This window comes from Coregonus lavaretus (assembly GCF_964263955.1).
Source record: "Coregonus lavaretus genome assembly, chromosome: 27".
In the NCBI taxonomy this organism is placed as follows: domain Eukaryota; kingdom Metazoa; phylum Chordata; class Actinopteri; order Salmoniformes; family Salmonidae; genus Coregonus; species Coregonus lavaretus.
The window spans coordinates 43159792-43231880 of record NC_140014.1 but is presented as its reverse complement, the minus strand read 5'-3'; the positions used below and the strand labels follow the sequence as shown (position 1 = coordinate 43231880).

Sequence of the window (72089 nt, the reverse complement as noted above, 5' to 3'; positions counted from 1 at the left end):
TACTGCAGTGTTCTAGAATCTATACCCTTTTGGTTCTACTGCAGTGTTCTAGAATCTATACCCTTTTGATTCTACTGCAGTGTGCTAGAATCTATACCCTTTTGGTTCTACTGCAGTGTTCTAGAATCTAAATGCTTTTGGTTCTACTGCAGTGTTCTAGAATCTATACCCTTTTGGTTCTACTGCAGTGTTCTAGAATCTATACCCTTTTGGTTCTACTGCAGTGTTCTAGAATCTATACCCTTTTGGTTCTACTGCAGTGTTCTAGAATCTATACCCTTTTGAATCTACTGCAGTGTTCTAGAATCTTAACCCTTTTGGTTCTACTGCAGTGTTCTAGAATCTATACCCTTTTGGTTCTACTGCAGTGTTCTAGAATCTATACCCTTTTGAATCTACTGCAGTGTTCTAGAATCTATACCCTTTTGGTTCTACTGCAGTGTGCTAGAATCTATACCCTTTTGGTTCTACTGCAGTGTTCTAGAATCTATACCCCTTTGGTTCTACTGCAGTGTTCTAGAATCTATACCCTTTTGGTTCTACTGCAGTGTTCTAGAATCTATACCCTTTTGGTTCTACTGCAGTGTTCTAGAATCTATACCCTTTTGGTTCTACTGCAGTGTGCTAGAATCTATACCCTTTTGGTTCTACTGCAGTGTTCTAGAATCTATACCCTTTTGATTATACTGCAGTGTTCTAGAATCTATACCCTTTTGGTTCTACTGCAGTGTTCTAGAATCTATACCCTTTTGGTTCTACTGCAGTGTTCTAGAATCTATACCCTTTTGGTTCTACTGCAGTGTTCTAGAATCTATACCCTTTTGGTTCTACTGCAGTGTTCTAGAATCTATACCCTTTTGGTTCTACTGCAGTGTTCTAGAATCTATAACCTTTTGGTTCTACTGCAGTGTTCTATAATCTATACCCTTTTGATTCTACTGCAGTGTTCTAGAATCTAAATGCTTTTGGTTCTACTGCAGTGTTCTAGAATCTATACCCTTTTGGTTCTACTGCATTGTTCTAGAATCTATACCCTTTTGGTTCTACTGCAGTGTTCTAGAATCTATACCCTTTTGGTTCTACTGCAGTGTTCTAGAATCTATACCCTTTTGGTTCTATTGCAGTGTTCTAGAATCTATACCATTTTGATGCTACTGCAGTGTTCTAGAATCTAAATGCTTTTGGTTCTATTGCAGTGTTCTAGAATCTATACCCTTTTGATTCTACTGCAGTGTTCTAGAATCTATACCCTTTTGGTTCTACTGCAGTGTTCTAGAATCTATACCCTTTTGGTTCTACTGCAGTGTTCTAGAATCTATACCCTTTTGGTTCTACTGCAGTGTTCTAGAATCTATACCCTTTTGGTTCTACTGCAGTGTTCTAGAATCTATACCCTTTTGGTTCTACTGCAGTGTTCTAGAATCTATACCCTTTTGGTTCTACTGCAGTGTTCTAGAATCTATACCCTTTTGGTTCTACTGCAGTGTTCTAGAATCTATACCCTTTTGGTTCTACTGCAGTCTTCTAGAATCTATACCCTTTTGGTTATACTGCAGTGTTCTAGAATCTATACCCTTTTGATTCTACTGCAGTGTGCTAGAATCTATACCCTTTTGGTTCTACTGCAGTGTTCTAGAATCTATACCCTTTTGGTTCTACTGCAGTGTTCTAGAATCTATACCCTTTTGGTTCTACTGCAGTGTTCTAGAATCTATACCCTTTTGGTTCTACTGCAGTGTTCTAGAATCTATACCCTTTTGGTTCTACTGCAGTGTTCTAGAATCTATACCCTTTTGGTTCTACTGCAGTGTTCTAGAATCTATACCTTTTTGATTCTACTGCAGTGTTCTATAATCTAAATGCTTTTGGTTCTACTGCAGTGTTCTAGAATCTATACCCTTTTGATTATACTGCAGTGTTCTAGAATCTAAATGCTTTTGGTTCTACTGCAGTGTTCTAGAATCTATACCCTTTTGATTCTACTGCAGTGTTCTAGAATCTAAATGCTTTTGGTTCTACTGCAGTGTTCTAGAATCTATACCCTTTTGGTTCTACTGCAGTGTTCTAGAATCTATACCCTTTTGGTTCTACTGCAGTGTTCTAGAATCTATACCCTTTTTATTCTACTGCAGTGTGCTGGAATCTATACCCTTTTGGTTCTACTGCAGTGTTCTAGAATCTATACCCTTTTGGTTCTACTGCAGTGTTCTAGAATCTATACCCTTTTGGTTCTACTGCAGTGTTCTAGAATCTATACCCTTTTGGTTCTACTGCAGTGTTCTAGAATCTATACCCTTTTGAATCTACTGCAGTGTTCTAGAATCTATACCCTTTTGGTTCTACTGCAGTGTGCTAGAATCTATACCCTTTTGGTTCTACTGCAGTGTTCTAGAATCTATACCCTTTTGGTTCTACTGCAGTGTTCTAGAATCTATACCCTTTTGGTTCTACTGCAGTGTTCTAGAATCTATACCCTTTTGGTTCTACTGCAGTGTTCTAGAATCTATACCCTTTTGGTTCTACTGCAGTGTTCTAGAATCTATACCCTTTTGGTTCTACTGCAGTGTGCTAGAATCTATACCCTTTTGGTTCTACTGCAGTGTTCTAGAATCTATACCCTTTTGATTCTACTGCAGTGTTCTAGAATCTATGCCCTTTTGGTTCTACTGCAGTGTTCTAGAATCTATACCCTTTTGGTTCTACTGCAGTGTTCTAGAATCTATACCCTTTTGAATCTACTGCAGTGTGCTAGAATCTATACCCTTTTGGTTCTACTGCAGTGTTCTAGAATCTATACCCTTTTGGTTCTACTGCAGTGTTCTAGAATCTATACCCTTTTGAATCTACTGCAGTGTTCTAGAATCTATACCCTTTTGGTTCTACTGCAGTGTTCTAGAATCTATACCCTTTTGGTTCTACTGCAGTGTGCTAGAATCTATACCCTTTTGGTTCTACTGCAGTGTTCTAGAATCTATACCCTTTTGGTTCTACTGCAGTGTTCTAGAATCTATACCCTTTTGGTTCTACTGCAGTGTTCTAGAATCTATACCCTTTTGGTTCTACTGCAGTGTTCTAGAATCTATACCCTTTTGGTTCTACTGCAGTGTGCTAGAATCTATACCCTTTTGGTTCTACTGCAGTGTTCTAGAATCTATACCCTTTTGATTATACTGCAGTGTTCTAGAATCTATACCCTTTTGGTTCTACTGCAGTGTTCTAGAATCTATACCCTTTTGGTTCTACTGCAGTGTTCTAGAATCTATACCCTTTTGGTTCTACTGCAGTGTTCTAGAATCTATACCCTTTTGGTTCTACTGCAGTGTTCTAGAATCTATAACCTTTTGGTTCTACTGCAGTGTTCTATAATCTATACCCTTTTGATTCTACTGCAGTGTTCTAGAATCTAAATGCTTTTGGTTCTACTGCAGTGTTCTAGAATCTATACCCTTTTGGTTCTACTGCATTGTTCTAGAATCTATACCCTTTTGGTTCTACTGCAGTGTTCTAGAATCTATACCCTTTTGGTTCTACTGCAGTGTTCTAGAATCTATACCCTTTTGGTTCTATTGCAGTGTTCTAGAATCTATACCCTTTTGATGCTACTGCAGTGTTCTAGAATCTAAATGCTTTTGGTTCTACTGCAGTGTTCTAGAATCTATACCCTTTTGATTCTACTGCAGTGTTCTAGAATCTATACCCTTTTGGTTCTACTGCAGTGTTCTAGAATCTATACCCTTTTGGTTCTACTGCAGTGTTCTAGAATCTATACCCTTTTGGTTCTACTGCAGTGTTCTAGAATCTATACCCTTTTGGTTCTACTGCAGTGTTCTAGAATCTATACCCTTTTGGTTCTACTGCAGTCTTCTAGAATCTATACCCTTTTGGTTATACTGCAGTGTTCTAGAATCTATACCCTTTTGAATCTACTGCAGTGTGCTAGAATCTATACCAGTTTGGTTCTACTGCAGTGTTCTAGAATCTATACCCTTTTGGTTCTACTGCAGTGTTCTAGAATCTATACCCTTTTGGTTCTACTGCAGTTTTCTAGAATCTATACCCTTTTGGTTCTACCACAGTGTTCTAGAATCTATACCCTTTTGGTTCTACTGCAGTGTTCTAGAATCTATACCCTTTTGGTTCTACTGCAGTGTTCTAGAATCTATACCCTTTTGATTCTACTGCAGTGTTCTATAATCTAAATGCTTTTGGTTCTACTGCAGTTTTCTAGAATCTATACCCTTTTGATTATACTGCAGTGTTCTAGAATCTAAATGCTTTTGGTTCTACTGCAGTGTTCTAGAATCTATACCCTTTTGATTCTACTGCAGTGTTCTAGAATCTAAATGCTTTTGGTTCTACTGCAGTGTTCTAGAATCTATACCCTTTTGGTTCTTCTGCAGTGTTCTAGAATCTAAATGCTTTTGGTTCTACTGCAGTGTTCTAGAATCTATACCCTTTTGGTTCTACTGCAGTGTTCTAGAATCTATACCCTTTTGGTTCTACTGCAGTGTTCTAGAATCTATACCCTTTTGGTTCTACTGCAGTGTTCTAGAATCTATACCCTTTTGGTTCTACTGCAGTGTGCTAGAATCTATACCCTTTTGGTTCTACTGCAGTGTTCTAGAATCTATACCCTTTTGATTATACTGCAGTGTTCTAGAATCTATACCCTTTTGGTTCTACTGCAGTGTTCTAGAATCTATACCCTTTTGGTTCTACTGCAGTGTTCTAGAATCTATACCCTTTTGGTTCTACTGCAGTGTTCTAGAATCTATACCCTTTTGATTCTACTGCAGTGTTCTAGAATCTATACCCTTTTGGTTCTACTGCAGTGTTCTAGAATCTATAACCTTTTGGTTCTACTGCAGTGTTCTATAATCTATACCCTTTTGATTCTACTGCAGTGTTCTAGAATCTAAATGCTTTTGGTTCTACTGCAGTGTTCTAGAATCTATACCCTTTTGGTTCTACTGCATTGTTCTAGAATCTATACCCTTTTGGTTCTACTGCAGTGTTCTAGAATCTATACCCTTTTGGTTCTACTGCAGTGTTCTAGAATCTATACCCTTTTGGTTCTATTGCAGTGTTCTAGAATCTATACCCTTTTGATGCTACTGCAGTGTTCTAGAATCTAAATGCTTTTGGTTCTACTGCAGTGTTCTAGAATCTATACCCTTTTGATTATACTGCAGTGTTCTAGAATCTATACCCTTTTGGTTCTACTGCAGTGTTCTAGAATCTATACCCTTTTGGTTCTACTGCAGTGTTCTAGAATCTATACCCTTTTGGTTCTACTGCAGTGTTCTAGAATCTATACCCTTTTGGTTCTACTGCAGTGTTCTAGAATATATACCCTTTTGGTTCTACTGCAGTCTTCTAGAATCTATACCCTTTTGGTTATACTGCAGTGTTCTAGAATCTATACCCTTTTGAATCTACTGCAGTGTGCTAGAATCTATACCCGTTTGGTTCTACTGCAGTGTTCTAGAATCTATACCCTTTTGGTTCTACTGCAGTGTTCTAGAATCTATACCCTTTTGGTTCTACTGCAGTTTTCTAGAATCTATACCCTTTTGGTTCTACTGCAGTGTTCTAGAATCTATACCCTTTTGGTTCTACTGCAGTGTTCTAGAATCTATACCCTTTTGATTCTACTGCAGTGTTCTATAATCTAAATGCTTTTGGTTCTACTGCAGTGTTCTAGAATCTATACCCTTTTGATTATACTGCAGTGTTCTAGAATCTAAATGCTTTTGGTTCTACTGCAGTGTTCTAGAATCTATACCCTTTTGATTCTACTGCAGTGTTCTAGAATCTAAATGCTTTTGGTTCTACTGCAGTGTTCTAGAATCTATACCCTTTTGGTTCTTCTGCAGTGTTCTAGAATCTAAATGCTTTTGGTTCTACTGCAGTGTTCTAGAATCTATACCCTTTTGATTCTACTGCAGTGTTCTAGAATATAAATGCTTTTGGTTCTACTGTAGTGTTCTAGAATCTATACCCTTTTGGTTCTACTGCAGTGTTCTAGAATCTATACCCTTTTGGTTCTACTGCAGTGTTCTAGAATCTATACCCTTTTTATTCTACTGCAGTGTGCTAGAATCTATACCCTTTTGGTTCTACTGCAGTGTTCTAGAATCTAAATGCTTTTGGTTCTACTGCAGTGTTCTAGAATCTATACCCTTTTGGTTCTACTGCAGTGTTCTAGAATCTATACCCTTTTGGTTCTACTGCAGTGTTCTAGAATCTATACCCTTTTGGTTCTACTGCAGTGTTCTAGAATCTATACCCTTTTGGTTCTACTGCAGTGTTCTAGAATCTATACCCTTTTGGTTCTACTGCAGTGTTCTAGAATCTATACCCTTTTGGTTCTACTGCAGTGTTCTAGAATCTATACCCTTTTGGTTCTACTGCAGTGTTCTAGAATCTATACCCTTTTGGCTCTACTGCAGTGTTCTAGAATCTATACCCTTTTGAATCTACTGCAGTGTGCTAGAATCTATACCCTTTTGGTTCTACAGCAGTGTTCTAGAATCTATACCCTTTTGGTTCTACTGCAGTGTTCTAGAATCTATACCCTTTTGGTTCTACTGCAGTGTTCTAGAATCTATACCCTTTTGGTTCTACTGCAGTGTTCTAGAATCTATACCCTTTTGAATCTACAGCAGTGTTCTAGAATCTATACCCTTTTGGTTCTACTGCAGTGTGCTAGAATCTATACCCTTTTGGTTCTACTGCAGTGTTCTAGAATCTATACCCTTTTGGTTCTACTGCAGTGTTCTAGAATCTATACCCTTTTGGTTCTACTGCAGTGTTCTAGAATCTATACCCTTTTGGTTGTACTGCAGTGTTCTAGAATCTATACCCTTTTGGTTCTACTGCAGTGTTCTAGAATCTATACCCTTTTGGTTCTACTGCAGTGTGCTAGAATCTATACCCTTTTGGTTCTACTGCAGTGTTCTAGAACCTATACCCTTTTGATTATACTGCAGTGTTCTAGAATCTATACCCTTTTGGTTCTACTGCAGTGTTCTAGAATCTATACCCTTTTGGTTCTACTGCAGTGTTCTAGAATCTATACCCTTTTGGTTCTACTGGAGTGTTCTAGAATCTATACCCTTTTGGTTCTACTGCAGTGTTCTAGAATCTATACCCTTTTGGTTCTACTGCAGTGTTCTAGAATCTATACCCTTTTGGTTCTACTGCAGTGTTCTAGAATCTATACCCTTTTGGTTCTACTGCAGTGTTCTAGAATCTATACCCTTTTGATTCTACTGCAGTGTTCTAGAATCTAAATGCTTTTGGTTCTACTGCAGTGTTCTAGAATCTATACCCTTTTGGTTCTACTGCAGTGTTCTAGAATCTATACCCTTTTGGTTCTACTGCAGTGTTCTAGAATCTATACCCTTTTGGTTCTACTGCAGTGTTCTAGAATCTATACCCTTTTGGTTCTACTGCAGTGTTCTAGAATCTATACCCTTTTGGTTCTACTGCAGTGTTCTAGAATCTATACCCTTTTGGTTCTACTGCAGTGTTCTAGAATCTATACCCTTTTGGTTCTACTGCAGTTTTCTAGAATCTATACCCTTTTGGTTCTACTGCAGTCTTCTAGAATCTATACCCTTTTGGTTATACTGCAGTGTTCTAGAATCTATACCCTTTTGATTCTACTGCAGTGTGCTAGAATCTATACCCTTTTGGTTCTACTGCAGTGTTCTAGAATCTATACCCTTTTGGTTCTACTGCAGTGTTCTAGAATCTGTACCCTTTTGGTTCTACTGCAGTGTTCTAGAATCTATACCCTTTTGGTTCTACTGCAGTGTTCTAGAATCTATACCCTTTTGGTTCTACTGCAGTGTTCTAGAATCTATACCCTTTTGGTTCTACTGCAGTGTTCTAGAATCTATACCTTTTTGATTCTACTGCAGTGTTCTATAATCTAAATGCTTTTGGTTCTACTGCAGTGTTCTAGAATCTATACCCTTTTGATTATACTGCAGTGTTCTAGAATCTAAATGCTTTTGGTTCTACTGCAGTGTTCTAGAATCTATACCCTTTTGATTCTACTGCAGTGTTCTAGAATCTAAATGCTTTTGGTTCTACTGCAGTGTTCTAGAATCTATACCCTTTTGGTTCTTCTGCAGTGTTCTAGAATCTAAATGCTTTTGGTTCTACTGCAGTGTTCTAGAATCTATACCCTTTTGATTCTACTGCAGTGTTCTAGAATATAAATGCTTTTGGTTCTACTGCAGTGTGCTGGAATCTATACCCTTTTGGTTCTACTGCAGTGTTCTAGAATCTATACCCTTTTGGTTCTACTGCAGTGTTCTAGAATCTATACCCTTTTGGTTCTACTGCAGTGTTCTAGAATCTATACCCTTTTGGTTCTACTGCAGTGTTCTAGAATCTATACCCTTTTGAATCTACTGCAGTGTTCTAGAATCTATACCCTTTTGGTTCTACTGCAGTGTGCTAGAATCTATACCCTTTTGGTTCTACTGCAGTGTTCTAGAATCTATACCCTTTTGGTTCTACTGCAGTGTTCTAGAATCTATACCCTTTTGGTTCTACTGCAGTGTTCTAGAATCTATACCCTTTTGGTTCTACTGCAGTGTTCTAGAATCTATACCCTTTTGGTTCTACTGCAGTGTTCTAGAATCTATACCCTTTTGGTTCTACTGCAGTGTGCTAGAATCTATACCCTTTTGGTTCTACTGCAGTGTTCTAGAATCTATACCCTTTTGATTCTACTGCAGTGTTCTAGAATCTATGCCCTTTTGGTTCTACTGCAGTGTTCTAGAATCTATACCCTTTTGGTTCTACTGCAGTGTTCTAGAATCTATACCCTTTTGAATCTACTGCAGTGTGCTAGAATCTATACCCTTTTGGTTCTACTGCAGTGTTCTAGAATCTATACCATTTTGGTTCTACTGCAGTGTTCTAGAATCTATACCCTTTTGAATCTACTGCAGTGTTCTAGAATCTATACCCTTTTGGTTCTACTGCAGTGTTCTAGAATCTATACCCTTTTGGTTCTACTGCAGTGTGCTAGAATCTATACCCTTTTGGTTCTACTGCAGTGTTCTAGAATCTATACCCTTTTGGTTCTACTGCAGTGTTCTAGAATCTATACCCTTTTGGTTCTACTGCAGTGTTCTAGAATCTATACCCTTTTGGTTCTACTGCAGTGTTCTAGAATCTATACCCTTTTGGTTCTACTGCAGTGTGCTAGAATCTATACCCTTTTGGTTCTACTGCAGTGTTCTAGAATCTATACCCTTTTGATTATACTGCAGTGTTCTAGAATCTATACCCTTTTGGTTCTACTGCAGTGTTCTAGAATCTATACCCTTTTGGTTCTACTGCAGTGTTCTAGAATCTATACCCTTTTGGTTCTACTGCAGTGTTCTAGAATCTATACCCTTTTGGTTCTACTGCAGTGTTCTAGAATCTATACCCTTTTGGGTCTACTGCAGTGTTCTAGAATCTATAACCTTTTGGTTCTACTGCAGTGTTCTATAATCTATACCCTTTTGATTCTACTGCAGTGTTCTAGAATCTAAATGCTTTTGGTTCTACTGCAGTGTTCTAGAATCTATACCATTTTGGTTCTACTGCATTGTTCTAGAATCTATACCCTTTTGGTTCTACTGCAGTGTTCTAGAATCTATACCCTTTTGGTTCTACTGCAGTGTTCTAGAATCTATACCCTTTTGGTTCTATTGCAGTGTTCTAGAATCTATACCCTTTTGATGCTACTGCAGTGTTCTAGAATCTAAATGCTTTTGGTTCTACTGCAGTGTTCTAGAATCTATACCCTTTTGATTCTACTGCAGTGTTCTAGAATCTATACCCTTTTGGTTCTACTGCAGTGTTCTAGAATCTATACCCTTTTGGTTCTACTGCAGTGTTCTAGAATCTATACCCTTTTGGTTCTACTGCAGTGTTCTAGAATCTATACCCTTTTGGTTCTACTGCAGTGTTCTAGAATATATACCCTTTTGGTTCTACTGCAGTCTTCTAGAATCTATACCCTTTTGGTTATACTGCAGTGTTCTAGAATCTATACCCTTTTGAATCTACTGCAGTGTGCTAGAATCTATACCAGTTTGGTTCTACTGCAGTGTTCTAGAATCTATACCCTTTTGGTTCTACTGCAGTGTTCTAGAATCTATACCCTTTTGGTTCTACTGCAGTTTTCTAGAATCTATACCCTTTTGGTTCTACTGCAGTGTTCTAGAATCTATACCCTTTTGGTTCTACTGCAGTGTTCTAGAATCTATACCCTTTTGGTTCTACTGCAGTGTTCTAGAATCTATACCCTTTTGATTCTACTGCAGTGTTCTATAATCTAAATGCTTTTGGTTCTACTGCAGTGTTCTAGAATCTATACCCTTTTGATTATACTGCAGTGTTCTAGAATCTAAATGCTTTTGGTTCTACTGCAGTGTTCTAGAATCTATACCCTTTTGATTCTACTGCAGTGTTCTAGAATCTAAATGCTTATGGTTCTACTGCAGTGTTCTAGAATCTATACCCTTTTGGTTCTTCTGCAGTGTTCTAGAATCTAAATGCTTTTGGTTCTACTGCAGTGTTCTAGAATCTATACCCTTTTGGTTCTACTGCAGTGTTCTAGAATCTATACCCTTTTGGTTCTACTGCAGTGTTCTAGAATCTATACCCTTTTGGTTCTACTGCAGTGTTCTAGAATCTATACCCTTTTGGTTCTACTGCAGTGTGCTAGAATCTATACCCTTTTGGTTCTACTGCAGTGTTCTAGAATCTATACCCTTTTGATTATACTGCAGTGTTCTAGAATCTATACCCTTTTGGTTCTACTGCAGTGTTCTAGAATCTATACCCTTTTGGTTCTACTGCAGTGTTCTAGAATCTATACCCTTTTGGTTCTACTGCAGTGTTCTAGAATCTATACCCTTTTGGTTCTACTGCAGTGTTCTAGAATCTATAACCTTTTGGTTCTACTGCAGTGTTCTATAATCTATACCCTTTTGATTCTACTGCAGTGTTCTAGAATCTAAATGCTTTTGGTTCTACTGCAGTGTTCTAGAATCTATACCCTTTTGGTTCTACTGCATTGTTCTAGAATCTATACCCTTTTGGTTCTACTGCAGTGTTCTAGAATCTATACCCTTTTGGTTCTACTGCAGTGTTCTAGAATCTATACCCTTTTGGTTCTATTGCAGTGTTCTAGAATCTATACCCTTTTGATGCTACTGCAGTGTTCTAGAATCTAAATGCTTTTGGTTCTACTGCAGTGTTCTAGAATCTATACCCTTTTGATTCTACTGCAGTGTTCTAGAATCTATACCCTTTTGGTTCTACTGCAGTGTTCTAGAATCTATACCCTTTTGGTTCTACTGCAGTGTTCTAGAATCTATACCCTTTTGGTTCTACTGCAGTGTTCTAGAATCTATACCCTTTTGGTTCTACTGCAGTGTTCTAGAATATATACCCTTTTGGTTCTACTGCAGTCTTCTAGAATCTATACCCTTTTGGTTATACTGCAGTGTTCTAGAATCTATACCCTTTTGAATCTACTGCAGTGTGCTAGAATCTATACCCTTTTGGTTCTACTGCAGTGTTCTAGAATCTATACCATTTTGGTTCTACTGCAGTGTTCTAGAATCTATACCCTTTTGAATCTACTGCAGTGTTCTAGAATCTATACCCTTTTGGTTCTACTGCAGTGTTCTAGAATCTATACCCTTTTGGTTATACTGCAGTGTGCTAGAATCTATACCCTTTTGGTTCTACTGCAGTGTTCTAGAATCTATACCCTTTTGGTTCTACTGCAGTGTTCTAGAATCTATACCCTTTTGGTTCTACTGCAGTGTTCTAGAATCTATACCCTTTTGGTTCTACTGCAGTGTTCTAGAATCTATACCCTTTTGGTTCTACTGCAGTGTGCTAGAATCTATACCCTTTTGGTTCTACTGCAGTGTTCTAGAATCTATACCCTTTTGATTATACTGCAGTGTTCTAGAATCTATACCCTTTTGGTTCTACTGCAGTGTTCTAGAATCTATACCCTTTTGGTTCTACTGCAGTGTTCTAGAATCTATACCCTTTTGGTTCTACTGCAGTGTTCTAGAATCTATACCCTTTTGGTTCTACTGCAGTGTTCTAGAATCTATACCCTTTTGGGTCTACTGCAGTGTTCTAGAATCTATAACCTTTTGGTTCTACTGCAGTGTTCTATAATCTATACCCTTTTGATTCTACTGCAGTGTTCTAGAATCTAAATGCTTTTGGTTCTACTGCAGTGTTCTAGAATCTATACCATTTTGGTTCTACTGCATTGTTCTAGAATCTATACCCTTTTGGTTCTACTGCAGTGTTCTAGAATCTATACCCTTTTGGTTCTACTGCAGTGTTCTAGAATCTATACCCTTTTGGTTCTATTGCAGTGTTCTAGAATCTATACCCTTTTGATGCTACTGCAGTGTTCTAGAATCTAAATGCTTTTGGTTCTACTGCAGTGTTCTAGAATCTATACCCTTTTGATTCTACTGCAGTGTTCTAGAATCTATACCCTTTTGGTTCTACTGCAGTGTTCTAGAATCTATACCCTTTTGGTTCTACTGCAGTGTTCTAGAATCTATACCCTTTTGGTTCTACTGCAGTGTTCTAGAATCTATACCCTTTTGGTTCTACTGCAGTGTTCTAGAATATATACCCTTTTGGTTCTACTGCAGTCTTCTAGAATCTATACCCTTTTGGTTATACTGCAGTGTTCTAGAATCTATACCCTTTTGAATCTACTGCAGTGTGCTAGAATCTATACCAGTTTGGTTCTACTGCAGTGTTCTAGAATCTATACCCTTTTGGTTCTACTGCAGTGTTCTAGAATCTATACCCTTTTGGTTCTACTGCAGTTTTCTAGAATCTATACCCTTTTGGTTCTACTGCAGTGTTCTAGAATCTATACCCTTTTGGTTCTACTGCAGTGTTCTAGAATCTATACCCTTTTGGTTCTACTGCAGTGTTCTAGAATCTATACCCTTTTGATTCTACTGCAGTGTTCTATAATCTAAATGCTTTTGGTTCTACTGCAGTGTTCTAGAATCTATACCCTTTTGATTATACTGCAGTGTTCTAGAATCTAAATGCTTTTGGTTCTACTGCAGTGTTCTAGAATCTATACCCTTTTGATTCTACTGCAGTGTTCTAGAATCTAAATGCTTTTGGTTCTACTGCAGTGTTCTAGAATCTATACCCTTTTGGTTCTTCTGCAGTGTTCTAGAATCTAAATGCTTTTGGTTCTACTGCAGTGTTCTAGAATCTATACCCTTTTGGTTCTACTGCAGTGTTCTAGAATCTATACCCTTTTGGTTCTACTGCAGTGTTCTAGAATCTATACCCTTTTGGTTCTACTGCAGTGTTCTAGAATCTATACCCTTTTGGTTCTACTGCAGTGTGCTAGAATCTATACCCTTTTGGTTCTACTGCAGTGTTCTAGAATCTATACCCTTTTGATTATACTGCAGTGTTCTAGAATCTATACCCTTTTGGTTCTACTGCAGTGTTCTAGAATCTATACCCTTTTGGTTCTACTGCAGTGTTCTAGAATCTATACCCTTTTGGTTCTACTGCAGTGTTCTAGAATCTATACCCTTTTGGTTCTACTGCAGTGTTCTAGAATCTATAACCTTTTGGTTCTACTGCAGTGTTCTATAATCTATACCCTTTTGATTCTACTGCAGTGTTCTAGAATCTAAATGCTTTTGGTTCTACTGCAGTGTTCTAGAATCTATACCCTTTTGGTTCTACTGCATTGTTCTAGAATCTATACCCTTTTGGTTCTACTGCAGTGTTCTAGAATCTATACCCTTTTGGTTCTACTGCAGTGTTCTAGAATCTATACCCTTTTGGTTCTATTGCAGTGTTCTAGAATCTATACCCTTTTGATGCTACTGCAGTGTTCTAGAATCTAAATGCTTTTGGTTCTACTGCAGTGTTCTAGAATCTATACCCTTTTGATTCTACTGCAGTGTTCTAGAATCTATACCCTTTTGGTTCTACTGCAGTGTTCTATAATCTATACCCTTTTGGTTCTACTGCAGTGTTCTAGAATCTATACCCTTTTGGTTCTACTGCAGTGTTCTAGAATCTATACCCTTTTGGTTCTACTGCAGTGTTCTAGAATATATACCCTTTTGGTTCTACTGCAGTCTTCTAGAATCTATACCCTTTTGGTTATACTGCAGTGTTCTAGAATCTATACCCTTTTGAATCTACTGCAGTGTGCTAGAATCTATACCCGTTTGGTTCTACTGCAGTGTTCTAGAATCTATACCCTTTTGGTTCTACTGCAGTGTTCTAGAATCTATACCCTTTTGGTTCTACTGCAGTTTTCTAGAATCTATACCCTTTTGGTTCTACTGCAGTGTTCTAGAATCTATACCCTTTTGGTTCTACTGCAGTGTTCTAGAATCTATACCCTTTTGGTTCTACTGCAGTGTTCTAGAATCTATACCCTTTTGATTCTACTGCAGTGTTCTATAATCTAAATGCTTTTGGTTCTACTGCAGTGTTCTAGAATCTATACCCTTTTGATTATACTGCAGTGTTCTAGAATCTAAATGCTTTTGGTTCTACTGCAGTGTTCTAGAATCTATACCCTTTTGATTCTACTGCAGTGTTCTAGAATCTAAATGCTTTTGGTTCTACTGCAGTGTTCTAGAATCTATACCCTTTTGGTTCTTCTGCAGTGTTCTAGAATCTAAATGCTTTTGGTTCTACTGCAGTGTTCTAGAATCTATACCCTTTTGATTCTACTGCAGTGTTCTAGAATATAAATGCTTTTGGTTCTACTGCAGTGTTCTAGAATCTATACCCTTTTGGTTCTACTGCAGTGTTCTAGAATCTATGCCCTTTTGGTTCTACTGCAGTGTTCTAGAATCTATACCCTTTTTATTCTACTGCAGTGTGCTAGAATCTATACCCTTTTGGTTCTACTGCAGTGTTCTAGAATCTAAATGCTTTTGGTTCTACTGCAGTGTTCTAGAATCTATACCCTTTTGGTTCTACTGCAGTCTTCTAGAATCTATACCCTTTTGGTTCTACTGCAGTGTTCTAGAATCTATACCCTTTTGGTTCTACTGCAGTGTTCTAGAATCTATACCCTTTTGGTTCTACTGCAGTGTTCTAGAATCTATACCCTTTTGGTTCTACTGCAGTGTTCTAGAATCTATACCCTTTTGGTTCTACTGCAGTGTTCTAGAATCTATACCCTTTTGGTTCTACTGCAGTGTTCTAGAATCTATACCCTTTTGGCTCTACTGCAGTGTTCTAGAATCTATACCCTTTTGAATCTACTGCAGTGTGCTAGAATCTATACCCTTTTGGTTCTACAGCAGTGTTCTAGAATCTATACCCTTTTGGTTCTACTGCAGTGTTCTAGAATCTATACCCTTTTGGTTCTACTGCAGTGTTCTAGAATCTATACCCTTTTGGTTCTACTGCAGTGTTCTAGAATCTATACCCTTTTGAATCTACAGCAGTGTTCTAGAATCTATACCCTTTTGGTTCTACTGCAGTGTGCTAGAATCTATACCCTTTTGGTTCTACTGCAGTGTTCTAGAATCTATACCCTTTTGGTTCTACTGCAGTGTTCTAGAATCTATACCCTTTTGGTTCTACTGCAGTGTTCTAGAATCTATACCCTTTTGGTTGTACTGCAGTGTTCTAGAATCTATACCCTTTTGGTTCTACTGCAGTGTTCTAGAATCTATACCCTTTTGGTTCTACTGCAGTGTGCTAGAATCTATACCCTTTTGGTTCTACTGCAGTGTTCTAGAACCTATACCCTTTTGATTATACTGCAGTGTTCTAGAATCTATACCCTTTTGGTTCTACTGCAGTGTTCTAGAATCTATACCCTTTTGGTTCTACTGCAGTGTTCTAGAATCTATACCCTTTTGGTTCTACTGGAGTGTTCTAGAATCTATACCCTTTTGGTTCTACTGCAGTGTTCTAGAATCTATACCCTTTTGGTTCTACTGCAGTGTTCTAGAATCTATACCCTTTTGGTTCTACTGCAGTGTTCTAGAATCTATACCCTTTTGGTTCTACTGCAGTGTTCTAGAATCTATACCCTTTTGATTCTACTGCAGTGTTCTAGAATCTAAATGCTTTTGGTTCTACTGCAGTGTTCTAGAATCTATACCCTTTAAATCTACTGCAGTGTTCTAGAATCTAAATGCTTTTGGTTCTACTGCAGTGTTCTAGAATCTATACCCTTTTGGTTCTACTGCAGTGATCTAGAATCTATACCCTTTTGGTTCTACTGCAGTGTTCTAGAATCTATACCCTTTTGGTTCTACTGCAGTGTTCTAGAATCTATACCCTTTTGGTTCTACTGCAGTGTTCTAGAATCTATACCCTTTTGGTTCTACTGCAGTGTTCTAGAATCTAAATGCTTTTGGTTCTACTGCAGTGTTCTAGAATCTATACCCTTTTGATTCTACTGCAGTGTTCTAGAATCTAAATGCTTTTGGTTCTACTGCAGTGTTCTAGAATCTATACCCTTTTGGTTCTACTGCAGTGTTCTAGAATCTATACCCTTTTGGTTCTACTGCAGTGTTCTAGAATCTATACCCTTTTGATTCTACTGCAGTGTTCTATAATCTAAATGCTTTTGGTTCTACTGCAGTGTTCTAGAATCTATACCCTTTTGATTCTACTGCAGTGTTCTAGAATCTAAATGCTTTTAGTTCTACTGCAGTGTTCTAGAATCTATACCCTTTTGATTCTACTGCAGTGTTCTAGAATCTAAATGCGTTTGGTTCTACTGCAGTGTTCTAGAATCTATACCCTTTTGGTTCTACTGCAGTGTTCTAGAATCTAAATGCTTTTGGTTCTACTGCAGTGTTCTAGAATCTATACCCTTTTGATTCTACTGCAGTGTTCTAGAATCTAAATGCTTTTGGTTCTACTGCAGTGTTCTAGAATCTATACCCTTTTGGTTCTACTGCAGTGTTCTAGAATCTATACCCTTTTGGTTCTACTGCAGTGTTCTAGAATCTATACCCTTTTGGTTCTACTGCAGTGTTCTAGAATCTATACCCTTTTGGTTCTACTGCAGTGTTCTAGAATCTATATCCTTTTGATTCTACTGCAGTGTTCTAGAATCTAAATGCTTTTGGTTCTACTGCAGTGTTCTAGAATCTATACCCTTTTGATTCTACTGCAGTGTTCTAGAATCTAAATGCTTTTGGTTCTACTGCAGTGTTCTAGAATCTAAATGCTTTTGGTTCTACTGCAGTGTTCTAGAATCTATACCCTTTTGATTCTACTGCAGTGTTCTAGAATCTAAATGCTTTTGGTTCTACTGCAGTGTTCTAGAATCTATACCCTCTTTTTTTTTGGAAGCATAATCAAAACTCTCCTGAACCCTCCTATCTCCTATTGGACCCTCATGTCATGTGACATAACAGAAAACAGAGACCCTCTAACCCAAATCCCCACCTTCTATCCCCTGGCAACCAACCAGACACAGAGTTGGCCTCTTTGTGTGAAGGGTAACAGGTTGTAAAAAAATAAGTGTTTCATTAGCTTATCCAATTAAATGCAATAATTTTTTGTACATATATGGTGTTTAGTATTATTATTGCTCCTCACTATATCCATGATCAAACACACGCTACACACACACACACACACACACACACACACACACACACACACACACACACACACACACACACAACCTGATGTTGTAGCCAATAGGCTTTAGAGTCCTTTGTACTAATCCCCAATCTCTCTGATTAAAACAGAAAGAGAAATACACATGGGGGTGCTTTGGCCTCTTATATAGGCGTTACCATGGTAATAGCACCAGGGGATGGGGGCGGAGCTGAGGGGTGGTAGAAGTTAGAGCTGGGAGGGAGGGAGTGGGGAGGGAGGGAGGGAGGGAAGGAGGGAAAGGGAGGGAGGGAGGGAGAGGGAGGGAGGGAGGGAGAGGGAGGGAAAGTGAGGAAGGGAGGGAGGGAGGGAAAGAGAGAGACAGGGTGTGTGGGAATGTAAGGGACTACCAGTTCGATGCTGGTGGGAGGAGGGGAGGCAGAGTGGAGAGGTGCTGACAGCAGGGCCGGCTCCAGGCACAAGTGACATAAGCGGTCGCTTAGGGCCCCCGGGCTCTAGGGGGCCCCTGACCAGAAAACACATATATTATTTTTGGGGGGGGGGGACTGGGGGTGAACTCAGTCAGTGTCTCAACTTACTGTTGAGAGTAAAAATTGTAGAATACACCAGGTGCAAGTTCGCAGTTTGGTCGTGCATCAGCAGTTTTTCTCTTGTTATGTCAGTCACTGACAGTCACTCAATTAGCCATGTCAGCTAACCATTTTTTGATTTGTAAGTTAGTCTAGCCAGCTATCTAAACTGGTAGTAGTCATGGTGGAATACCGACCGGGCACGCAGGGCATGTGCCCAGAGACCCTGACCTCCAGGGGCCCTGACCTCCAGGGGCCCTGACCTCCAGGGGGCCCTGACCTCCAGGGGGCCCTGACCTCCAGGGGCTCTGACCTCCAGGGGCCCTGACCTCCAGGGGGCCCTGACCTCCAGGGGCCCTGACCTCCAGGGGCTCTGACCTCCAGGGGCCCTGACCTCCAGGGGGCCCTGACCTCCAGGGGGCCCTGACCTCCAGGGGCTCTGACCTCCAGGGGCCCTGACCTCCAGGGGGCCCTGACCTCCAGGGGCCCTGACCTCCAGGGGCCCTGACCTCCAGGGGCTCTGACCTCCAGGGGCCCTGACCTCCAGGGGGCCCTGACCTCCAGGGGCTCTGACCTCCAGGGGCCCTGACCTCCAGGGGGCCCCATTGATTTTGTTAGTCACTCCGACTCAGACATCATTAACATGGCAAAATGTGTAGAATTGCAGGAAATTAGCTTCAAAACTGCAGAAAGTTCTCTCCGCCTCACGGCAAAATGAGTAGAATTGCATGAAATGTGTTATAAAATTACACAATTTTCTCTCTGCCCCATGGCAAAATGTGTAGAACTGCAGGAAACGTACTTTAAAACATAAAACATAAGCTTGCTTGGTGGGGCAGCCCCCTCAACCAAATCTCGCTCAGGGGCCCAAAAAAGACTAGACCCCCCCCTCTCTCTATCTCCCTCTCTTTCCTTCTCCCCACTCTCAATTTCTCTCTCTCTTCTCTCTCTCTCTCTCTCTCTCTCTCTCTCTCTTCTCTCTCTCCGCTCTCTCTCTCACTCTCTCCTCTCTCTCTCCCTCTCTCTCTCTCTCTCCTCTCTCTCTCTCTTTCTCTTCTCTCTCTCTCACTCTCTCCTCTCTCTTCTCTCTCGCTCTCTCCTCTCTCTCTCTCTCTCTCTTCTCTCTCTCTCTTTCTCTCTCTCTTCTCTCTCTCTCGCTCTCTCTTCTCTCTCTCTCTCTCTCTTCTCTCTCTCTCTCTCTCTCTCTCTCTCTCTCTCTCTTTCTCTCTCTCTCTCTCGCTCTCTCCTCTCTCTTCTCTCTCGCTCTCTCCTCTTTCTTTCTTTCTCTCTCTCTCTCTCTCTCTCTCTCTCTCTATCTTTCTTTCTCTTTCTCTCTCTCGCTCTCTCCTCTCTCTTCTGTCTCGCTCTCTCGTCTTTCTTTCTTTCTCTCTCTCTTCTCTCTCTCCCGCTCTCTCCTCTCTCTCTCTCTCTCTCTCTCTCTCTCTCTCTCTCTCTCTCTCTCTCTCTCTCTCTCCCTTTTTCTCTCTCTCTCTCTCTCTGTCCAGCTTTACTCTTCCCACAGGTTAGACTGGCACCAGTCCTGTACTATTTGGTCGCATGCTTTTTAACAGAAAAGACAATCTGCCAACAGTTATCTAAATTCTAAAGGCCGGCCTGGCAGAGAGGACTGCGCCAGGCTTACCGCAATGAATGCAGATCTCTGCATGCGTCCCAAATGGCACCCTATTCAGTGCACTACTTTTGACCAGGGCCCATAAAACTCTAATGAAAAGTAGTGCACCATATAGGGTATAGGGTGCCATTTGAGACGTAGGGTCCTTTAGCTAGCCATAGGGGAGGTGAGGTGAACGTGAGTGAGATGGAAAAATTACAAACGTGAGCTTTTTATCTACCTATATATTTAAAGGGAACATCTTTACGTTATCTTCAATATTAAACGTCATAATGATGTGTTAATGTGTTACAGATCCTGTTGATGGTGGAAAGGGTGATGACTGTCCTACTGAACACTACTGGCCCCATCACCACCTACAATGTCCTACTGAACACTACTGGCCCCATCACCACCTACAATGTCCTACTGAACACTACTGGCCCCATCACCACCTACAATGTCCTACTGAACACTACTGGCCCCATCACCACCTACAATGTCCTACTGAACACTGCTGGCCCCATCACCACCTACAATGTCCTACTGAACACTACTGGCCCCATCACCACCTACAATGTCCTACTGAACACTACTGGCCCCATCCCCACCTACAATGTCCTACTGAACACTACTGGCCCCATCACCACCTACAATGTCCTACTGAACACTACTGGCCCCATCCCCACCTACAATGTCCTACTGAACACTACTGGCCCCATCACCACCTACAATGTCCTACTGAACACTACTGGCCCCATCCCCACCTACAATGTCCTACTGAACAGTGACCTACAGAACTCTCCTACATGATGTCCTATAGAACACTCCAAACTGACCTACTAGATCTAGCCCTACTCCTAGCTGTCCCTGAACTAACCCTACTCCTAGCTGTCCCTGAACTAGCCCTACTCCTAGCTGTCCCTGAACTAGCCCTACTCCTAGCTGTCCCTGAACTAGCCCTACTCCTACCTGTCCTTGAACTAGCCCTACTCCTAGCTGTCCCTGAACTAGCCCTACTCCTAGCTGTCCCTGAACTAGCCCTACTCCTAGCTGTCCCTGAACTAGCCCTACTCCTAGCTGTCCCTGAACTAGCCCTACTCCTAGCTGTCCCTGAACTAGCCCTACTCCTAGCTGTCCCTGAACTAGCCCTACTCATAGCTGTCCCTGAACTAGCCCTACTCCTAGCTGTCCCTGAACTAGCCCTACTCCTAGCTGTCCCTGAACTAGCCCTACTCCTAGCTGTCCCTGAAATAGCCCTACTCCTAGCTGTCCCTGATCTAGCCCTACTCCTAGCTGTCCCTGAAATAGCCCTACTCCTAGCTGTCCCTGATCTAGCCCTACTCCTAGCTGTCCCTGAACTAGCCTAATGTAGGGGGTCATATAGGGCTCTAATGTAGGGGGTCATATAGGGCTCTAATGGTAGGGGGTCATATAGGGCTCTAATGTAGGGGGTCATATAGGGCTCTAATGTAGGGGGTCATATAGGGCTCTAATGTAGGGGGTCATATAGGGCTCTAATGTAGGGGGTCATATAGGGCTCTAATGTAGGGGGTCATATAGGGCTCTAATGTAGGGGGTCATATAGGGCTCTAATGTAGGGGGTCATATAGGGCTCTAATGTAGGGGGTCATATAGGGCTCTAATGTAGGGGGTCGTATAAGGCTCTAATGTAGGGGGTCATATAGGGCTCTAATGTAGGGGGTCATATAGGGCTCTAATGTAGGGGGTCATATAGGGCTCTAATGTAGGGGGTCATATAGGGCTCTAATGTAGGGGGTCATATAGGGCTCTAATGTAGGGGGTCATATAGGGCTCTAATGTAGGGGGTCATATAGGGCTCTAATACGACATCCGATCCTCGTTTGTTAAGTCAAATGACACTGCTGGTCCTGCTCACACTGCCCTACACTATGCTTTGACTTCTTTCTCCCCTCTCTCTCCAGATGAAATATTGCGATTTGTGAAGGCCGGCCGCCCAACAACCTGCCCGCTTGACCCTATCCCCTCCTCTCTTCTCCAGACCATTTCCGGAGACCTTCTCCCTTACCTCACCTCGCTCATCAACTCATCCTTGACCTCTGGCTATGTCCCTTCCGTCTTCAAGAGAGCGAGAGTTGCACCCCTCCTCAAAAAACCTACACTCGATCCCTCCGATGTCAACAACTATAGACCAGTATCCCTTCTTTCTTTTCTTTCCAAAACTTTTGAGCGTGCCGTCTTTAGCCAACTCTCTTGCTATCTCTCTCAGAATGACCTTCTTGATCCAAACCAGTCAGGTTTCAAGACTGGTCATTCAACTGAGACTGCTCTTCTCTGTGTCACGGAGGCTCTCCGCACTGCTAAAGCTAACTCTCTCTCCTCTGCTCTTGTCCTTCTAGACCTGTCTGCTGCCTTTGATACTGTGAACCATCAGATCCTCCTCTCCACACTCTCCGAGTTGGGCATCTCCGGCGCGGCTCACTCTTGGATTGCGTCCTACCTGACAGGTCGCTCCTACTAAGTGGCGTGGCGAGAATCTGTCTCCGCACCACGTGCTCTCACCACTGGTGTCCCCCAGGGCTCAGTTCTAGGCCCTCTCCTATTCTCGCTATACACCAAGTCACTTGGCTCTGTCATATCCTCACATGGCCTCTCCCATCATTGCTACGCAGACGACACACAACTAATCTTCTCCTTTCCCCCTTCTGATAACCAGGTGGTGAATCGCATCTCTGCATGTCTGGCAGACATATCAGTGTGGATGACGGATCACCACCTCAAGCTGAACCTCGGCAAGACAGAGCTGCTCTTCCTCCCGGGGAAGGACTGCCCGCTCCATGATCTCGCCATCACGGTTGACAACTCCATTGTGTCCTCCTCCCAGAGTGCAAAGAGCCTTGGCGTGACCCTGGACAACACCCTGTCGTTCTCTGCTAACTTCAAAGCGGTGACCCGATCCTGCAGGTTCATGCTCTACAACATTCGCAGAGTGCGACCCTACCTTACACAGGAAGCGGCACAGGTCCTAATCCAGGCACTTGTCATCTCCCGTCTGGATTACTGCAACTCGCTGTTGGCTGGGCTCCCTGACTGTGCCATTAAACCCCTACAACTTATCCAGAATGCTGCAGCCCGTCTGGTGTTCAACCTTCCCAAGTTCTCTCATGTCACCCCGCTCCTCCGCACACTCCACTGGCTTCCAGTTGAGGCTTGCATCTACTACAAGACCATGGTGCTTGCCTACGGAGCTGTGAGGGGAACGGCACCTCCTTACCTTCAGGCTCTGATCAGACCCTACACCCAAACGAGGGCATTGCGTTCATCCACCTCTGGCCTGCTGGCCCCCCTACCTCTACGGAAGCACAGTTCCCGCTCAGCCCAGTGAAAACTGTTCGCTGCTCTGGCACCCCAATGGTGGAACAAGCTCCCCCACGACGCCAGGAGAGCGGAGTCACTCACCACCTTCCGGAGACACTTGAAACCCCACCTCTTTAAGGAATACCTGGAATAGTATAAAGCAATCCTTCTACCCCCCCCCCCCCCCCCCCCCCCCCTAATTTTTTTGGGGGTGGTTGTCCCATTGGCTATCATAAGTTGAATGCACCAATTTGTAAGTCGCTCTGGATAAATGTAATGTAGGGGGTCATATACGGGTCTAATGTAGGGGTCATATAGGGCTTCAGTGTGTTGTACCAGATCAGAACCAGACCAGAACAAGGTTGAACACAGCTTTAATAACTACAACAAGGCATTTAGTTTCATTATTACAACAATATTAGGTTCAAAATTATATTTTGTTTCCCTGCCCTAAAACATGAGGGCATCTTTTCCACAGGGCCACGTGGGTTACATGATTCCTATCATTTCCAGTGAGATGTTGTTTATAGTGAGTCTGATGAGGGTTTCTGGTCCAGAACAGATTATACAGATAACAGTAGCATTGGGCCTAGCCTGGTCCCAGATCTGTTTGTGCTGTCTTGCCAACTCCTATGGTCATTGTCAAGCAAGACAGCACAAACAGATCTGGGACCTGGCCAACCTGGTTTCATATCAGATTAAAACATACACATCATATCAATCAGTTTCATCAACTTGAAAATAACAACAGTTTTTAAGTCTCAGTTAGTTAGTGCATACATTATTTTTATTTTTTTCATGGGAATCGAACCCACAACCCTGGCGTTGCAAATGCCATGCTCTACCAACTGAGCTACATCCCTGCCGGGCCATTCCCTCCCCTATCCTGGACGACGCTGGGCCAATTGTGCTCCGCCCCATGGGGTCTCCCGGTCGCGGCCGGCTACGACAGAGCTGGATTCGAACCAGGATCTCTAGTGGCACAGCTAGCACTGCGATGCAGTCAACAACAATCTGTCTGTCGACTTACATTGTGTGTGTTGGCTATATGGTTGATTTACAATTGCATTCCTATTTTAAAGAGTACATCTTTGGTGTCACACAGGATCAGGTTTGAGGATTCTGCCTGTACTGTACTTCATACCATCACGTTGTCACAGTGGCATATCGTGTTGGCTCAATAACTACAGTACCAGTCAAAAGTTTGGACACACCTACTCATTCAAGGGTTTTTCTTTATTTTTACTATTTTTTACATTGTAGAATAATAGTGAAGACATCAAAACTATGAAATAACACATATGGAATCGTGTAGTAACCAAAAAGTGTTAAACAAATCAAAATATATTTTATATTGAGATTCTTCAAATAGCCACCCTTTGCCTTGATGACAGCTTTGATTTGTTTAACACTTTTTGGGTTACTACATGATTCCATATGTGTTATTTCATAGTTTTGATGTCTTCACTATTATTCTACAATAGAACAATTGTAAAAATAAAGAAAAACCACTTGAATGAGTAGGTGTGTCCAACTTTTGACTGATAGTGTATATCCGTTCTTTTTCCAACAGTCCCTTGAAGCTTTAGCTGTACGACAGTAGAGAGCTGCTATACCTTTTGCAATAAACAATTTCCTTTGAATAAAATAATTGAAATAAAACAGTTTGAATACAACCAGGCTATGTCCGTTGAAGAGATGGCATCCTAAAGACAGTCCTGACCCTGCTACTGTGGGAGCAGATCACAGGACAGGACAGTATTACACTGAGGTAAAGCTACGGTCTCTCTCACTCTCTCTCTCTCTCTCTCTCTCTCTCTCTCTCTCTCTCTCTTCTCTCTCTCTCTCTCTCTCTCTCTCTCTCTCTCTCTCTCTCTCTCTCTCTCTCTCTCACTCTCTCTCTCTCTCTCTCTCTCTCTCATCTATCTCTCTCTCTCTCTCTCTCTCTCTTCTCTCTCTCTCTCTCATCTCTCTCCTCTCTCTCTCTCTCTCTCTCTCTCTCTCTCTCTCTCTCTCTCTCTCTCTCTCTTCTCTCTCTCTCTCTCTCTCTCTCTCTCTCTCTCTCTCACACACACACTGTCTTTCCATCTCTATCTCACTCGCTCTCACACAAACACTATTTCCCTCTCCCTCTCCCTATCTCTATCTCTCTCCCTCTGTCTTTCACACACACACACACACACACATACCCAAACACAATCCATCCCTCCATATATCTCTCTGTCAGTCATCTTTCTTGGCGGAGGCCTCCTGGTCGTGGCGTGTGATGATCTTGTAGACGCTCTTCCTGAAGCAGCTGTCGGAGGTCAGTCGCCGGGCGGTCTCCCTCAGGTCCTCCATGCTGCCGCTGTCGCCACGGGCAACCACGAACGACTGGGAGTGTTTCACTGCAGAGGAAGAGACATGAGTGTGTGTGTGTGTGTGTGTGTGTGTGTGTGTGTGTGTGTGTGTGTGTGTGTGTGCGCGCGCGTCACAGGAGGTTGGTGGCACCTTAATTGGGGAGGACGGGCTCGTGCCATTCCATTCGCTCCGTTTCCAGCCATTATTATGAGCCGTCCTCCCCTCAGCAGCCTCCACTGGTGTATGTACTTACACCAGTGGTGTTTGGAGGCCCTGTGTACTTACACCAGTGGTGTTTGGAGGCCCTGTGTACTTACACCAGTGGTGTTTGGAGGCCCTGTGTACTTACACCAGTGGTGTTTGGAGGCCCTGTGGATTTACACCAGTGGTGTTTGGAGGCCCTGTGTACTTACACCAGTGGTGTTTGGAGGCCCTGTGGATTTACACCAGTGGTGTTTGGAGGCCCTGTGTACTTACACCAGTGGTGTTTGGAGGCCCGTCTCTGGATCCGGCAGCTCTTAATGCGTCGTGCTGCAGCCTTGTGAAGATACACAGCATTCTTCATAATAGAAGGGAGCTTGGCCTCGATCTCTGCAGCACAGATACACTCCTCAAAGAACTCTGGGTGAAGAACACACATCACATGTAGCTATTACTGAACAAAAAATATAAACGCAACATGTAAAGTGTTGGTCCCATGTTACATGAGCTGAAATAAAAGATGCCAGAAATGTTCCATACGCACAAAAAAACGTATTTTTCTCTAAAATGTTGTGCACAAATTTGTTTACATCCCTGTTAGTGAGCATTTCTCCTTTACCAAGATAATCTATCCACCTGACAGGTGTGGCATATCAAGAAGCTGATTAAACAGCATGATCATTACACAGGTGCACCTTATGCTGGGGACAATAAAAGGCCACTCTAAAATGTGCAGTTTTATCACACAACACAATGCCACAGATGTCTCAAGTTTTGAGGGAGCGTTCAATTGGCATGCTGGCTGCAGGAATGTCCACCAGAGCTGTTTTCAGAGAATTTAATGTTAATTTCTCTACCATAAGCTGCCTCAAACGTCGTTTTAGAGAATTTGGCAGTACGTCCAACCGGCCTCATAACCGCAGACCATGTGTAACCACGCCAGCCCAGGACCTCCACACCTGGCTTCTTCACCTGCGGGACCAGCCACCCGGACAGCTGATGAAACTGTGGGTTTGCATAACCGAATAATTTCCGCACAAACTGTCAGAAACTGTCTCAGGGAAGCTCATCTGCATGCTCGTTGTCCTCACCAGGGTCTTGACCTGACAGCAGTTTGGCGTCGTAACTGACTTCAGTGGGCAAATGCTCACCTTCGATGGCCACTGGCACGGATGAATCCCGGTTTCAACTGTACTGGGCAGATGGCAGACATGTGGGCGAGCGGTTTGCTGATGTCAACGTTGTGAACAGAGTGCCCCATGGTGGTGGTGGGGTTATGGTATGGGCAGGCATAAGCTATGGACAACGAACACAATTGCATTTTATCGATGGCAATTTGAATGCACAGAGATACCGTGACGAGATCCTGAGGTCCATTGTCGTGCCATTCATCCGCCGCCATCACCTCATGTTTCAGCATGATAATGCATAGCCCCATGTCACAAGGATCTGTACACAATTCCTGGAAGCTGAAAATGTCCCAGTTCTTCCATGGCCTGCATACTCACCAGACATTTCACTCATTGAGCATGTTTTGGATGCTCTGGATCTACGTGTACGACAGCGTGTTCCAGTTCCCGCCAATATCCAGAAACTTCGCACAGCCATTGAAGAGGAGTGGGACAACATTCCACAGGCCACAATCAACAGCCTGATCAACTCTATGTGAAGGAGATGTGTCGCGCTGCATGATGCAAATGGTGGTCACACCAGATACTGACTGGTTTTCTGATCCACGCCCCTAACTTTTTTTTAAGATATCTGTGACCAACAGATATCTGTATTCCCAGTCATGTGAAATCCATAGATTTCACATTCTTTATATGAACTGTAACTCAGTAAAATCTTTGAAATTGTTGCATGTTGCGTTTTTGTTCAGCGTAGTTTATTTCACAGTTAGATCATAGTTCTGTTCCTTGCAGCACTCAGTAGTTGAAATAATTTGCTGTAGCTATAACTTGTACATGTTCTATCCAGGAGGAAGGAAAACAACTCACACTGAATTATTCTGGGTTAACTGAACCCCTTTATTACTTATTCTGGGTTAACTGAACCCCTTTATTACTTATTCTGGGTTAACTGAACCCCTTTATTACTTATTCTGGGTTAACTGAACCCCTTATTAATTATTCTGGGTTAACTGAACCCCTTTATGAATTATTCTGGGTTAACTGAACCCTTTATTAATTATTCTGGGTTAACTGAACCCCTTTATGAATTATTCTGGGTTAACTGAACCCCTTTATTAATTATTCTGGGTTAACTGAACCCCTTTATTAATTATTCTGGGTTAACTGAACCCCTTTATTAATTATTCTGGGTTAACTGAACCCCTTTATTAATTATTCTGGGTTAACTGAACCCCTTTCTGAATTATTCTGGGTTAACTGAACCCCTTTATGAATTATTCTGGGTTAACTGAACCCTTTATGAATTATTCTGCGTTAACTGAACCCCTTTATGAATTATTCTGGGTTAACTGAACCCTTTATGAATTATTCTGGGTTAACTGAACCCCTTTATTAATTATTTTTGGTTAACTGAACCGCTTTATGAATTATTCTGGGTTAACTGAACCCCTTTATTAATTATTCTGGGTTAACTGAACCCCTTTATTAATTATTCTGGGTTAACTGAACCCCTTTATGAATTATTCTGGGTTAACTGAACCCCTTTATGAATTATTCTGGGTTAACTGAACCCTTTATGAATTATTGTGGGTTAACTGAACCCCTTTATGAATTATTTTTGGTTAACTGAACCGCTTTATGAATTATTCTGGGTTAACTGAACCCCTTTATGAATTATTCTGGGTTAACTGAACCCTTTATGAATTATTCTGGGTTAACTGAACCCTTTATGAATTATTCTGGGTTAACTGAACCTGTGGGTAGAAGTGTTTATGGCAGTGTGTTTCTCTATGACTCATGAAGAATGTCTGTGTGTGTGTTTGTTTGTGTGTATGTATGTACAGTGGGGAAAAAAAGTATTTAGTCAGCCACCAATTGTGCAAGTTCTACCACTTAAAAAGATGAGAGAGGCCTGTAATTTTCATCATAGGTACACGTCAACTATGACAGACAAAATGAGAAAAAAATATACAAGAAATCACATTGTAGGATTTTTAATGAATTTATTTGCAAATTATGGTGGAAAATAAGTATTTGGTCAATAACAAAAGTTTCTCAATACTTTGTTATATACCATTTGTTGGCAATGACACAGGTCAAACGTTTTCTGTAAGTCTTCACAAGGTTTTCACACACTGTTGCTGGTATTTTGGCCCATTCCTCCATGCAGATCTCCTCTAGAGCAGTGATGTTTTGGGGCTGTCGCTGGGCAACACGGACTTTCAACTCCCTCCAAAGATTTTCTATGGGGTTGAGATCTGGAGACTGGCTAGGCCACACCAGGACCTTGAAATGCTTCTTACGAAGCCACTCCTTCGTTGCCCGGGCGGTGTGTTTGGGATCATTGTCATACTGAAAGACCCAGCCACGTTTCATCTTCAATGCCCTTGCTGATGGAAGGAGGTTTTCACTCAAAATCTCACGATACATGGCCCCATTCATTATTTCCTTTACACGGATCAGTCGTCCTGGTCCCTTTGCAGAAAAACAGCCCCAAAGCATGATGTTTCCACCCCAATGCTTCACAGTAGGTATGGTGTTATTTGGATGCAACTCAGTATTCTTTGTCCTCCAAACACGACGAGTTGAGTTTTTACCAAAAAGTTCTATTTTGGTTTCATCTGACCATATGACATTCTCCCAATCCTCTTCTGGATCATCCAAATGCACTCTAGCAAACTTCAGACGGGCCTGGACATGTACTGGCTTAAGCAGGGGGACACGTCTGGCACTGCAGGATTTGAGTCCCTGGCGGCGTAGTGTGTTACTGATGGTAGGCTTTGTTACTTTGGTCCCAGCTCTCTGCAGGTCATTCACTAGGTCCCCCCGTGTGGTTCTGGGATTTTTGCTCACCGTTCTTGTGATCATTTTGACCCCACGGGGTGAGATCTTGCGTGGAGCCCCAGATCGAGGGAGATTATCAGTGGTCTTGTATGTCTTCCATTTCCTAATAGTTGCTCCCACAGTTGATTTCTTCAAACCAAGCTGCTTATCTATTGCAGATTCAGTCTTCCCAGCCTGGTGCAGGTCTACAATTTTGTTTCTGGTGTCCTTTGACAGCTCTTTGGTCTTGGCCATAGTGGAGTTTGGAGTGTGACTGTTTGAGGTTGTGGACAGGTGTCTTTTATACTGATAACAAGTTCAAACAGGTGCCATTAATACAGGTAACGAGTGGAGGACAGAGGAGCCTCTTAAAGAAGAAGTTACAGGTCTGTGAGAGCCAGAAATCTTGCTTGTTTGTAGGTGACCAAATACTTATTTTCCACCATAATTTGCAAATAAATTCATAAAAAATCCTACAATGTGATTTTCTGCATTTTTCTTTCTCAATTTGTCTGTCATAGTTGACGTGTACCTATGATGAAAATTACAGGCCTCTCTCATCTTTTTAAGTGGGAGAACTTGCACAATTGGTGGCTGACTAAATACTTTTTTTCCCCACTGTATGTTTGTATGTATGTATGTATGTACGTGTGTGTGTGTGTGTGTGTGCGTGTGTGTGTGTGTGTGTGTGCAGTTAGTGTAGCTCACTCCTGAGGTTGTTGACGTCTCCCTTCATCTTGTCGTCCTTCTCCTTGGAGCGTTCCAGAGAGCTCAGACCTTTCTCCAGGTTCTGTAGAGCCTCCTCTGCCTGCTTCAGCCTCCGCTCCAACTCCACGCGAGACTCGATCTCCGCCTGGGACACAACACAGGTCAGGGCACATATTCACAAAGCACCCCAGAGTAGGAGGCATGATCTGGGATCAGCCTTTTTGATAACAATCTGTTTTGTTAACAATCAAAATGAAAAAAAATATTTTTGAATAGGATCTTAAAGTGTTATCGATATATTGATGTCATTTTTTGTCTATGGGGAGGAACGAGAGAAGCGCTGTCAGATCGAATTAGCGTCATTAAAAAAATCCCCATAAAAATCTGTCAGTTTAAGCTATGTTTTTATTCCCGATGTCGCACTTCCGCCCCCATCTGGGGTGAAAGGTGACAGAGCCAGAGCAGGGTTTGTCAGACCATGAGACATCCCGAAAATCGGTCTTATCACAAAATCGTTTGTAGAGACCCCCACAAGCATCTTGGGACTCGTCTGAAGTCGGTACAGCCGATCTGCCAACTTCTGTCTGTAGCGTCCGAACGGTTTGGGCTACACACTTATATGACCCCTCTGTGGAAAGGTGAGACTCTCACGAACACGTACATGTTGGTTTTGCTCCAGGACGCCCACAGGCCTCACAAGAATGAATGGAAGTACAGTGTATGGAGACTGTTTAGTGCCAAAAATAATAAGGGGTTAAATAAAAAATAAAAAAACAAGCAAATGTTTCCTGATCTTTCTCATATCGTTCAGATATAGAACAGACACTTCAGAACAAACTTCCTTTCGATTTTTTTCGGGGGGGACTATCTGTTGTTCCATGTAGTGAATCTGTTATTCAATGCGTTTGTATGGGCTAATAGCAGTAAGGCCAAATACATTTTTTCATAAAAAATCAAAAAATCAAATAGCAAAATGATCCTTGGTATGACCCCCCAAAAATACCCCCTAAAGCTAAAGAACACCCTGAACTCGCTCAACGCTGCTATTAAAAACCACTGGCATATTCTGTCATCGGACCTTACTCTGTCATCGGACCTTATTCTGTCATCGGACCTTACTCTGTCATCGGACCTTATTCTGTCATCGGACCTTATTCTGTCATCGGACCTTACTCTGTCATCGGACCTTACTCTGTCATCGGACCTTACTCTGTCATCGGACCTTATTCTGTCATCGGACCTTACTCTGTCATCGGACCTTACTCTGTCATCGGACCTTATTCTGTCATCGGACCTTACTCTGTCATCGGACCTTATTCTGTCATCGGACCTTACTCTGTCATCGGACCTTACTCTGTCATCGGACCTTACTCTGTCATCGGACCTTATTCTGTCATCGGACCTTACTCTGTCATCGAACCTTACTCTGTCATCGGACCTTATTCTGTCATCGGACCTTACTCTGTCATCGGACCTTACTCTGTCATCGGACCTTATTCTGTCATCGGACCTTACTCTGTCATCGGACCTTACTCTGTCATCGGACCTTACTCTGTCATCGGACCTTATTCTGTCATCGGACCTTACTCTGTCATCGGACCTTACTCTGTCATCGGACCTTACTCTGTCATCGGACCTTATTCTGTCATCGGACCTTACTCTGTCATCGAACCTTACTCTGTCATCGGACCTTACTCTGTCATCGGACCTTACTCTGTCATCGGACCTTACTCTGCCAGCAGAATTTAAGAACCCACCACTCATTGTATACAGAAGAGGTCGCAATCTACGCAACAAGTTGGTCCATGCCAACTGCCAGCCACAAAATAAAATGAGTCATCCTTTTCAACGCCCCCTTCCTCTTCAACACCCCCTTCCTCTTCAACGCCCCCTTCCTCTTCAACGTCCCTTCCTATTCTACGCCCCCTTCCTCTTCAATGTCCCCTTCCTCTTCAAAGCCCCCTTCCTCTTCTATGCCCCCTTCCTCTTCAACGCCCCCTTCCTCTTCAATGCCCCCTTCCTCTTCTATGCCCCCTTCCTCTTCAATGCCCCCTTCCTCTTCTACGCCCCCTTCCTCTTCAATGCCCCTTCCTCCTTAACGCCTCCTACCTCTTCAATGCACCCTTCCTCTTCTACGCCCCCTTCCTCTTCAAAGCCCCCTTCCTCTTCTACGCCCCCTTCCTCTTCAACGCCCCCTTCCTCTTCAATGCCCCCTTCCTCTTCTACGCCCCCTTCCTCTTCAATGCCCCTTCCTCTTCTACGCCCCCTTCCTCTTCAATGCCCCTTCCTCCTCAACGCCTCCTACCTCTTCAATGCACCCTTCCTCTTCAACGCCCCCTTCCTCTTCAATGCCCCCTTCCTCTTCAATGCCCCCTTCCTCTTCAACGCCCCCTTCCTCTTCAACATCCTTTTCCTCTTCAACGCCCCCTTCCTCTTCAACGCCCCCTTCCTCTTCAACATCCCCTTCCTCTTCTACGCCCCTTCCTCTTCAACGCCCTCTTCCTCTTCTACGCCCCCTTCCTCTTCTACGCCCCCTTCCTCTTCAACATCCTTTTCCTCTTCAACGCCCCCTTCCTCTTCAACGCCCCCTTCCTCTTCAACATCCCCTTCCTCTTCTACGCCCCTTCCTCTTCAATGCCCTCTTCCTCTTCTACACCCCCTTCCTCTTCTACGCCCCCTTCCTCTTCAACGCCCCCTTCCTCTTCTACGCCCCCTTCCTCTTCTACGCCCCCTTCCTCTTCAACGTCCCCTTCCTCTTCAACGTCCCCTTCCTCTTCTACGTCCCCTTCCTCTTCTACGCCCCCTTCCTCTTCTACGCCCCCTTCCTCTTCTACGCCCCCTTCCTCTTCAACGCCCCTTCCCCTTCAACGCCCCCTTCCTCTTCTACGCCCCCTTCCTCTTCTACGCCCCCTTCCTCTTCAACGCCCCCTTCCCCTTCAACGCCCCCTTCCTCTTCTACGCCCCCTTCCTCTTCTACGCCCCCTTCCCCTTCAACGCCCCCTTCCTCTTCTACGCCCCCTTCCTCTTCTACGCCCCCTTCCTCTTCAACGTCCCCTTCCTCTTCAACGTCCCCTTCCTCTTCAACGTCCCCTTCCTCTTCAACGTCCCCTTCCTCTTCTAAGCCCCCTTCCTCTTCTACGCCCCCTTCCTCTTCAATGCCCCCTTCCTCTTCTACGCCCCCTTCCTCTTCTATGCCCCCTTCCTCTTCAACGGCCCCTTCCTCTTCAACGCCCCCTTCCTCTTCAACGTCTCCTTCCTCTTCAATATTCATGAAATGTACATTGTTATATTTAGTAACACATTTTTATTTTCCTTTACCCTATTTGAAGGGATGTGGGTGGAGCAACTTCTACATAAGAGTGCAAATGACAAACATTCACAAAAGCTCTGACGAAGGCCAAGAGGCAGAGACGTAAAGCTTCAATAAACAACAGTGATACTGTTGAGCAGAGTGCGGGTTTCTCTTTTCTTTTCGATCCTAATGACCAGGGGGGACCTGATTCTAGATTAGCACTATTTCATCGCATATGCAACTAAATATTTAGCTGTGTGACCAGGAGTTTCATTTTGGGAGCATTGTGCGACTAGGAAAATTCTCCCAGATAATAATTGTTGTAATGATAAGGCTTTGCTGTACCGTTGTACCATTGTTTCCCCGAGTGCCTTAGAAAAAAAAAGCGAGTGCAGATTCAATAGCGTCATGATTGCACCATTACTACAGCAAAAATGGCTTGCTTGTAGCCCAAGCCAGGTCACCCGTGATACAAGTCAGTATTCATTTTTACATTTTAGTCATTTAGCAGACGCTCTTATCCAGAGCCACTTACAGTTAGTGAGTGCATATTTTTTTTTTTTTTTTTTTTTCATTCTTTCCATCCATGGCTGAGGACGTCGGGAGATGATGTGGAAACCAGCCACTAGGGGGCAACAGTGACCTTGTGGACGGGATAGTGGATAGGCGTAAGCATCTGCCTCTGATTCCAAAAGTTGCAAGTTCCAATTCAGCGATAGAAAGTAATTTTTGCGATTTTAGTTTGAAGCCTATCCAAAACCTTACCTTAACCATTCGGAGTTAATGCCTAAACTTAACCTAACCTTAAAAATGTGGAGTTAATGCCTAAACTTCACCTTAAACACTTCGAAATGTGATGTTGAACATGGATGAACGTCTAATTCTGACGTGAGACTGTGAGGGCTAGTTGTGTAGCCCAACCAGGTCAAAAGATCTGACCCCTCTTAAAATTTGGAAACTACTTGCGAGTCGTTTACCATTTGTTCACACTTTGTTCAGTTACCTCATTGGCTAGCTAGCTAACAACCTGGTAACTTCACCGGTACGTCCAAACATTTGGGGACACAGAAAGAAAGGAAGGATCTCTTCAGGAGATCCATGATCATAGCAATGAATGAATGACAGATCTCTTGCATGTTGTCGTCGCAAACATGAAGTTCTTAAAGAGACAGTGTACAATTTTTCAATGTAAAGCATCTCAATAGGAAAATAGTGCTTTTACACAATGTAGAAACCTAATATTCCACAAATGACTTTGTAATTTAATTGACAGGTATTCTTATCAACCTTTGATCTTTTATAATAAACTCAGGTCTTTACAGTGTTACATATTAGTTTCTAGGACACAACGTGTGCTTCAAAAGTATCTAGAATTAATATATGCCCATTATACACTGAGTGGACAAAACATTAAGAACACCTGCTCTTTCCATGGCATAGACTGACCAGGTGAATCCAGGTGAAGGCTACGATCCCTTATTGATGTCACCTGTTAAATCCACTTCAATCAGTGTAGATGAAGGGGGAGGAAACAGGTTAAAGAAGGATTTTTTTAGCCTTGAGACAATTGAGACATGGATTGTGTATGTGTGCCATTCAGAGGGTGAATGGGCAAGACAAAATATTTAAGTGCTTTTGAACGGGGTATGGTAGTAGGAGCCAGGCGGGGTATGGTAGTAGGTGCCAGGCGGGGTATGGTAGTAGGTGCCAGGCGGGGTATGGTAGTAGGAGCCAGGCGGGGTATGGTAGTAGGAGCCAGGCGGGGTATGGTAGTAGGTGCCAGGCGCACCGGTTTGATTGTGTCAAGAACTGCAACGCTGCTGTGTTTTTCACACTCAACAGTTTCCCGTGTGTATCAAGAACGGTCCCACCACCCAAAGGACATCCAGCCAACGGCAGACCAGTGATGGTCCCACCACCCAAAGGACATCCAGCCAACGGCAGACCAGTGATGGTCCCACCACCCAAAGGACATCCAGCCAACGGCAGACCAGTGATGGTCCCACCACCCAAAGGACATCCAGCCAACGGCAGACCAGTGGTCAGAAACAGGTAACTGATGAAAGAGGACAAAGGAGGCTGACAGGAGTTGTGCAGAACAACAGATGGGCTACAGTTAGTCAACTGACAGTCCAGTACAACACTGGTGTCCAAAGACCCCAAAAAATTATGCATCATTCGTCGTACCTTGACACGAATGGGGTATGGCAGCCGACCACCTTACAGAGTTCCACTTATTTCAGCAAAAAACAAGAAACTTCGGTAGCAGTGGGCTATGGATCGAGAACAGTGGACACTGGAGAATTGAAAAAAACATTGCCTGGTCTGATGAATCCTGGTTCCTGCTGTTTTCACGCTGATGGGAGGGCTAGGGTATGAAGAAAACCACATGAGTACATGCATCCATCGTGCCACGTGTCAACATTGCAGGCTGGTGGTGGTGATGGTGTGGGATGTGTTTTCATGGCACACATTGGGCCCCTTGATAAAAGTGGAGCAACGTTTGAATGCCACAGGATATCTAACCATCATTGCCAATCAGGTGCATCCCTTCATGGCAGCAGCGTATCCATCTGCAAAAGTATATTTTTTTGCCCCATGCCACAAGGCTAGGATTGTCCAGGACTGGTTCCACGAACATGACAGTGAATTTAGTTTACAGCAGTGGTCTGCCCAGTCACCAGATCTCATCTGTGGGATAAAATGGAACGAGCTATTCGGATCCACTACCAGCCAACTTGACACAACTGTGGGAAGCGTTGGAGTCAACATGGGCCAGCATCCCTGTGGAACGCGGAATTCGACACCTTGTAGAGTCCATACCCTGATGAATTGAGGCTGTTCTGAGGGCAAAAGGGGGAGCAACTCAATATTAAGAAGGTGTTCCTAATGTTTTGTACACTCCGCATAGGCTGTATGTATGTCAATAAATTCAAACAATCTGGTTTTTCTGGTGCTCCTAAATTTAATGTCGTGCTCCTAAATTTCATGTCGTGCTCCTAAATTTCATGTTGTGCTCCGAACTTTTAAGTTGGGAGTACCAGTGGTAATTTGAGGTCGATTTTATTTTTCATTTAGAGCCCTGTTTGAATAACTGTAACTGTAGCCAATGCAGATAGTCAGGGTAGCTTTTGGTTAACTATTTAACTAACTATTCAGTGGTCTTATGGCTTGGGGGGTAGAAGCTGTTCAGGGTCCTGTTGGTTCCAGACATGGTGCATCGGTACCGCTTGCCGTGCAGTAGCAGAGAGAACAGCCTGTGACTTGGGTGGCTGAAGTCTTTGACAAATTTTAGGGCATTCCTCTGACACCGCCTGGTATATTGGTCCTGGATGGCAGGGAGCTCGGCCCCAGTGATGTACTGGGCCGTACGCACTACCCTCTGTAGCGCCTTAGGGTCGGATGCTGAGGAGTTGCCATACCAGGCGGTGATGCTCTCGATGGTGCAGCTGTAGAACCTTTTGAGGATCTGGGGACCCATGCCAAATCTTTTCAGTCTCCTGAGGGGTAAAAGGTGTTGTCGTGCCCTCTTCACGACCGTCTTGGTGTGGACACCAAGGAACTTAACTCTCGACCCGCTCCACTACAGCCCCATCAATGTTAATGGGGGCGTGTTTGGCACTCCTTTTCCTGTAGTCCACGATCATCTCCTTTGTCTTGCTCACATTGAGGGAGAGGTTCTTGTCCTGGCACCACACTGCCAGGTCTCTGACCTCCTCCCTATAGGCTGTCTCATCGTTGTCGGTGATCAGGCCTACCACTGTTGTGTCATCAGCAAACTTAATGATGGTGTTGGAGTCGTGCTTGGCCACGCAGTCGTGGGTGAACAGGGAGTAGAGGGGACTAAGCACGCACCCCTGAGGGGCCCCCCGTGTTGAGGATCAGTGTGGCAGATGTGTTGTTGCCAACCCTTACCACCTGGCAGCAAATCCAGGATCCAATTGCAGAGGGAGGTGTTTAGTCCTAGGGTCCTTAGCTTAATGATGAGCTTTGTGGGCACTATGGTGTTGAACGCTGAGCTATAGTCAATGGACAGCATTCTCACATAAGTGTTCCTTTTGTCCAGGTGGGAAAGGGTAGTGTGGAGTGCGATTGAGATTGCGTCACCTGTGGATCTGTTGGGGCGGTATGCGAATTGGAGTGGGGTCTAGTGTTTCTGGGATGATGGTGTTGATGTGAGCCATGAACAGCCTTTCAAAGCCCTTCATGGCTACCGACGTGAGTGCTACAGGGCGGTAGTCATTTAGGCAGGTTACCTTCGCATTCTTGGACACAGGGACTATGGTGGTCTGCTTGAAACATGTAGGTATTACAGACTCGGTCAGGGAGAAGTTGAAAATGTAAATGAAGACACTTGCCAGTTGGTCCGTGCATGCTCTGAGTACACACCCTGGTAATCCGTCTGGCCCGGCGGCCTTGTGAATGTTGACCTGTTTAAAGTCTTGCACACATCGGCTACGGAAAGCGTGATCAACAGGAAAACGCTCATCCAGATGCAGCGCTCCTAGTGGCCGGGGACTTTAATGCAGGGAAACTTAAATCCGTTCTACCTAATTTCTACCAGCATGTTAAATGTGCAACCAGAGGAAAAAAAACTCTAGACCACCTTTACTCCACACACAGAGACGCATACAAAGCTCTCCCTCGCCCTCCATTTGGCAAATCTGACCATAACTCTATCCTCCTGATTCCTGCTTATAAGCAAAAACTAAAGCAGGAAGCACCAGTGACTCGGTTAATAAAAAAGTGGTCAGATGACACAGATGCTAAGCTACAGGACTGTTTTGCTAGCACAGACTGGAACATGTTCCGGGATTCTTCAGATAGCATTGAGGAGTACACCACATCAGTCACTGGCTTCATCAATAAGTGCATCGATGATGTCGTCCCCACAGTGACCGTACGTACATACCCCAACCAGAAGCCATGGATTACAGGAAACATCCGCACTGAGCTAAAGGGTAGAGCTGCCGCTTTCAAGGAGCGGGACTCTAACCCAGACGCTTATAAGAAATCCCGCTATGCCCTCCGACGAACCATCAAACAGGCAAAGAGTCAATACAGGACTAAGATTGAATCATACTACACTGGCTCTGACGCTCGTCGGATGTGGCAGGGCTTGAAAACTATTACAGACTACAAAGGGAAGCACAGCCGCGAGCTGCCCAGTGACACAAGACTTCCAGACGAGCTAAACCACTTCTATGCTCGCTTCGAGGCAAGCAACACTGAAGCACCAGTGAACAGCACCAGCTGTTCCGGATGACTATGTGATCACACTCTCCGTAGCCGATGCGAGTAAGACTTTTAAGCAGGTCAACATTCACAAGGCCGCAGGGCCAGACGGATTACCAGGACGTGTACTCCGAGCATGTGCTGACCAACTGGCAAGTGTCTTCACTGACATTTTCAACATGTCCCTGACTGAGTCTGTAATACCAACATGTTTCAAGCATAGTCCCCGTGCCCAAGGACTCTAAGATAACCTGCCTAAGTGACTACCGACCCGTAGCACTGACGTCTGTAGCCATGAAGTGCTTTGAAAGGCTGGTCATGGCTCACATCAACAGCATTATCCCAGAAACCCTAGACCCACTCCAATTTGCATACCGCCCCAACAGATCCACAGATGATGCAATCTCTATTGCACTCCACACTGCCCTTTCCCACCTGGACAAGAGGAACACCTACGTGAGAATGCTATTCATTGACTACAGCTCAGCATTCAACACCATAGTGCCCTCAAAGCTCATCACTAAGCTACGGATCCTGGGACTAAACACCTCCCTCTGCAACTGGATCCTGGACTTCCTGACGGGCCGCCCCCAAGTGGTAAGGGTAGGTAACAACACATCTGCCACACTGATCCTCAACACGGGGGCCCCTCAGTGGTGCGTGCTCAGTCCCCTCCTGTACTCCCTGTTCACCCATGACTGCATGGCCAGGCACGACTCCAACACCATCATTAAGTTTGCCGACGACACAACAGTGGTAGGCCTGATCACCGACAACGATGAGACAGCCTATAGGGAGGAGGTCAGAGACCTGGCCGTGTGGTGCCAGGACAACAACCTCTCCCTCAACGTGACCAAGACAAAGGAGATGATTGTGGACTACAGGAAAAAAAAGAGGACTGAGCACGCCCCCATTCTCATCGACGGGGCTGTAGTGGAACAGGTTGAGAGCTTCAAGTTCCTTGGTGTCCACATCACCAACGAACTATCATGGTCCAAACACACCAAGAGAGTCGTGAAGAGGGCACGACAAAGCCTATTACCCCTCAGGAGACTGAAAAGATTTGGCATGAGTCCTCAGATCCTCAAAAAATTCTACAGCTGCACCATTGAGAGCATCCTGACTGGTTGCATCACCGCCTGGTATGGCAACTGCTTGGCCTCCGACCGCAAGGCACTACAGAGGGTAGTGCGTACGGCCCAGTACATCACTGGGGCCAAGCTTCCTGCCATCCAGGACCTCTATACCAGGCGGTGTCAGAGGAAAGCCCTCAAAATTGTCAAAGACTCCAGCCACCCTAGTCATAGACTGTTCTCTCTGCTACCGCACGGCAAGCGGTACCGGAGTGCCAAGTCTAGGTCCAAAAGACTTCTCAACAGCTTCTACCCCCAAGCCTCCTCCCCCCACTCCTGAACAGCTAATCATGGCTACCCGAACTATTTGCACTGCCCCCCCACCCCATCCTTTTACGCTGCTGCTACTCTGTTAATTATTTATGCACAGTCACTTTAACTCTGCCCACATGTACATATTACTTCAACTACCTCAACTAGCCGGTGCCCCCGCACATTGACTCTGCACCGGTACCCCCCTGTATATATAGCCTCCCTACTGTTATTTTATTTTACTTCTGCTCTTTTTTTCTCAACACTTTTTTTGTTGTTGTTTTATTTTAATTTTTTTATAAATGCACTGTTGGTTAAGGGCTGTAAGTAAGCATTTCACTGTAATGTCTGCACCTGTTGTATTCGGCGCATGTGGCCAATAAAATTTGATTTGATTTGATTTGATCACACAGTCGTCCGGAACAGCTGGTGCTCTCATGCATGCTTAATTGTTGCTTGCCTCAAAGCGAGCATAAAAGGCATTTAGCCCGTCTGGTAGGCTCGCGTCACTGGGCAGCTCGTGGCTGGGTTTCCCTTTGTAGTCCGTAATAGTTTGCAAGCCCTGCCACATCCAAAGAGCGTCAGAGCTTGTGTAGTAGGATTAAATCTTAGTCCTGTATTGACGCTTTGCCTGTTTGAAGGTTCGTCTGAGGGCATAACGGGATTTCTTATAAGCGTCCGGATTAGTGTCCCCCTCCTTGAAAGCGGCAGCTCTAGCCTTTAGCTCGGTGCGGACGTTGCCTGTAATCCATGGCTTCTGGTTGGGATATGTACGTACGGTCACTGTGGGGACGACGTCGTCGATGCACCTATTGATGAAGCCGGTGACTGAGGTGGTGTACTCTTCAATGCCATTGGATGAATGACGGAACATATTCCAGTCTGTGCTAGCAAAACAGTCCTATAGCGTAGTCATGACCACTTCCATATTGAGCGAGTCACTGGTACTTCCTGCTTTAGTTTTTGCTTGTAAGCAGGAATCAGGAGGATAGAATTATGGTCAGATTTGCCAAATGGAGGGCGAGGGAGAGCTTTGTATGCGTCTCTGTGTGTGGAGTAAAGGGGGTCTAGAGTTTTTTTTCCTCTGGTTGCACATTTGACATGCTTTTATAAATGAGGTAAAACGGATTTAAGTTTATCTGCATTAAAGTCCCCGGCCACTAGGAGCGCCTGTTCTGGATGAGCATTTTCTTGTTTGCTTATGGCCTTATACACCTCGTTGAGTGTGGTCTTAGTGCCAGCATCGGTTTGTGGTGGTAAATAGACAGCTACGAAAAATATAGATGAAAACTCTCTTGGTAAATAGTGGGTCTACAGCTTATCATGAGGTACTCTACCTCAGGCGAGCAATACCTCAAGACTTCTTTAATATTAGACATCGCGCACCAGCTGTTATTGACAAATAGACACATGACGGTGTTGATGTGAGCCATGGCCAGCCTTTACGATGCCATAGCTCTGGCCAAAAGTAGCGCACTATATAGGGAATAGGGTGCCATTAGGCTCTAGCCAAAATGTGTATGCTAGTGTTTGAGGCTCTGGTCAAAAGTAGTGTACTCATTAGGGCAGGGCTCTCCAACCCTGTTCCTGGAGAGCTGCGCTACTGCAGGTTTTCACTCCAACCCCAGTTATAACTAACCTAATTCAAGTTATCAACCAGCTAATTATTAGAATCAGGAGCGCTAGATTTGGGACAGAATTGGAGAGCTCTGATATAGGGAATAGGGTGCCCTAGCTCTGGTCAAAGGTAGTGCACTATATAGGGAATAGGGTGCCATTTGAGAGGCAGTGTGGTTTACCTTGAGTTCCACCTCGGTCTGCTTCTTGTCCACAGTGAGCTGTGTGAGGGACTGCTGTAGAGTCCTGGACTGACAGGAGTAGAACTCTCTCTCCTGTTGCAGAATTGTGGCACGCTGCTCATTCTCCGTTAGCCTGCGGGGGGAGCCAGAGAACACACACACAGTCACGTAGAACTGTGGCCCGCTGCTCATTCTCCGTTAGCCTGCGGGGGGAGCCAGAGAACACACACAGTCACGTAGAACTGTGGCACGCTGCTCATTCTCCATTAGCCTGCGGGGGGAGCCAGAGAACACACACACAGTCCTGTGCACGCTCGCCTTGCACACACACACACACACACACACACACACACACACACACACACACACACACTGTGACGGGCGCATTGCCAGACACACAGTTAGAGGAAAGGTACTGTGCACACTAACACAATCACGTACGTACACACAATCCTGCAGTCCGCTCCCCATCCATAGCAGGTCAATACCAGGATGAGTGTTAAAAAGCCTTCCGCCCCGGGCATTCACATCACTTACCTAACCTCTTACCTAATGGATGAATTTGGTAGGCAAATCTATCACAAGGGGATTTTAATATCAGACACAAGCTCACAATGATCTGTTATGGAGAGAAGAATGTCGTTATGTAGGTCCTAATGTCCAGGAAATGCCCTGTGTGAAACCACAGTGGGCCTTGTTGCAGAGCTCTGCAGTGGGACACCCTCAGTAGGCTTCACGGTGGAGCTCTGCAGTGGGACACTTCATTGAGAGACACCCTCAGTAGGCCTCACGGTGGAGCTCTGCAGTGGGACACTTCATTGAGAGACACCCTCAGTAGGCCTCACGGTGGAGCTCTGCAGTGAGGCCCTTCATTGAGAGATACCCTCAGTAGGCTTCACGGTGGAGCTCTGCAGTGAGGCCCTTCATTGAGAGACACCCTCAGTAGGCTTCACGGTGGAGCTCTGCAGTGAGGCCCTTCATTGAGAGACACCCTCAGTAGGCCTAACGGTGGAGCTCTGCAGTGGGACACTTCATTGAGAGACACCCTCAGTAGGCTTCACGGTGGAGCTCTGCAGTGAGGCCCTTCATTGAGAGACACCCTCAGTAGGCCTCACGATGGAGCTCTGCAGTGGGGCCCTTCATTGAGAGACACCCTCAGTAGGCTTCACGGTGGAGCTCTGCAGTGAGGCCCTTCATTGAGAGACACCCTCAGTAGGCCTCACGGTAGAGCTCTGCAGTGTGGCCCTTCATTGATAGAAACCCTCAATAGGCCTCCCCATGGGGCTCTTCAACGTGACTCTGCCTTGAGAGATACCCACAGTAGGCCTCACGGTGGAGCTCTGCAGTGGGGCACTCCATTGACAGATACACTGCATTCTTTTTTTATAGAACACTCATGCCCTCTGGTCAACACCAGTTTCCCATCACATCCTGATCCCACTCACTGGTGCTTGTCGATGCATTGGTTTGGCTGTTGGGAAATCAATGCACATTTCCACCTTAATGGTGTTTCTCGCCCTCATTAAACTCTTAGGCAGCCTCAGGACAGTCAGCTGGTGTGACCAGATACAGGCATGCTACATTTATGAAAGTGGACCAGCCGGCCCGGTCACATGCAGCTCCATCTGATCTGAGGTTTGACAGATCCTCTCTAACCAGTTTTACTGCTTCGTGTGTCTTTCATATGGTAGGAGAAGGTTTTACGCACGTCTGAACTTTTCACAGAAGCTGGACAGAAATAAGATCCATGTTCCACATTGCGCTGGTCCTCTCACCTCTCCTTAGCCTGCTCCTTCTCTCTCTGCAGTTCCCTCATCTGCTCTTCAATGTGTCTCAGCTCCGATCGCAGTCCAGTGTCACCAGGCTGCACCTCCTGCTCCTCCTCTGGATGCTCCTTCTCCCTCAGCAACTCCAGGGTTCGCTGCTTCTCATGGGACAACTCCTGGAGGACCAGATCATGGATGTAACGATGGTGTGTGTGTGTGTGTGTGTGTGTGTGTGTGTGTGTGTGTGTGTGTGTACCTGAGTGTGTGTTTCTCCTCCAATTCATTTTAAATACCTCAATAGATTTCTGTAGAAGTGTTGTTAAACTGTTCAGCTCCTCTTTTTCAGACTCCACACCTTTCAGAGACTGTGCTGTGCCGTCCAAGTCCCTGTCAACAACACGGCACACAGGGTAATAGGCAACCAGACTGACCAGTTCAGAGAGCATCAAACCCAACTGTCACAACATTTACATTTTAGTCATTTAGCAGACGCTCTTATCCAGAGCATACATTATTTTATTTTTTTTCATACTGGCCCCCGGTGGGAATTGAACCCACAACCCTGGCGTTGCAAACGCCACGCTCTACCAACTGAGCTACATCCCTGCCGGCCATTCCCTCCCCTACCCTGGACCAATTGTGCGCCGCCCCATGGGGTCTCCCGGTCGCGGCCGGCTACGACAGAGCCTGGATTCGAACCAGGATCTCTAGTGGCACAGCTTAGAGTGGCACAGCCTTAGACCACTGCGATCTCTAGTGGCACAGCCTTAGACCACTGCGATCTCTAGTGGCACAGCCTTAGACCACTGCGATCTCTAGTGGCACAGCCTTAGACCACTGCGATCTCTAGTGGCACAGCCTTAGACCACTGCGATCTCTAGTGGCACAGCCTTAGACCACTGCGATCTCTAGTGGCACAGCCTTAGACCACTGCGCCACTCGGGAGTCAACAGATGGACCAGAGGATCAAAGAGTCTTATGGCTAAGAGTTTTCACAGCACTTTAGTTAACGCGGTGGATAAAGATGGATATACTAGCTACACGTCTTATATTAAATGCACTTTAAATGTATTAAATGCATCTTTCTTGCTCGTGTGTGGGGATTACTGTATGTTATTTATGAATGTAATATGAATGTTTTCTGTTAAAGATCACAGTTTGTGTTCTCCATAGTTCTCTCTTACAGTTTGATCTGCTCCTGTTCTCCTCTTAGCTCCATCACCAGCTCCTCAAACTTCTGCTTCTCCTCCTCCAGAACCAGGTTCAGACACTCCAGCCTCTCCTTCTGTTCTCTCTGCAGGCTCAGTTCTTCTGTCTCCTCCATCAGCTTATCTGGAGGGACAAAACAGCCGGTTTCCTTGTTGTATATGGCCATTGTCTCCATGTGGGACTGTTAGCATCAAAACTAAACAACAAAGGACTGTCATTCTATGGCCCGTCAGGACTGCCACCCTGAACCATACCTCCCCATGTCCCCTCTCACCCAGCCCCTCCTCTCTCCCCTGAACCAGGCCCCATGCCTCCTTCCTCCCCATGCCTCCCCAGCCCCTTCTTCTTACCCAGATACTCCTGCTTCTCCTTGGCCATCTGCAGTCCCTGGGCCTCCAGGCTCTCTATCATGGCTTCTCCCAGCCCATCCCAGCCCTGACCCCGTCCCCAGCCCCCTCTTCTTACCCAGATACTCCTGCTTCTCCTTGGCCAGCTGCAGTCCCTGGGCCTCCAGGCTCTCTATATCATGGCTTCTCACAGCCCATCCCAGCCCTGACCCCGTCCCCAGCCCCTTCTTCTTACCCAGATACTCCTGCTTCTCCTTGGCCAGCTGCAGTCCCTGGGCCTCCAGGCTCTCTATCATGGCTTCTCCCAGTTGGGCGTTCTTCCAGGTGCTGGAGGTTTTAGACACTACGTGTTTAACAGGTTTAATACACCGCGTGGTCACATAGGTTTTATACAGCGTGATCACCACCAATACTATACAACAGTAGGTCACATATTCTACTATACAATTGCAGACCTGGGCAGCTCCCCTATACATGTCTGAGGAGACTAAAGCCCCACTCTGAGATGGACCCTTTACTTAGAGGTAGACTTATAGACTTAACCCCAGCTACCCCTGATAATACAGTTAGTGTGGTCACTTGGATTTAAAGAGGCAGTGTGGTCAGTTGGATTTAAAGAGGCAGTGTGGTCAGTTGGATTTAAAAGAGGCGGTGTGGTCAGTTGGATTTAAAGAGGCAGTGTGGTCAGTTGGATTTAAAGAGGCAGTGTGGTCAGTTGGATTTAAAGAAGCAGTGTGGTCAGTTGGATTTAAAGAGGCAGTGTGGTCAGTTGGATTTAAAGAGGCAGTGTGGTCAGTTGGATTTAAAGAAGCAGTGTGTTCAGTTGGATTTAAAGAGGCAGTGTGGTCAGTTGGATTTAAAGAGGCAGTGTGGTCAGTTGGATTTAAAGAGGCAGTGTGGTCAGTTGGATTTAAAGAAGCAGTGTGTTCAGTTGGATTTAAAGAGGCAGTGTGGTCAGTTGGATTTAAAGAGGCAGTGTGGTCAGTTGGATTTAAAGAGGCAGTGTGGTCAGTTGGATTTAAAGAGGCAGTGTGGTCAGTTGGATTTAAAGAGGCAGTGTGGTCAGTTGGATTTAAAGAAGCAGTGTGGTCAGTTGGATTTAAAGAGGCAGTGTGGTCAGTTGGATTTAAAGAGGCAGTGTGGTCAGTTGGATTTAAAGAAGCAGTGTGTTCAGTTGGATTTAAAGAGGCAGTGTGGTCAGTTGGATTTAAAGAGGCAGTGTGGTCAGTTGGATTTAAAGAGGCAGTGTGGTCAGTTGGATTTAAAGAGGCAGTGTGGTCAGTTGGATTTAAAGAGGCAGTGTGGTCAGTTGGATTTAAAGAAGCAGTGTGGTCAGTTGGATTTAAACAGCTAATCATGGCTACCCGGACTATTTGCACTGCCCCCCACCCACCCCCCACCCCATCTTTTTACGCTGCTTAACTCTACCCATATGTACATATTACCTCAACTACCTCAACTAGCCGGTGCCCCCGCACATTGACTCTGCACCGGTACCCCTCTGTATATATAGCCTCCCTACTGTTATTTTATTTTACTTCTGCTCTTTTTTTCTCAACACTTTTTTGTTGTTTTATTTTACTTTTTTATTAAAAAATAAATGCACTGTTGGTTAAGGGCTGTAAGTAAGCATTTCACTGTAATGTCTGCACCTGTTGTATTCGGCGCATGTGGCAAATAAAATTTGATTTGATTTGATTTGGATTTAAAGAAGCAGTGTGGTCAATTGGATTTAAAGAGACAGTGCATGGTTTGTTTACAGTTAGAGTTAAAGAGGCTCTGTGTAGTTTGTGTACAGCTAGATTTAAAGAGGCAGTGTGTACAGCTAGATTTAAAGAGGCAGTGGGTAGTAAATAGTGACTCACACTTTGCCAGACTCTTGCAGCATCTCCAGCCACTGGTTTTGTTCTGCCTCATTCTCTGCAGCCAGGACGATGTCACCCTGAGGGAATAATAGAGCATCATCACATGGTAATAAACAGTAGCATACATTATCATCACATGGTAATAAACAGTAGCATACATTATCATCACATGGTAATATACAGTAGCATACATTATCATCACATGGTAATATACAGTAGCATACATTATCATCACATGGTAATAAACAGTAGCATACATTATCATCACATGGTAATATACAGTAGCATACATTATCATCACATGGTAATATACAGTAGCATACATTATCATCACATCATGCATACGTCCCATGCGACTCAGTTGGTAAGAGCATGGCGCTTACAACGCCAGGGTTGTGGGTTCGATTCCCACGGGGAGACCAGTACGAACAAAAAAAAAGTATGAAAATGTATGCACTGATGCTAATGACTAGAAATATATTTTATTTTTTATCACAAACAGTAGCATACATTATCATCACATGCTAATATACAGTAGCATACATCACACTACAGCATCATCACGACATATACAGTTACTGCCTAATAATACAGAGATGCAGATTTCAAGTATCTATTATTAAAGCAACAGTACGACTAAGTGCTTACAGTGAAGTCCTCGTGATTTATAACCATGGCGAAAGGCATGCCTTGGTCTTCCTTAGGATCCACAACACAGCCTCCTAACGGGATCACACCCTGAGACAGACAGACACATTGGACAACAGGATAAATAAAACAAAATAAAATAAAAACGGTGGTATATGTAGAGAAGATAATCGCAGACAGCAGGACACAACATATGCATGTGAGATATATTGTGACAATATCGCCAGACCTTTTTACGCTGCTGCTACTCTGTTAATTATTTATGCATAGTCACTTTAACTCTACCCACATGTACATATTACTTCAACTACCTCAACTAGCCGGTGCCCCCAGCACATTGACTCTGCACCGGTACCCCCCTGTATATATAGCCTCCCTACTGTTATTTTATTTTACTTCTGCTCTTTTTTTCCTCAACACTTTTTTTGTTGTTGTTTTATTTTTACTTTTTTCGTTAAAAATAAATGCACTGTTGGTTAAGGGCTGTAAGTAAGCATTTCACTGTAATGTCTGCACCTGTTGTATTCGGCGCACGTGACCAATAAAATTTGATTTGATTTGATTTGATTTTGAGGTTAACACGTGCACCATGTTGACTAAGGCTCACCTTGGGGTGGATATTAAAGTATCTGTTGGTCTCAAAGCTCCTCTTCTCATTCTCCGCATAGTAGAGCAGGAAACTCTCCTTGATGATAAAGAATCTGGGAGGATGAAGAACGTGTCATTAGCTAGAGGAAAAAGAGGTACGGCAACACAAGGCTAAAAGAGAGTGAGGTAAACAAACAGGCAAGCGGCAGCCCGTTGACTGCATCCTGACTCAATCGTTCTGGATAACTATGTAGGTAAACAAACAGGCAAGCAGCAGCCCGTTGACTGCATCCTGACTCAATCGTTCTGGATAACTATGTAGATAAACAAACAGGCAAGCAGCAGCCCGTTGACTGCATCCTGACTCAATCGTTCTGGATAACTATGTAGGTAAACAAACAGGCAAGCAGCAGCCTATAGACTGCATCCTGACTCAATCATTCTGGATAACTATGTGTACTTTTACTTGTCTTGACTCGCTTACTAGCTAACCACCGCTATCAAGTCATACCAGCAGAGTCTGACAGAGGTTTGCTAGCGAACCCACACCGCCGTTAGACCTGATGAGGTGTTTCTGCCCATGAGCTTAGATAGCCAACATCGTCTGCAAGCTTGATCAGGGATTTCTATTGGAGAAGCAGTTTCTGCCTATATTCAAACTGTACTGTCTTTGTTGAAACTAACCCAAAACGAAACTAAAATTAGAAACTTTGCCTCCTACACTAACTGAAATAAAAATAAATACTGTGTTAAATGATTGAGCTGGTTAAACTCAGCTTGTTAGTTTAAAGAGCGACTGTCCCTAAAAAACTACTAATCCCTTTGAAAACGGCCTATTGTGGCATCGATACGGGTCAGCCACAATAGAGGAATTTGCAGTTCGCCTTCATCATAGAAGTCCCTAATTGAAAGTGATGCAAATGGATACCAATAGTGGAATGATGCCATATTTGGACTAGATAATGCTAAACAAGTTTGGAATGTTGTTATATAAATTCAACAAAAGACAATAATTAGCTAATTTGGCAAGACAACAAAAAGAATCACACTGTGATGGATTACACTTCAGAATTTGCTTTTGGGGCATACTTATATTTCACTGTACAGCCTCCACTATGGATTGTGGATCAATGAAATGAGGTATCAGTCTACTCCGTGACGAGTTTACAATATTAGCGTTATACCTGATATTGCATGTCTCTGAAAGCACTGTGAAATGAGCCACATTAAGCTTTACCAGTCAACCTACTACAGTATTGTGACATTCATATTGCATTATTAGACATTCATATTGCACTGTCCACCCTTACCTGTGGATTGTGGATCAATGAAAGGGGATAGTCAAAGTCCCGCAATAAGAGCTGAGACATTCATATTTATTTATACAACGGGTGGGTCTAATCCTGAATGCTGATTGGTTAAAACCGCATTCCAGCCGGTGTCTATTCCACAAGTTACCACCGGCTAAATCTATGACGTTAAAATGCCTGTTTACTCTGTTCCATCTGACTGACCAATCCACTGTCTCGTCAGCCCAGCCGGGCAATTTATAAACTTGATCTCCACTATAAAAAGCATCTAAACATTATCTCACATTTCTTTTTAGACTAACATTTAGTTTTCAACAGCGGAGATTTGTATTAACCTTGTTTCAATATTCAAATTCGATCTCCAGCTGTCCCATAGTAATGAACGTGTCAGGAGTCGGGACGAGACAGGCAGGCAGGCAGCGTTTCTCAGCCAGTCGAAATCATGAATCAGCATCATTTTTATGGATATATACATTTCAATAGAAAACAGGTCAAACTAAACGAAGTGCAGCTAGTTTGCTGTCTTTCCAGCTTCAGTTTGAAGTGATTGTGTTAGCTGTGTCGTTGGCTAGCTCCTCGGAACAACAGTGTCCTGACGAGAGAGCACATTTTCTACGCCAGGTGAAATCGAACCTCATTAGCTCATTGTTATGGATGTATCCAAATAAATGTCACTAGAAAACAGCTTAAACAAATGCAAATGCCGCTACTTCGTTGTTATTCTGGCTGCACTGTTTGACGTGACTGTAAATTAGCCGTAGTTGGCTAGCTAGCAAGCAAGGGATAAGAACGTTGCCAGCCAGTATGGCAATAGAACATTTAGAACGAACGACTGGGTCGCGTCCATAGATACAGAACAAAAAGACTGAACGACTGGGTCGCGTCTCTGGTAATTGAACCGACAGAACGTACGACCAGCCGGCTTGGGTAGCAACCCTAGATTTGTGTCGGGACTATATCAATGACACGTCCTCCATTGTTGCCAGTGTCTCCCTCCACTCCTACGAAAAGGACACGCCATCATGAGGCCTCTGATAGTGACCCGAGTTACTGCCCTGATGACACAGATGGCTTCATCAACAACGACAGGTGATATGTGTTATGTGAAAAGTTTTTATAAAAAATTACCCGGTTTGACAAACTAGTAGGTTAATTCCCCAGCAAAGAAGATACAACTAGTAGAGTCGTTTTGGTTGTGAAGTGCATTAACAAAAAGCTTTGTCCTTCCTTTAGAACAAAATGCAATTTACCAATTGGCTGTCAACACCAATTTATCAGATTGCCTGCTACAGTTGTTCCAGAGATGTCCAGTTTGCAGCTGAACATGCAGCGTAGAGAAGACCAGCGAGGGAGTACCTCATCAGCATCACGCAGACATGACCTCGCTGTGAGCGTTCCTATAAGTATCCGGCCAGCAACCTTCACCTGTCAGCGGCAACAGCTTTCACAGTCTCATAATTTGTACAATTACAGAAGACAAACCACTTCATTACTTTGATACATTTGATAACCCAATTGTGAAACGTCATTTATGTAAACTGACATTATTTGTTGCTTATTTTCTACTTCTTAGATGCATATAATGTCCAGGGTATAACCTAGCCTGGTGGAACCAGCCTGATCACTGGGTTCCCATATAATGTCCAGGGCATAACCTAGCCTGGGGGAACCAGCCTGATCACTGTGTTACCATATAATGTCCAGGGTATAACCTAGCCTGGTGGAACCAGCCTGATCACTGTGTTCTCCATATAATGTCCAGGGCATAACCTAGCCTGGGGGAACCAGCCTGATCACTGTGTTACCATATAATGTCCAGGGTATAACCTAGCCTGGTGGAACCAGCCTGATCAATGTGTTCCCATATTACCTTCAGGGCATAACCTAGCCTGGTGGAACCAGCCTGATCACTGTGTTCCCATATTACCTCCAGGGCATAACCTAACCTGGTGGAACCAGCCTGATCACTGGGTTCTCCATATAATGTCCAGGACATAACCTAGCCCGGTGGAACCAGCCTGGTCGCTGTGTTCACCATTCTATTTCACTTCACATTTTATGATATCTGAAGAGAAATGGAAAGGTCAACGCAGCGATCAGGTTGGTTCCACCAGCCTCACCTCTTGCCTGCTAACTAACGGTTGTGGATGGGGAGACCAGAATTAGGCAGGTTTAGTCTGACCTGTTCAAACTTCAACATAGTATCTGTTTATGTTGTTTTTTAATTAATTAATTAAATTAAAAAATTAATGTTTGTGTGTCAGATATCACCTATCCTAACTGCCTTTGGTAACAGAACAGTGACTATGTGTTCACAGAAACATGTATGGAGCCAGACTGACAGACGGGCTTGATACTGATGTCTCTGAATGGAGAGAGACCTGGCACTGACAGACAGGCTTGATACTGAGGTCTCTGAATGGAGAAAGTCCTGGCACTCGGCATTACAATTTTACTAGACACAACTTTTACTTGTATTGTCTTTTTTTTAATTATTGAGTTGAATGGTATCAGTCAATATGGGGAGGGAGAAACCCTGTATATTCTGCACCAGGACCAGGGAACTCCTGTTGTATACGGGACCACTCTGACATGTTACCAAGGTAACCCCATTACCACCACACAAGAAGGTATGACCACTCTGACATGTTACCAAGGTAACCCCATTACCACCACACAGGAAGGTATGACCACTCTGACATGTTACCAAGGTAACCCCATTACCACCACACAGGAAGGTATGACCACTCTGACATGTTACCAAGGTAACCCCATTACCACCACACAGGAAGGTATGACCACTATGACATGTTACCAAGGTAACCCCATTACCACCAGACAGGAAGGTATGACCACTCTGACATGTTACCAAGGTAACCCCATTACCACCACACAGGAAGGTATGACCACCCTGACATGTTACCAAGGTAACCCCATTACCACCAGACAGGAAGGTATGACCACTCTGACATGTTACCAAGGTAACCCCATTACCACCACACAGGAAGGTATGACCACTCTGACATGTTACCAAGGTAACCCCATTACCACCACACAGGAAGGTATGACCACTCTGACATGTTACCAAGGTAACCCCATTACCACCAGACAGGAAGGTATGACCACTCTGACATGTTACCAAGGTAACCCCATTACCACCACACAGGAAGGTGTGACCACTCTGACATGTTACCAAGGAAACTCATTACCACCACACAGGAAGGTATGACCACTATGACATGTTACCAAGGTAACCCCATTACCACCAGACAGGAAGGTGTGACCACTCTGACATGTTACCAAGGAAACTCATTACCACCACACAGGAAGGTATGACCACTCTGACATGTTACCAAGGTAACCCCATTACCACCAGACAGGAAGGTATGACCACTCTGACATGTTACCAAGGTAACCCCATTACCACCACACAGGAAGGTATGACCACTCTGACATGTTACCAAGGTAACCCCATTACCACCAGACAGGAAGGTATGACCACTCTGACATGTTACCAAGGTAACCCCATTACCACCACACAGGAAGGTATGACCACTCTGACATGTTACCAAGGTAACCCCATTACCACCACACAAAATATCAATAGGCTCAGTAACTGTATCTGCTGGGAAAGACAATGAAAGATGAACATTGTTAAATTAGCACTGCTTCTATGGTGTTGTGTAAAGTGTTGTTTATTCTACATGGACCTGTTACTACATGGACCTGTTACTACATGGACCTGTTACTACGTGGACCTGTTACTACGTGGACCTGTTACTACATGGACCTGTTACTACATGGACCTGTTACTACGTGGACCTGTTACTACATGGACCTGTTACTACGTGGACCTGTTACTACATGGACCTGTTACTACATGGACCTGTTACTACATGGACCTGTTACTACATGGACCTGTTACTACATGGACCTGTTACTACATGGACCTGTTACTACATGGACCTGTTACTACATGGACCTGTTACTACATTTACATTTTAGTCATTTAGCAGACGCTCTTATCCAGAGCAACTTACAGTTAGTGAGTGCAAACATTTTTCATACTGGCCCCCCGTGGGAAACGAACCCACAACCCTGGCGTTGCAAGCGCCATGCTCTACCAACTGAGCTACAGGGGACTATATATATTTGAAAGTTATCAAAACGCTAGAATATCTACATAAATTCAGCAATTGCATTCTTCTCATATTACTCTGTAGGCTACTGAACCATTCAAAGCTTCCTCCAGCATCTCACCATACGTCTGCCTGTAGTTATTGAAGTCAACCTCCAGGAGGTTTGTTTGTTGTGATTGAGTGGGGTGGGGGGGGGTGGGGGGGGGGGGGGGGGGGGACAGCTGACGGTGTTGGCAAGGACACACCCAGGAAACACCCACATCAAACCACACCCCCAAGCCAGCTCACGTTTGGCTTCTATCATGGCCGCCAGCATTTCTTGAGGAGCAAGCCAAAAAATGAGGCCAAATCAGTGGGTGCAGTTCCTCTTTAAATTAAATATGATCTTGAATTGATTCTGAATGGTAAAAAATATTAAAATTAGTCTTTCAAATGAAAAAAAAAATAGAAGGTTAAAGCGAATAAGGTTACTGTATGTCAACTACAGCCCATATAAAATGGTAATGGGTCTATTTGGCTGTGTTTACACAGGCAGCCCAATTATAGACAAAAGATCTGATTGGTCAAAATACCAATTAGTGGAAAAAAGAATCAGAATTGGGCTGCCTGTGTAAACCATACAGTGGGGGAAAAAAGTATTTAGTCAGCCACCAATTGTGCAAGTTCTCCCACTTAAAAAGATGAGAGAGGCCTGTAATTTTCATCATAGGTACACGTCAACTATGACAGACAAATTGAGATTTTTTTTTCCTGAAAATCACATTGTAGGATTTTTAATGAATTTATTTGCAAATTATGGTGGAAAATAAGTATTTGGTCACCTACAAACAAGCAAGATTTCTGGCTCTCACAGACCTGTAACTTCTTATTTAAGAGGCTCCTCTGTCCTCCACTCGTTACCTGTATTAATGGCACCTGTTTGAACTTGTTATCAGTATAAAAGACACCTGTCCAAAACCTCAAACAGTCACACTCCAAACTCCACTATGGCCAAGACCAAAGAGCTGTCAAAGGACACCAGAAACAAAATTGTAGACCTGCACCAGGCTGGGAAGACTGAATCTGCAATAGGTAAGCAGCTTGATTTGAAGAAATCAACTGTGGGAGCAATTATTAGGAAATGGAAGACATACAAGACCACTGATAATCTCCCTCGATCTGGGGCTCCACTTAAGATCTCACCCCGTGGGGTCAAAATGATCACAAGAACGGTGAGCAAAAATCCCAGAACCACACGGGGGGACCTAGTGAATGACCTGCAGAGAGCTGGGACCAAAGTAACAAAGCCTACCATCAGTAACACACTACACCGCCAGGGACTCAAATCCTGCAGTGCCAGACGTGTCCCCCTGCTTAAGCCAGTACATGTCCAGGCCCGTCTGAAGTTTGCTAGAGTGCATTTGGATGATCCAGAAGAGGATTGGGAGAATGTCATATGGTCAGATGAAACCAAAATAGAACTTTTTGGTAAAAACTCAACTCGTCGTGTTTTGAGGACAAAGAATGCTGAGTTGCATCCAAAGAACACCATACCTACTGTGAAGCATGGGGGTGGAAACATCATGCTTTGGGGCTGTTTTTCTGCAAAGGGACCAAGACGACTGATCCGTGTAAAGGAAAGAATGAATGGGGCCATGTATCGTGAGATTTTGAGTGAAAACCTCCTTCCATCAGCAAGGGCATTGAAGATGAAACGTGGCTGGGTCTTTCAGCATGACAATGATCCCAAACACACCGTCCGGGCAACGAAGGAGTGGCTTCGTAAGAAGCATTTCAAGGTCCTGGAGTGGCCTAGCCAGTCTCCAGATCTCAACCCCATAGAAAATCTTTGGAGGGAGTTGAAAGTCTGTGTTGCCCAGCGACAGCCCCAAAACATCACTGCTCTAGAGGAGATCTGCATGGAGGAATGGGCCAAAATACCAGCAACAGTGTGTGAAAACCTTGGGAAGACTTACAGAAAACGTTTGACCTGTGTCATTGCCAACAAAGGGTATATAACAAAGTATTGATAAACTTTTGTTATTGACCAAATACTTATTTTCCACCCTAATTTGCAAATAAATTCATTAAAAATCCTACAGTGTGATTTTCTGGAATTTTTTTCCTCATTTTGTCTGTCATAGTTGACGTGTACCTATGATGAAAATTACAGGCCTCTCTCATCTTTTTAAGTGGGAGAACTTGCACAATTGGTGGCTGACTAAATACTTTTTTTCCCCACTGTAAGGACCCATGGGTTTGACCAGGTCTGGCCCAAAAGGTTAACCCAACTAGGGACCAGCTAAGGGTCCATGGAGTCCTTGGTTAAAGGTTGCACTGGATCAGTAGCCTAAATACTTAATGATGTTTTCTTTTCACAGCTACCTATGAAGAGGCCCAGATCAAACTTTAAAAGGCAGCGGAGTCTTCTGATCTGCAGTCGGACTCAGACAGGGATGAAGAAGGGCCTGACCGGGGTAACACAGCGACGGCAGCACTATCTGAGGGGGCTGACCGTGGTAATCTGAGGGGGCTGACCGTGGTAATCTGAGGGGGCTGACCGTGGTAACACAGCGACAGCAGCACTATCTGAGGGGGCTGACCGTAGTAATCTGAGGGGGCTGACCGTGGTAATCTGAGGGGGCTGACCGTGGTAACACAGTGACAGCAGCACTATCTGAGGGGGCTGACCGTGGTAACACAGCGACGGCAGCACTATCTGAGGGGGCTGACCGGGGTAATCTGAGGGGGCTGACCGGGGTAACACAGCGACAGCAGCACTATCTGAGGGGGCTGACCGTGGTAATCTGAGGGGGCTGACCGTGGTAATCTGAGGGGGCTGACCGTGGTAACACAGTGACAGCAGCACTATCTGAGGGGGCTGACCGTGGTAACATAGCGACAGCAGCACTATCTGAGGGGGCTGACCGTGGTAACATAGCGACAGCAGCACTATCTGAGGGGGCTGACCGTGGTAACATAGCGACAGCAGCACTATCTGAGGGGGCTGACCGTGGTAACACAGTGACAGCAGCACTATCTGAGGGGGCTGACCGTGGTAATCTGAGGGGGCTGATCGTGGTAATCTGAGGGGGCTGACCGTGGTAATCTGAGGGGGCTGAATACTGTCCAGGATGTGGAGGCCATGGAGCAAAAGTTACTCGACACAGCTTTCCTGAATCGAGTGGAAGGTGCTACGAAAGGGATGATTTACAACAACAACAAAAAACGTTCTTATAGTATTTTGTTTATTAGCCCACTGCTAATACAATGCCATTGCATCACCATCATCATCATCATCATCATCCCACTCTTTGTTCAGTGTTTCCTGGTTTCTGCCCTAACACTCACACCCTTGATTAAACAACTCATCATCCAGCCTTTCAATTGAATAAGGTATGTGAGTGCTAGGGCAAAAAACAAAATGTGCAACCCTTTGGCACCAGGACCAGGACCAGGACCAGGACCAGGACCAGGACCAGGACCAGCACCAGGACCAGGACCAGGACCAGCACCAGGACCAGGACCAGGACCAGGACCAGCACCAGCATCAGGACCAGCACCAGGACCAGGACCAGGACCAGCACCAGGTATATAAGTATTCAGAGCCTTTGCTATGACACTTGAAGTTGAGCTCAGGTGCATCCTGTTTCTACTGATCATCCTTGAGCTGTTTCTAAAACTTGATTGGAGTCCACCTGTGGTAAATTCAATTGATTGGACATGATTTGGAAAGGCACACACCTTTCTATATAAGGTCCCAAAGTTGACAGGGCATGTCAGAGCAAAAACCGAGCCATGAGGTCGAAGGAATTGTCCGTAGAGCTCTGAGACAGGATTGTGTCGAGACACAGATCTGGGGAAGGGTACCAAAAAATATCTGCAGCATTGAAGGTCCCCAAGAACACAGTGGCCTCCATCATTCTTAAATGGAAGAAGCTTGGAACCACCAAGACTCTTCCTAGAGCTGGCCGCCCGGCCAAACTGAGCAATCGGGTGAGAAGGGGCTTGGTCAGGGAGGTGACCAAGAACCCGATAGTCACTCTGACAGAACTCTAGAGTTCCTCTGTGGAGATGGGAGAACCTTCCAGAAGGACAACCATCACTGCAGCACTCCACCAATCAGGCCTTTATGGTAGAGTGGCCAGACGGAAGCCACTCCTCAGTAAAAGGCACATGACAGCCTGCTTGAAGTTTGCCATGGTGGTGGCAGCATCATGCTGTGGGTATGTTTTTCAGCGGCAGGGACTGGAAGACTAGTCAGGATTGAGGGAAAGATTAACAGAGCAAAGTACAGAGAGATCCTTGATGAAAACCTGCTCCAGAGCGCTCAGGACCTCAGACTGGGGTGAAGGTTTACCTTCCAACAGGACAACAACCCTAAGCACACAGCCAAGACAACGCAGGAGTGGCTTCGGGACAAGTCTCTGAATGTCCTTGAGTGCCCAGCCAGAGCCCGGACTTGAACCTGATCGAACATCTCTGGAGAGACCTGAAAATAGCTGTGCAGCGACACTCCCCATCCAACCTGACAGAGCTTGAGAGGATCTGCAGAGAAGAATATGAGAAACTCCCCAAATACAGGTGTGCCATCTCAGCCTTTCCTCTGGGATTTTTCCTGTGCTCAGCACTATTCTGTTTCTTTTTATCCTAAAAAACTCCCTAGTCCTTGCTGATGACAAGCATACCCATAACATGATGCAGCCACCACCTTGCTTGAAAATATGAAGAGTGGTTAGATTTGCTCCAAACATAACACTTTGAATTGAGCACAAAAAGTGAATTGCTTTGCCACATTTTTTGCAGTATTACTTTGGTGCCTTGTTGCAAACCAGATGCATGTTTTGGAATATTTTTATTCTGTACAAGCTTATTTCTTTTCACTCTGTCAATTAGGTTAGTATTGTGGAGTAACTACAATGTTTTGGATCCATCCTCAGTTTTCTCCTATCACAGCCATTAAGCTCTGTAACTGTTTTAAAGTCACCATTGGCCTTCAATCAATCAATCAATCAATCAATCAATCAATCAATCAATCAATCAATCAAATTGTATTTATAAAGCCCTTTTTACATCAGCAGATGTCACAAAGTGCTATACAGAATCCCATCCTAAAACCCCAAACAGCAAGCAATGCAGATGTAGAAGCACGGTGGCTAGGAAAAACTATTTAAAAAAAAAAAACGCCTTGTGGTGAAATCCCTGAGCGGTTTCCTTCCTCTTCAGCAACTGAGTTAGGAAGGATGCCTGTATCTTTGTAGTGACTGGGTGTATTGATACACCATCCAAAGTGTAATTAATGACTTCACCATGCTCAAAGGGATGTTCAATGTCAGGCTGTAACACAACAAAATGTGGAAAAAGTCAAGGGGTCTGAATACTTTCTGTAAGCAGTCTCTGCACATCAGCTATGGTGTCTTTGTTCATGCCGATATCGCGTGGAATGTTTTATTGATTTGATACTTTAGTGTTCCTCTGTCTAAGGCTAAGTGCTGTGTGGGGATCCTATGAGAAACAGGACTAGATTGTTCTTTGCACTATATTGTTGATCATAGAAAGCACTTACTGTAGTGGGGGAAAAATCATTATGGCTCTGAGCCAAGGGTTTGACTGTGAGCTTTATCATGGCTCCGGTCATAAGTAGTACACTACAGAGAATAGGGTGCCATTTTGGGACAAACTGAACTGAACTTGGAAGAGGTCGATCCCACAGCAGCCCAGTTGCCGGCGAGGCTGCATCATGTTATGAGTTTTTTTTTTGTTGATTAAAAAGCACAGGCAAAATCCTAGTCTGCTTTCCAACAGACACTCCTAGTTAAATCCTAGTTACAGTTTTGACTTAAACCAGCTTGAAAATCTATGGCAAGACATGAAAAAATGGCTGTCTAGCAATGATCAACAACCAACTTGACAGAGCTTGAAGAATTTTTTAAAGAATAATTTGCTAACTCAGAAAGACTCCAACGCCAAAGCTGATTCTAACATGTAATGAGGGGGATGAACACTTATCTAATCAAGACATATTAGTGTTTTATATTTCATATATTTTATTTTTTTACAAAATGTTAGAATTGTTCTTCCACTTTGACATTTAGAGTATTTTGTGTAGATCGTTGACAAAAAATGAAAATTAAATCCATTTTAATCCCACTTCGTAACACAACAAAATGTGGAAAAGGTTCTGCAGGTACAATAATAGCAAACAGTACAGTACATTGTAATGGAGCACTTTAACATGTCAGCTATCTCACATTAAACAGTCCTCCAGAGAGCTTTAACCTGATTTTAACAGGGATTATGCTGTTGTGTAAAATGCCCTTTTTTTTTTGTACATGATTAAAATTGTGCATCTGTAAACCTGCGTTAACATTGTCATTCATTTCCCTCTTCTATACACACTGCCAGTACTTGTGTCACCATGCCAGACCCTAACTGCTGCTAGGTGGAATGAACTAGGCAGACCCTACCTGCGGGACCACTTGGCGGAGGGCCGTCCGAAAGGCCTCTTCCAGAGCACCCCATGCAGCTGCACCTTGGTGCTAATGTCCAGCACTTCAGAGTCTGTCTGTCTGTCCATGGAGGTCCAGGGGGAGAATAAAGAGGGTTTGGACGACGAGGAGAACATCGCTACAGGGGGGTGGGGAGGGAGGACAAAATATCAATGGAACACAAACAGAAATGGGGAACTAGGAAGTACACACAGAGCAGCCACACACACAATAACACACACACACACACACAATAACACACACACACACACACACACAATAACACACACACACACCCAATAACACACACACACACACACACAATAACACACACACACACAATAACACACACACACCCAATAACACACACACACACAATAACACACACACACACAATAACACACACACACACACACACAATAACACACACACACACAATAACACACACACACACACACACACACAATAACACACACACACCCAATAACACACACACCCACACTGACAGACACGTACACACACACACACCCAATAACACACACAAACACACACTGACAGACACGTACACACACACACACACACTGACAGACACGTACACACACACACTTGTGGACACAACACACACTCACAGACAAAGTAACAAACAAATCCCAATACCAAACTCAGCGGGGTGGAATGATGAAGCTGCCAATACGGGCATCAGCTGGAGGCAGACTACTGGACGGAGAGGAGAGGAGGGATGGAGAGACGGTTGGGGGGAGGGCAGGAGAGAGAGCGAGAGAGAGAGAGAGAGAGGGAGAGATAGAGAGAGAGAGAGAGAGAGTGAGGGAGACAGAGATAGAGAGAGGCAGAGGCTTTAGAAACGAGTTTTAGTAAATCTGTTGCAAGGTCAATACATCCCTGTCATCCTCTCCCTCTGAGCCAGACAGGCAGGCCAGTCAAATCTCTTATTCAGATTAGTGTAGTGCAGCTTCCTGTAGAGGGAAAAGTGTGCATCCCAAATGGCACCCTAGTGCACTACTTTAGAGCAGGGAGCCCGTAGGAGTGTAAGCTGATGCTGCTCGACAAGAACACGCACTCTACTTTCTAGCAAAGAGCATGCTACATGGTCAAATGGAGAGCACGGTATGTTGTGTGAATATTTCCTGTTACAGATGTATACATCTGCATGGTTACAGCCAGCGATACAGCATATATGCAGATTTAGGGAATGCGTGTGTGTGTGTGTGTGTGCGTGCGTGCGTGTGTGTGTGTGCTAATGGATGGGAGATTAACATCTATATCTATTTCTGCCTCTGTATCCATCCTATATGACAGCTACGTGGATGTATAGTGAAATAACCCATCCCCGTGTTCTCCAAATAACCCATCCCCGTGTTCTCCAAATAACCCATCCCCGTGTTCTCCAAATAACCCATCCCCGTGTTCTCCAAGACCCAGGGATCGTCTCTATACATACTGTAGGTTTAATGGACAGTAAACATTCATAATGAGTTCTAAATTTAAAAATATCATTGCTTATATGGATCTGCCGTCCTAATCTGGGCCAGACTGATGTCCTAATCTGGGACAGGCTGATGTCCTAATCTGGGCCAGGCGGATGTTTCTTGGTTTACCCCATGACCTTTCACAGAACCATCAGCTACAGGGCGGCAGGTTAAGAGTGTTGGGCCAATAACCCAAAGGTTGCTGGTCCGAATCCCCGAGCCGGCAAGGTGGAAAAATCAGCTGTTTTGCTCTTGAGCAAGGCATTTAACCCCCAACAATATCTTCTCTCCGGGCGCCGTTGATGTCAATTAAGGCAGCGCCCCTCCCACCTCTCTGATTGGTTAAATATGGAAGACAGATTTTGATTGAATGAATCTCCTTTCCCTTCCTTTTCCCTCTTCCTGGTCCACAAAAAAACACAAAACATGACCGTCACACACAATACGACGATATACAAACAATACAACTAAAAAAGTATACAAACAATACAACTAAAAAATAACGTGTGTGTCCCCTCACAGTCGCTGCCGTTCCATGAGTTTTTTAAAGGTAATTTTGGTTTTTGCTTGAGTAATTGGAGATGGAAGTGAGTTCCATGCGATCATGGCTATGCATAAAACTGTATGTTGCCGTGAATTCGTTTTTGGACTTGGGGAATGTGAAGAGACCCCTGGTGGCATGTCTTGTGTGGTATGTATGGATGTCTGAGCTGAATGTTATTTGATTATGCAGGCAATCTGGAATTTCCTCACAGTAATATTTCTCATAAAAACTAGAAGAGAAGCAGTTAATCTCTCGTCAACCCTCAACCAGGAAAGACTGGCGTGCATGTTTTTGATGATAGTTCTGTATGTGCAGTTAAGGGCAAGGCGTGCTGCTCTGTTTTGAGTCAGCTGCAGCTTTGCTAGGTCTTTCTTTGCTTCACTTGACCATATTAACGGACAGTAATCAGGATGGGACAAGACCAAAGCCTTAAAAAACGCAGAACATATAACAGACATACCCCTCCCCGTCTTCACAACTTTGCCAATATGACTTGACCATGATAATTGACCATCCAATGTTATACCTAGGAGTTTAGCTTCCTCAACTTGCTCAATGGTCACAACCTTTATGCACAACTCCAGTTGAGGTTGAGGTCTTAGAGAACGTGTTGAACTAAATACAATGTTTTTAGTTTTAAATGTATTTAAGACCAGTTTATTATTAATCCCCCATTCTGATACTGACTGGAACTCCTTATTTAGAATATCAGTGAGCTCACTGGCTTTGGGTGGTGGCATGTAGAGTGTGGAATCATCCACATACATAGTCATTCTAGCTTTGTGTAAGACCAGTGGAAAATCATTTGTAAAAATAGAGAAGAGTAACGACCCAAGGCAACTGCCCTGCGGGATGCCACAGTGTACATATCTGATGTTAAAGAAGCATCCACTGAAGAACACTCTCTGGGTTCTATTGGATAAATAACTCTCCAACCATGTGATGGCAGGTGATGTAAAGCCATAGCAAGTGAGCTTCTTCAATAACAATTTATGATCAATAACATCAAAGGCTGCACTGAAATATAGCTCCAACTATCATCTTACTATCCATTTCTTTAAACCAATCATCATTCATCTGAGTCAGTGAAGTATAAGCTCAGTGCCCTTCTCCATGTTGAAAGTCAGTCGTTAACTTGTTCTCTGAAAAATAGCATATTTGGACAAACACAATCCTCTCCATCAGTTTACTAAGGACAGGCAGTAAACTGATTGGACGGCTGTTAGAGCCAGCAAAGGGTTCTTTACAATTTTTTTGAAATTGGAATTACTTTAGCTTCCTTCCTGTGGTCAAACACTCTTTGGTTAAAAACATGAAAGGTTTTGGGTGTTGAGACCCAGGTTGTGTAGGTCTTGATCCAGCTGGTCGGACCACCAGGCTCTTGGCTTTCCTCTCAAAAATCAAATTTTATTGGTCACATACACATATTTAGCAGATGTTATTGCGGGTGTAGCGAAATGCTTGTGTTCCTAGCTCCAACAGTGCAGTTGTATCTAACAATTCACAACAATACACACAAATCTAAAAGTAAAAGAATGGAATTAAGAAATATATAAATATTAGGACGAGCAATGTAGAATATAATACAGTATATACATATGAGATGCGGTGCGGTCAGCATTTAAGGTGCAGGGTTGAGTAACCAGGTGATGGCACGCTAGTGATGGCTATTTAACAGTCTGATGGCCTTGAGATAGAAACTGTTTTTCAGTCTCTCAGTCCGAGCCTTGATGCACCTGTACTGTGAACAGGCCGTGGCTCGGGTGGTTGATGTCCTTGATTATCTTTTTGACCTTCCTGTGACATCGGCGGCTGTAGGTGTCCTGGAGGGCAGGCAGTGTGCCCCCGGTGATGCGTTGGGCAGATGGCACCACCTTCTGGAGAGCCCTGAGGTTGCGGGCGGTGCAGTTGGGGGAGTGGCCAGTTGGGGGATGGCACATTGAGGATAAGAGCAGGCTCAGAGGTGGGTTTGATCTGGCCAGGACAGGTGACCAAACTGTCAGAGTCGGGACACATTGCACCAATTCATTTTTATTTATTTAAATAATCATAAAACACAGTTTTGCAACATCTTTAACTTTTCACAATCAACAGATGGGAAAAAGGCAGACTCCTTATGGAATGATCACATGAAAACCCCCAAAGTATGACCTCTACTGCTTACCCCTGACCCTCCTCAACAACTGTCTCTCTCTCTCTCTCTCACACACAAGTCTTTTGACTAGATCCAGAAGGGGAGTAAGTCGCTCTGGATAAGAGCGTCTGCTAAATGACTAAAAATGTAAATGTAAAAAAATTAGGAATTCACATCCCTTGACTAGATCCCAGAGGCTTCACTAGATCCCTCAAGTAGTTCCCAGAGGCTTCACTAGATCCCTCGGCTAGATCCCAGGGGGGGGGGGGGCGCATCCCTTTAGAACAGACTTACAGTTTGAAAGAAAAATGAATCTGCAGCCGAAGGTACTGCATGCACAACCACCTCTACACTCTCCAACCCCAGAAGAGCAGCGTTTGTCTCGGTCTACTCTGCACCCATTGGTTGTTTTTATTGAATTCTCATAAGGATATAATATTATTTGAAAGTTAAAATTACTATTGCCATATAAAAAAAAAATCATTACATTTGGACTCCTCACTCAACCCTTATGTGACCAGACCCTTCCCATTCACTGTAGTGCCCTGAAAAGGCCAGAGCAGCGCAGCACTGTGGCCCAGGATGCCAGCCCAACAGAATGAGCGCCTCAAACCACCTGTGATAGTAAAGTACTGTTGGTCTTCCTCTGACACAGTTACATTCATGTTCATCATACATATTACATGAGCTCTGCTGGGAAGCAGAGAGGAACAGGAGAAGTGAGGGGGACAACTGGGCCCAAAATCTGTCTTTTCCAGCAGATGGCACTTTTATTACAATTTTTTCACCTCACTAAAGCGAGGAGTTTTTGTGTGGAGGTCAATGAGTGTCAAATTCGGTTAACAAGAAAATGTATGGCTTGTTTTCTACGTGTGGCTTACTTGATCGAATAGGGGCATTGAGGGCATTTCTTTCCATTGTTAGAGCAGCCACTAACCCATCTGGTCAATATAATGGATCCATCTGTGTGGGTAGACATGGCCACCAAATCTTACAACATTAACTAGATTATTGCTCATATATCTTACAACATTCACATGATTATTGCTCAGATCTTATAACATGAATAATAACAGAAGATAAATTAAAGCAAAATCGGAGAGAAAAAACTAAAGCCATTACGTCAGAACTGCTGTTCTGTTTGGCCCAAATGCAAATAGCTAAGTCCCTCGTCACAGACAGACAGATGAGCACTACGTGGTCCAGACAAAGCTAGACGAGCACTACGTGGTCCAGACAAAGCTAGACGAGCACTACGTGGTCCAGACAAAGCTAGACGAGCACTACGTGGTCCAGACAAAGCTAGACGAGCACTACGTGGTCCAGACAAAGCTAGACGAGCACTACGTGGTCCAGACAAAGCTAGATGAGCACTACGTGGTCTGTCTGTCGGTCTACACTCCATATTGCTGGTCCCTCAATTCAGAGTTCATTGTAATGTGTCTATCCGTCTGACTTCTCACTGAAAAATGCAAAATGTAAATGTACCCTACAAATCACCCAGTCCACCACCATCAACTAGACCAGTAGTTACCCTACAATCACCCAGTCCACCACCATCAACTAGACCAGTAGTTACCCTACAATCACCCAGTCCACCACCATCAACTAGACCAGTAGTTACCCTACAATCACCCAGTCCACCACCATCAACTAGACCAGTAGTTATCCTACAATCACCCAGTCCACCACCATCAACTAGACCAGTAGTTACCCTACAATCACCCAGTCCACCACCATCAACTAGACCAGTAGTTACCCTACAATCACCCAGTCCACCACCATCAACTAGACCAGTAGTTACCCTACAATCACCCAGTCCACCACCATCAACTAGACCAGTAGTTACCCTACAATCACCCAGTCCACCACCATCAACTAGACCAGTAGTTACCCTACAATCACCCAGTCCACCACCATCAACTAGACCAGTAGTTACCCTACAATCACCCAGTCCACCACCATCAACTAGACCAGTAGTTACCCTACAATCACCCAGTCCACCACCATCAACTAGACCAGTAGTTACCCTACAATCACCCAGTCCACCACCATCAACTAGACCAGTAGTTACCCTACAATCACCCAGTCCACCACCATCAACTAGACCAGTAGTTACCCTACAATCACCCAGTCCACCACCATCAACTAGACCAGTAGTTACCCTACAATCACCCAGTCCACCACCATCAACTAGACCAGTAGTTACCCTACAATCACCCAGTCCACCACCATCAACTAGACCAGTAGTTACCCTACAATCACCCAGTCCACCACCATCAACTAGACCAGTAGTTACCCTACAATCACCCAGTCCACCACCATCAACTAGACCAGTAGTTACCCTACAATCACCCAGTCCACCACCATCAACTAGACCAGTAGTTACCCTACAATCACCCAGTCCACCACCATCAACTAGACCAGTAGTTATCCTACAATCACTCAGGAAAACAGGTCTGGAGAGAACAACCACATCTTGAAAACTAAACGATTATGGTGTATCATTTAGAGGCTGGTCCTGGAGCCAGGGCTTCCATTATGGTGTATAATTTAGAGTCTGGTCCTGGAGCCAGGGCTTCCATTATGGTGTATAATTTAGAGGCTGGTCCTGGGGCCAGGGCTTCCATTATGGTGTATAATTTAGAGGCTGGTCCTGGGGCCAGGGCTTCCATTATGGTGTATAATTTAGAGTCTGGTCCTGGAGCCAGGGCTTCCATTATGGTGTATAATTTAGAGGCTGGTCCTGGGGCCAGGGCTTCCATTATGGTGTATAATTTAGAGTCTGGTCCTGGAGCCAGGGCTTCCATTATGGTGTATAATTTAGAGGCTGGTCCTGGGGCCAGGGCTTCCATTATGGTGTATAATTTAGAGGCTGGTCCTGGGGCCAGGGCTTCCATTATGGTGTATAATTTAGAGGCTGGTCCTGGGACCAGGGCTTCCATTATGGTGTATAATTTAGAGGCTGGTTCTGGGGCCAGGGCTTCCATTATGGTGTATAATTTAGAGGCTGGTCCTGGGGCCAGGGCTTCCATTATGGTGTATAATTTAGAGGCTGGTCCTGGGGCCAGGGCTTCCATTATAAGGCTGAAGCAAGACAGTCATCCTCTAAACTGTTTACCCAACAAGGCGGCGGGGAGGCCTTTTGATATAGTTTCAACTGCAGATTGCCCCTTTAACAGGTTAGCTAGAGTCTGTGGAAAGCAGTCTTATAGACAATATGTCTCTCAGATGTACAATGTCCCTTAACAATAGAGCAGAGAAATAGCCTATAGTTCAGGCCAAACTTCATAGAAATGAACATGGCACATTAACATTGCTCTGAAAACCAGTGAGGGTGATAATCACTCCTATTTAAAAACTGTACTTTTACTGCAAGATGTCACAAATATCTCTACGTTTCTCACAGCCCAGTCCTCAACAACAAAATAGCAGGTACATTAACAGGAGGTCAGGAGTTGACAGTTCATCTGTAGCACTGAAAACAGGATACAACCATGATCAACTCCCCTGCTCTCTGTAAAGCATACCTAGAGAGAACCCCCCCCCCAAAAAATAGAAAAATAAATGTCTGCTTAAAAGAAACAGAAAACATGGTAGCAGTATAGTCTTGTCATCACTATCAGCAGACAACACTTCCTTTTGAGTGTTGAACAAGAGGGAGGTCGTTGTTACTATGGTTATGACGTCATCATCCCTTCCTGTTGTCCAGCGTGGTTCCGATTCCACCGCAGGTCGTTGTCCCGGCAACGAGGACAACAACAACCCCACTCCAACCAATCAGTAGTCCATCCAACAGAACAGGTAAATAAGACATTTGAGATGTGTGATAGAGGTGTCTGTTAGGCTGCTTTCACTCTAAACCCCCTCCGTCCCTCCTCCACTCTCCTCCTCTGGGTCTCATATGTGTCTGCTAGCGGTGTGTGTGTGTGTGTGTGTGTGTGTCTCTCTAGTGCTGGTGTCCAACAGACAGCACCAGTGGTATCAGACAACCCAGAACCAGAGCCCCAACCTCCACCTTGCTCAGTCCCTTCGCTGCTTCCTTCCCCGGAGCGGGGGAGTGGCTGTGTCCGGTCCCGCCCACCTCAGGCAGAACGTGTACGGTGGCGACATACAGGAAGGTCCCGGCAGAGAACAGCATGGCCACGCCTGTGGCGTTCACGTCTGACAGCGCCTCTTTACTGCTCTGGAGGGGGAGAGGACAACAACATGGGGGTTGTTAGAATAGGGAGGAGGTTATTGGGGTAGTGGGGTATTGGAGAGGGGGTAGTGAGGTATTGGAGAGAAGGGTAGTGGGGTATTGGAGAGGGGGGTAGTGGGGTATTGGAGAGGGGGGTAGTGGGGTATTGGAGAGGGGGGTAGTGGGGTATTGGAGAGGGGGGTATTGGAGAGAAGGGTAGTGGGGTATTGGAGAGGGGGGTAGTGGGGTATTGGAGAGGGGGTAGTGGGGTATTGGAGAGGGGGGTAGTGGGGTATTGGAGAGAAGGGTAGTGGGGTATTGGAGAGGGGGTAGTGGGGTATTGGAGAGGGGGTAGTGGGGTATTGGAGAGGGGGTAGTGGGGTAGTGGGGTATTGGAGAGGGGGTAGTGGGGTATTGGAGAGGGGGTAGTGGGGTATTGGAGAGGGGGGTAGTGGGGTATTGGAGAGGGGGTAGTGGGGTATTGGAGAGGGGGTAGTGGGGTATTGGAGAGGGGGTAGTGGGGTAGTGGGGTATTGGAGAGGGGGTAGTGGGGTATTGGAGAGGGGGTAGTGGGGTATTGGAGAGGGGGTAGTGGGGTATTGGAGAGGGGGTAGTGGGGTATTGGAGAGGGGGTAGTGGGGTATTGGAGAGAAGGGTAGTGGGGTATTGGAGAGAAGGGTAGTGGGGTATTGGAGAGGGGGGTAGTGGGGTATTGGAGAGGGGGGTAGTGGGGTATTGGAGAGGGGGGTAGTGGGGTATTGGAGAGGGGGGTAGTGGGGTATTGGAGAGGGGGGTAGTGGAGTATTGGAGAGAAGGGTAGTGGGGTATTGAGAGGGGGGTAGTGGGGTATTGAGAGGGGGGTATTGGAGAGGGGGGTAGTGGGGTATTGGAGAAAGGGGTAGTGGGGTATTGGAGAGGGGGGTAGTGGGGTATTGGAGAGGGGGGTAGTGGGGTATTGGAGAGGGGGGTATTGGAGAGGGGGGTATTGGAGAGGGGGGTAGTGGGGTATTGAGAGGGGGGTAGTGGGGAGGGGGGTATTGGAGAGGGGGGTAGTGGGGTATTGGAGAGGGGGTAGTGGGGTATTGGAGAGGGGGTAGTGGGGTATTGGAGAGGGGGTAGTAGGGTATTGGAGAGGGGGGTAGTGGGGTATTGGAGAGGGGGGTAGTGGGGTATTGGAGAGGGGGTAGTAGGGTATTGGAGAGGGGGTAGTAGGGTATTGGAGAGGGGGGTATTGGAGAGGGGGGTAGTGGGGTATTGGAGAGGGGGGTAGTGGGGAGGTCAAAGACCACCAACTGACCTGGCTGAGTCCTACAAAGGTAACCATGGCGAGGACAGGTGCTGCCAGGGCGAAGACCAGCAGGTGTTTACGGATCCGGTTCCTCTCCAGACCAGCATGCATCAGGAAAGAGACCAGGCCAAAGGCTGCTGGGGCCTGGGGGAAAGACAGAGACAGGGTTTAAACACACACGGAGTGTACAAAACATTAGGAACACCTGCTCTTTCCATTACATAAACTGACAAGATGAATCCAGGTGAAAGCTATGATCCCTTATTGATGTCACTTGTTAAATCCACTTCAATCAGTGTAGATGAAGGGGAGGCAGCAGGGTGAGGCCCGTCAGGAAGGCAGTGTGTCCAGGCCTCAAATGTCCCGGCGGCCACCCGTCTGAGTGGCCTTAACGCCCTCAAAAAAAAAACATGCCTTGTGGCTAAACTGGCCCTTGTGCCCTTGGGCTGAAAACAATCATTATAATTCCCATCTCCCGGCTGCCAATCGCCGCACTCCAAAGCACACGGCTCTCTCAGATCTCTCAATTCTTATTAGCCAATGCCTGTCACGTGATTGGGTCCTTCTCACAGGCATCACAGCTCCGAAGTAGGCTACAAGTGAAGACAGACACATCGGGGATGCAACGGCACGCGCCCTTATCCAATTCCGAGGCGCATATTGAAGATGTTTGAAGAACTGTCCACATTTACTTTTTGTCAGCCAACAAGATGAGTAATGAACTGCAAAAGCACTAGTCTATTTCAATCTACTATCCCCCATAGTACAAATGTTGACCTATTCTATTGGTCAGCTTGTCGTTCTGTGCGAGAAATAAATATTCCAAACAGACTCTGGGACAGTTGTGGAATGATAGATCCCAAATTAATACAACTACTGTAGATCAAAAAGCAACGAGGCTGATGCAACAGATCAGAACGTTTAGCTTAAAATGTTGATAAACTATTAGGCTGTTTCTTCACATTATAAACGCAGCAATGGGCACGCGGCAGCAGGCTATAAGCGTGAATGTTCCAAAATGCAATTAGCGGGAAAACACCATTCTCAAAAGCGCACTGCAAATGAGAGCAGTTTCATATGACAGATATAAAAAATATCCTTTAGAAATGTAGAAAGAGGGAAGATCTAAAGATGCAACAACTAGCACGGGTTGTTAATATGACTAGGATTGTGTCTTTGGCTGCTGGAGAACAAAAGAAAGTTGAGAACATGAGAGAAATACTGGGATTCCATTGCTATGAGGAAGTGTTTATAAAATAATCCCCTTAACATTCCTATGGTCGGAACACGGTAAGGCATGCCTCATAAAATGACCCAAAAAAAATAAGGTTTTAAACGTTTATGGTTAAATAATTCCAAAAGGTTGATTGCAAACCTGCTCAAACAGGCACTGGCCTTTGTCTCCCCAACTGAACGAACAGTGCCTAAAGTATGTGGACAGAATCAAGCCTTTAGATATTAATAATCCTACATTATATTTGTCAAACATGACTGGCGTTTAGCCTATACAGTGCATTCGGAAAGTATTCAGACCCCTTGACTTTTTCCACATTTTGTTACATTACAGCCTTATTCTAAAATTGATTAAATCGTTTTTTCCCTCATCAAACTACACACAATACCCCATAATGACAAAGCAAAAACAGGTTTTTAGATTTTTTTGCTAATAAAATAAATAAATAACGAAATATCACATTTTCATAAGTATTCAGATCCTTTACTCAGTACTTTGTTGAAGCACCTTTGGCAGCGATTACAGCCTCGAGTCTTCTTGGGTATGACGCTACAAGCTTGGCACACCTATATTTGGGGAGTTTCTCCCATTCTTCTCTGCAGATCCACTCAAGCTCTGTCAGGTTGGCTGGGGAGCGTCGCTGCACAGCTATTTTCAGGTCTCTCCAGAGATGTTCAATCGGGTTCAAGTCCGGGCTCTGGCTGGGCCACTCAATGACATTCAGAGACTTTTCCCGAAGCCTCTCCTGCGTTGTCTTGGCTGTGTGCTTAGGGTCGTTGTCCT

General features: G+C 44.5%; 2 protein-coding genes across 2 annotated transcripts in view; both read right to left on the bottom strand.

The window, feature by feature from the left end:
* Positions 1–25410: 25410 nt before the first annotated feature.
* LOC311102349 (pleckstrin homology domain-containing family D member 1-like) lies at positions 25411–60576 on the bottom strand (the record flags this gene model as incomplete). The annotated part of the gene is made up of 12 exons (XM_084143665.1): positions 25411–25574; positions 26005–26148; positions 30390–30534; positions 42101–42233; positions 43876–44042; positions 44160–44253; positions 45051–45198; positions 45658–45749; positions 47288–47364; positions 47936–48025; positions 48543–48636; positions 60419–60576. 12 exons carry the CDS (start codon positions 60574–60576, stop codon positions 25411–25413), a joined length of 1506 nt encoding a protein of 501 aa, XP_083999791.1.
* Positions 60577–64481: 3905 nt separating this feature from the next.
* Positions 64482–72089, bottom strand: part of LOC311103148 (zinc transporter ZIP9-like) — a 16746-nt gene continuing 9138 nt past the window's right edge. The window contains exons 6-7 of the mRNA XM_084144698.1: positions 70082–70216; positions 64482–68790 (exon numbers count right to left, since the gene is read on the bottom strand). Of these exons, the coding sequence (XP_084000824.1) occupies positions 68554–68790; positions 70082–70216 (372 nt within the window). The 3' untranslated portion in view covers positions 64482–68553. The remainder of the gene's footprint in view (positions 68791–70081; positions 70217–72089) is intronic.